Raw genomic sequence first — 71,893 nt, 5'->3', positions numbered from 1 at the left:
CCAGCACGCCCAGGCCATCTCCGCCACCAAGAGCAGCCGCAGGATCTCCTCCTTGGTGCCAGGACCCTCCCCGAGATCTCCCTCCTCGACTTCGACCCCAGCAGCGCCCTTCTCCACGAACGCCGGTCCACGCCGCGCCGCCGTACCTCACCCCCAACCCCGTTGTGCTTCATCTCCGCCCGATTCGGGCCACGGTGAGGACCTTCTCCACCTCCTCTATCTTTTGCATTAGAAACTAGAGCCTGTAGGCCACCCCTTGGACCCTGTGCGCCGCGCCCCGGCGAGGCTCGCCGCCACCGTCGCCGCACCCATGCCTCCGAGCCACCCCGGGCCCAGATAGTGCCTCCAGTGATTGACGCATGACGCGTACGCCGTTTCGAACCGAAATACGAGTCGAATTAGGCCCCGGAACACCGTTATCGGTGTTCTCCGGCGAAGCGCCGCCGCGGAGCTAGTCGCCGTCGAGCAGCGCCGCCACCCCGCGCGCCCAAACTCCCTTAACCGCCCGATCCCGGATGGACGCCCTAGATTAGATCGGCGTACCCCTTCGTCCTGAACCCTCAGATCTCGATCCAACGGCTGAAATCCACCCGTACCCCTTCGCCCTGGCCATTTTGTTAAAGAGCCCCTCAACTTTTCCATATTCAACCCGCAGTCCATCTGTATTCACAAATATTTACGGTTAAGCCCTGATTTTAACTCCTAGGCCCCTGACCTTTTCAAAAATTGAACCCGCCATCCACCCTTGGCAGTTTTGCATGCTAACCCCTGCAGCTAAGGTTTAATTACGTCTAGGCCCTCGGTTTTAGCAGAAAAGTCCCTGGAACCTTAGTTTTCTTGCAGTTTAGTCCCTGAACCTTGTTTTTAGCCTAGAAAATGCGTTTTAGGTCCGTTTTAAGCGTTCTTTATGTCCACGCAATCGTTGTGATGTGTAGAATAGTTTTAGACTAGTTTAATGTGCTGTTTTTATGTGTTGATGTACTGTTTCTTAGTTTTTATTAGTGTTTGCTTGTATGTTTATTATTGTGCATTGTTTTGGCCATGTGATCGTGAGTAGACGTTGATCCATCTAAGGAGACCCAGTATCAGTACCCGGAGCAGTTTTCGTCTTCAGATCAGTTTGAGCAGCAGCAGGAGCAGTACGAGGAAGGCAAGTATAACATGAACAACCTATCACTTTCAAATACACTTTCATACTACATTTTAATACTGTATGCCTATAAGGACTTTCCTAGCCACTTTATATCCTTTATATATATTCCCTTGGGTTGCATTTTGGTTAGTTGTGCTAGGTGCCGCGCTATAACACACTTGGTCCTTGTAAATTAATTTGATTAATGGTATATGCAACTTAATTCTGAGAGTGGCTCGTTGGAGGGGCTCACGTCTCATTTAAAATTTGTTTTGTTAGAAACATGGTTTAGGGGGCCAGCACGGTGCTTACTGCCTGGTTGGCCACTCTCCATAAGGACCGGTTCATAGAGCGACAACCTGGGACAACAGCGCTACCACAAGACTGGAATGGGACGGTCTTGGCTTACTAATTAGGCCATTTTGGTTCGGGAGTAACTTACCGACGGGGCAAGAGGGGAGTCGAACCTCAATGGTGCCCAGGCTACGAGGCTTGGTGTGCGTACCCCTCGAGGTGGGTACCATCGACGCATTGGCTGAATCCTTAGCGGTTACACCTTACCAACGTGTCCTTTGTAACGGCCTCGTAGTGAGTCGCTAGTCATCTCACCTAAGGAAGTGTGATGAACAACTGGCGTAGCTCACGACTTGTGGGTAAAGTTGTGCAACCTCTGCAGAGTGTAAAACTGGTATACTAGCCGTGCTCACGGTTATGAGCGGCCCAGATCCTCCTTTTGATTAGTGGGGTTAGCTCCTTCCGATGAGGGGGTGCCTCTCGGGGTTTACTTTGGTGGCTTGGTTTCGGTTTGGTTCTCAGTAGTTTCTTAATTAATTCTGATTAATTACTATGTAACTGGGTTAATGGTAATTCATCAACTCGTAGTAAATAGCTTTAATAAAATCTTGCCAACACTTAAAAGCTAATGCAGTTGAGTCAGCCAACCTTAGAGCCTCATAGTTTGTGTTATACTTGTTGAGTACAAGTTGTGTACTCACTCTTGCCTCTTCTCTACTTTTTCCTCTTGGTTATGCTACTGCTGCTCAGTTCCTGCCGACGCGAGGGAGTTCGCTCAGCGCTACCAGGACTACGAGGACTTCTAGGCGTTCGTCTCCCAGTCGACGTCCCTGTGGCGCCCTGCTCAGCTTCGGAGAGTTTTATCGTATTTTTGTACTTCGCTTCCGCTGTATCAGACATTTTGTCATTAATGTAATAAATAACATTCGTATTCGCTTTATTATGTCTTATTCGTGATATGTGCTATGATATACTGTTCATTCTGTTGTATATACGTGTGACTTGATCCTGGCACGTATATGATTGCTCGGTTTATGTTCTTTTATAAACCGGGTGTTACACTTTGTTTGCCTCGTACTCAACAGTATTGTAGGATAGACCATGGGTGGTGACAGACCCGTGGGTCCGCTATGAAGCTGCATCGTGGTTAGTGCACTCCCCCCTGTCTGAGTACGGCGTAGAGCTACAAGCCGGAGGTCCCTAACAGTACCTGGGTCAGACCGGTGCCCGAAGTGATCGAGTGAAAGACTAAGTTTACCTCACCTTGATCCTTATCTTTAGATAAACCACACTACCCAAAGCTCTCCTACCTCGTATTCTTCAAGGGTAAACTAGCTAGAGGATCGTACCTCCGTTCCCTGAGAAAATACGATACCCTGAATACTCTTCGGATGAAGTGCTACAATGGTATCTTCTGTGCGCTTGCGGATCTTTTTTGTGATCATTAAGAAATACCAACAAGCATTTCTGGCGCCATTGCCGGGGAATGGTTGCTGTAGTTATCTTCGAACCATGTTTGCTCGTGTATCCTTTCTTTTTCCTTCTTCTCTTCTTTTATCCTTCTCTATCACCATGGAGCACATTTCTATCCAGAACCTTTCTGCTCCCAAGGGTGAGTTCGTAGAGCCACCACAATCGTCGAAGCCAATCACAGCTTCTAGCTTTGAACTCTGCCCTGGCTTCATAGCCATGGTTCGGGAACAATCCTTCTCAGGTTTTGATGATGAAAACCCCTATGTTGGCGCCTACCAATGTCACCAGTGATGACGCCCGCAGACGCCAATTTGGGATGGCAGTATTTCATGAACCACGAATGAATCCGCAAGCGCACGGAATACCGTTGTAGCATTTTACCCGGGAGTATACTGGGGTGTCATTTATATTTCCGCAGGGAAGGCGGTGAGTGAGAGAATATATAGATTAGTGGGTGAACTCTATCTAGATTGGATATTCTCATGCATAAGCAGGGGTAAGATAATAACATGGTAGGAGGTAGTGTGACACACACACAAACTACCCTATTGGATAAATAAATAAAAGAAAGATAAAAGATGCTTTAGGCCGGGAGCAAGGTAAAAGTCAGAGCTCGAGTCAGCTATGCTAGGCTAGCTATATCTACACTTTCTCATTGGTTAGCTCGTCAGAGATTAAACTACACAACATGGAGATCGCTATCGAAGCGACGGGAGGAGCCCGTACACCCCGGCGACTTTATGTACCTCCTACCCCCCATACCGAATGTGGAGGATTACTAAAAGGCTCGGTCAGGGCTGTCACCACCTACCGGCTACCTCTACAAACCGTGGATATAGTTGACATCCAGCAACACTTAACTAATCTAGACACCATGTCTACACTAGTAAGGGATACTCTAGTGTCCCGCGCGGAGCCCCCACCCTCCGGATGGACAGACATCACACTAGAGCAACCATACGAATACTGGAGCAGTTGATAGAGTTCTAGGAACAAAAGACTAACCATCTCCAGCACAGGGCGATCATACAATGCAAGCATAGAATGATAACGCAACCTTGACAAGAAGCATATACTCGATAACTCAGAATATACTTCAAGCAGATATCGGTAACCATAGTCTAATTCTATTACAAACAACCGAATATTATAAGAGAGAACTAGAGATGAACCCATACCAGACTCTCGAGCAACACCGGCGACTCGATGACTCCTAGACTTCTCCTACACTCCACTAAGCCTAAAGACTATGCAAGAAATGCAAGAGAGGAGAGGTGAGTGGTGTGTGGTGTGTGTGTGTGTGTTCTCATTATCTACCCCCTCCCTTGTATTTATAAGAGGGAGCCACTGGCTGCAGCACCCCAAACTGACCTAAAGGAGCAATAGGGAGGCGCCACGTGGCAAAGTTGAGGCGGTGGGGCCCATGGGCTTGTGCGGCCGACCTATAGGTCGGCCGGCCTGCCCTGGCTGCCAACCGCCCCCAACTGCTGGGGGTTGGGCTTGTCTGGGCCTCCTTGTCTGATCCACGCTGGGGTTGACCTGTCTTGACTTGGTTTGCTTTGATTCTTGGGCTACACTTGGTCCATTTGAGCCTGAATCGGTACTCTGATATTTTTTATGATTTTCTGCTGGGCCAAAGTGTGCTTGCAACCTGCATATTAGCTCAAAAATACAACTTGCATATTCTAGAAGGTAAAGTGTTGTTTAGGGACTTTATTGGATAAGGATGCGTGTAAGAAATGCAAACTCTCATGATTTTCTGATCAAGTTGACGCTTGGAAATGTTCATTAGTGAGCGTCAACAAGATCCCCCAAGCTGTCCTTTGCTCGTCCTGAGCAAAGTAGGACAAATCAGGTTGTTGATCAGAAAATCACTTTGACTCGTACATTACCTGTCATGTCATAGTCTGAAGCAAAGGGATTCATCTATAAGCTTAAATAAGTCGGTTAGCATACCTTTGCTCAATTACCTTACTCCTTCATGGGGCTTTTTAGCTATCTCCTTGTCTTGAGCTGTTGAAAGTCAGAACGGTGCATAGAGTGATACTTACTTGTTCATAGATCCGCAATCCATCTGGAGATACTTTTTTGAAAGAATTTTGAAAACATGGCAAAGCTCCCAGGATGACTCTCTTGAGGCACTCATCTTGTATTTCCTTACCAGGGCAGTATCTGCCTTTGATCTTTCCTACTGCTATAAGCCTTTGTGGAGCTCAAGGTAGGATAAGAACAGGGCACACTTGTATTCTATTTATTGTAAAGTCAAAGAGAGGATCCATGGAGAAACAAGTCATGCAATCTCGATCAAAAAGGTGCAAGTGTATGAGTGGATGGATGGGTGGATGGATATGACTTACTCCTTGAGGTAATGGCTTTTCTCTCTCAAATCATCTCTATTTTTTTGAGACATGGTTACCCCCTTTTTCTCTCTCTTTTTTTTTGGGTCGTGCTTCTTTGGCATGCCATCTTTTCTCTTTTTGGGGCAACCATAATCTGAATTTATTTTATTTCAGGGATATTCTACGAGAGAGATCACCAAGACATGGAGCACTTATTATGTGGAATGAATGGGTGGTGGTGCCAATTCCCAGTGTAGGAATGTAGCAATTGGATGGGACGTGTACGTGCTTATGATCGAGAAAGCATGAAAAGCATCTCACTAGGGTCACACAATTTGACAAAACTCAACAGAATATTAAGCATCATATGTGTAAAAGGTTTTTTCATGGAATATGACATATGGCTTTGGTAGGACATTGCATATCGCTGGGGAACTTGCCTCTTTTAGAATTTTTGAAAACAACTCCAGACTTCAAGCATCACTAGAACAAGCTTGCACCCTTATTTACCATATCTGAACTCGCAACAACTTAGACTTGAATCAAGCATACGCAACCCACGGAACTTTCGGGTTCATTGACAAAATATTTGCATAACCAGCAATTTAAACTAAAGAGAACTCTTATTTTCAAACTAGGCACAACAGACATGATAGAGCAAAGCAAAACTCATTCTTTCAACTTATCAAAAGGAGTTAAAACATTCTTACCGCGCATCATGAAAAAGGGAAATAAAGCAGTAAATTTTTATTTTGTTGTTGAAAGTTTTTTATCAAATTTTATTGAAAGCAAATAAAGGGATACAGTTGACTTAGGGCAGGGAACCTCCCCCAAGCTAGCTCTTGGTTAGGGTCGAAAAGCAGGACCTTTCTCCATACCTGATCAGGTTGAGGTCATTTCGTCCGTACCTGGAGAAGTAGTAGCGGTCGATGACATCTTGTTCTTCTTGCGCCACACCTTCTTGGTCTTCTTTGGTGGCGTAGGCGGCGTAGGAACAGGATCCTCGAATACAGGATGGACAATTTCCAGATCTTCCCATATTGTGTTGGTGATGAAGTCAGGGATCTTCTGGTCGTCTTCCACTGGCTCGGTTGGTGGAGTATGAATTTCCCAATCCTGCCAAGCTGGCTTGGAAGGGGGATGATAATCTTGACCATCCCAACCTGGCTCTGCCCATAGCCCTTGTTTCTCACTATCCTCATGAATCAGGAATACCTCTCTTTTGTTCTGGAACTTGAATTTCATGGTCTTTTCCATGATACGGAGGCTGATTCTTCCTGTCCCCACATTAATTCTGGCGTTTGTATCCTTGAGGAATGGTCGCCCAAGTATGAGCGGAATTCCAAGATCTCCTTCCATATCAAGGACTACAAAGTCCACTAATATGTAGGTATTCTTGACATTTACCATTAACCTTTCCACAACTACTTCTGGATATCTTATCGTGGAATCCGCCAACTGAACACACATAGTGGTAGGGGAAATTGACGGATAGCCTAACTTCGCGAAAGTCACCTTGGGCATGATGTTGATGCTGGCTCCAAGGTCACAAAGGGCGTGATCAAATTCATAGTCAAAGATTGAGCAGCTGATCACTGGGGTTCCGGGATCTTCTCTTATTGTGGCTGCTAACTCGCCTCACGCACCCCTTCTTGGGCGTGTGAGCTTTTCTGCATAGCTGAGGGGTGTCCTACTAAGTGACTATTTCCACATAGCATTGATGAAATTTGCGCTCTCTAGAGTTGATTCGGGTTGCCCTGGAATCTTCTCTAGTTCAGCAGCAGGTGTAGCAACAGCTAATTGAGCCAATTGAGTTTCTAGCGCCTTATTGAAACTCAGCTGGTTCTTCATAGTCGTGGAGAATCCGTCCATCTTGGCATGGATAGTCTCCATAGATTTGTCTATAATGGCCAATTTCTCCTGAAGGGACTCATTGATCTTCGCTTGGCCGTAGACAAGATCTCTCAAGGTAGGCTGGTTAGGACCGAAAGAATTCGAATTCCCATTACCTCCTTGGTAGTATGGGCGTGGTTGATTCCACGCCTGACCTCCTTGTGGACGAAACCTATTGCTGTCATTGAGGAATAGAGCCTCTTCTTGGGTTTCTGGGCAATTATTGCCCGAATGTCCAACATTCCCGCAGACCTCGCACGTCATGCGAGTCTCCAAGGCTTGAAGTGTTTGCAATTGAGCCTTATCTTGGGAATAATCCTCAAATTTCTTGAGGAGGAGATCAATCTTCATAGCGAGCATGTCGGCCTCCTTAATGGAGTGCATACCTCGCTGACGCGGTTGGAGGCGATCATCGCTCCAACCTTGGTTGGAAACCATCTTCTCGATAAATGATGTAGCTCTTTCAATGGTTAGCGAGAAGAAAGCTCCACCTACAGCGGCATCCACATGATCACGGGATGACTGTGTCAACCCATTGTAGAAGTTCTATAGAATGAGCCAATTATCCATCCCATGGTGCGGACATGCCAGAATGTACTCCTGAAGCCTCTCCAAAACCTCCAGAATTGACTCATTTGATGCCTGCTGGAACTTCGAAATCCGACCACGAAGAGCATTAGTTTTGCCCGTCGGGAAGAACTTCGAGAGGAACACCTTAGCACATTTGTCCCAAGTATCCACAGCAACCCTGTTAGCATAAAACCATTGCTTCGCTCTCTGTAAGAGGGAGAACGGAAACAGACGGAGCCAGATAGCATCTTGCGATACACCCTTGATAACAAAAGTACTGCAGAGCTCCAGGAACTGCTGGAGATGAGCGTTGGCATCCTCATTGGTCTTGCCACAGAATGGGCTGTCCTGCACCATCATAATGAGACCCGTCTTGATCTCGAAATTTTCTCCTCCGGTGTTAACCTCGAGCCCGGTAGGGACCTGGTTAGCAGACGGAGCAGAGTAATCATGGAGTGTCGTCTGGGCCATAGCTCTAGGAGCTGACGATGATGCGATGACTGGATCGACTGCCGAGAGTGAGATCTGAGGAGGTACGATACGAGATCGAACTCTTCTCAAAAGTGACTCTGGATCGGAATGAAAGTTTTGCGGCAGATCGAAACCGGTCATACACTACCCTATTTTCATATCAACAAAGACAAGAAAACAAAGCCAAGTTAGCGTGTTTAGCAAGCGAATACCAATTTCGATTTTGTTCACAACTTTTATCTATATATTTCACTCTGTGCCTTCCCCGGCAATGGTGCCAAAAATGCTTGTTGGCGCCTACCAACATCACCAGCGATGACGCCCGCAGACGCCAATTTTGGGTGGCAGGATTACATGAACCACGAACGAATCCGCAAGCGCACGGAATACCGCTGTAGCATTTTACCTGGGAGTATATAGGGGTTTCATTTATATTTCCGCAGGGAAGGCGGTGAGTGAGAGAATATATAGATTAGTGGGTGAACTCTATCTAGATTGGATATTCTCATGCATAAACAGGGGTAAGATAATAACATGGTAGGAGGTAGTGTGACACACACACAAACTACCCTCTCAGATAAATAAATAAAAGAAAGATAAAAGATGCTTTAGGCCGGGAGCAAGGTAAAAGTCAGAGCTCGAGTCAGCTGTGCTAGGCTAGCTATATCTACACTTTCTCATTGGTTAGCTCGTCAGAGATTAAACTACACAACAGGGAGATCGCTATCGAAGTGACGGGAGGAGCCCGTACACCCCGGCGACTTTATGTACCTCCTATCCCCCATACTGAAAATGGAGGATTACTAAAAGGCTCGGACAGGGCTGTCACCACCTGCCGGCTACCTCTACAAACCGTGGATATAGTTGACATCCAGCAACACTTAACTAATCTAGACACCATGTCTACACTAGTAAGGGATACTCTAGTGTCCCGCGCGGAGCCCCCACCCTCCGGATGGACAGACATCACACTAGAGCAATCATACGAATACTGGAGCAGTTGATAGAGTTCTAGGAACAAAAGACTAACCATCTCCAGCACAGGACGATCATACAATGCAAGCATGGAATGATAACGCAACCATTACAAGATGCATATACTCCATAACTCAGAATATACTTCAAGTAGATATCGGTAACCATAGTATAATTCTATTACAAACAATCGAATATTACAAGAGAGAACTAGAGATGAACCCATACCAGACTCTCGAGCAACACCGGCGACTCAATGACTCCTAGACTTCTCCTAAACTCCACTAAGCCTAAAGACTATGCAAGAAATGCAAGAAAGGAGAGGTGAGTGGTGTGCGGTGAGTGTGTGTTCTCATTCTCTACCCCCTCCCTTGTATTTATAGGAGGGAGCCACCGGCCGCAGCACCCCAAACCGACCTAAAGGAGCAACAGGGAGGCGCCACGTGGCAAAGTTGAGGCGGTGGGGCCCATGGGCCTGGTCGGCCGGCCTGCCCTGGCCGCCAACCGCCCCCAACTGCTGGGGGTTGGGCTTGTCTGGGCCTCCTTGTCTGATCCACGCTGGGGTTGGCCTGTCTTGACTTGTTTTGCTTCGGTTCTTGGGCTACACTTGGTCCATTTGAGCCTGAATCGGTACTCTGATATTTTCTGTGATTTTCTGCTGGGCCAAAGTGTGCTTGCAACCTGCATATTAGCTCAAAAACACAACTTGCATATTCTAGAAGGTAAAGTGTTGTTTAGGGACTTTATTGGATAAGGATGCGTGTAAGAAATGCAAACTCTCATGATTTTCTGATCAAGTTGACGCCTGTAAATAATCGTTAGTGAGCGTCAACACCCTACCACCACCTACGAGAGTTCGAGCAGCTATGCTCATGTTTGTCAATCACAGGCATGGCACAAGAAACATTTCGGTGGAAGTTGTTTCCCTTCTCCCTTGCCGAGAGAGTGAAACACTGGTACGCCCATAACATAGGGAAGGTAATCGGTCAATGGGAAGAGCTAAGAGACAGGTTCTGTCTTGCGTTCTTCCCGATTGCTCGCATTGCTTCCCTATGAAAAGAGATCCTCGACTTTCATTGGGATGAGAAGGAATCCATAGGTGCAGCCTGGGCCAGGTTTTTCAAACTAACTCATGCTAGCCCAAACTTGTCTATCCCTGACCATGTGTTGCTTCAACACTTCTGGTTAGGGCTTAGCAAGGAATCTGCCCTACAGCTTGACATCTCCGCCGGAGGGTCGTTCACACATAAAACCACAGTCGAAGGAGAAGCTCTCTTAGATCGTATCCTAGAGAACACATCCTTCATTGAAACCCTTCCGTCAGCGAAATCCCCAAGCCACGAGGAAGTTCCGTTGGTTGTTTCTACATCCCCATCACCTAATCACATAGAACCAACCACTAAACCTTCCCCCGAACCAGAAATGATGGAGGTAGAAGAAATTCAACATCCAGAGTTTCCCTTCAACACTGAGGAGGACGTTTTTCAAAACTTCAAAAGCACCTCGATGTATCCCCATGAGAAGAGACCTCCAGTTCCTAGAGACCCAATAACCCCTCCTGATAAAGCTTCCCTAAAAGAGGCAACCAAAGAGCAGAGAATGGGTACATGAGGGGGCGATATCACCCGAAGCAATTCAAATTCAAACCCCATTGTACGCCCTTCCTTGTTTCATCCAAGGAACTGCTGTCTCAGTTCTCTATAGCCCCACAGTTGGAGCAAACATCATGTCTGCATCTTTTGCACATAGTACCTAAGCGACAATCCTTTGCTCCTGACCTCAAGATCCCAATGGATTGGACCATGTTCCACCATGGAGGGATCAGAATCATGCATGACATACCAGTTTGGTACAATAAAGCTAAGATTGCCCTAGACTTCCATGTCTTTGAAATCCAAGACTTTGACGTTTTAATCAGGCAACCCATCGAGAAGTTGTTAGTTTGCCAATCCTTCAGTCAAAGGATTCTTTGGCCGAACCTATGCCCCAAGAAGAACCAGTTGATGAAGTGCAGGCCATCTTTCCTACCGAAACTCATGAGTCTTCTTTGGAAAAAGATGTTGAACTTTTCATTCAAGAAGAAGACGATCAGGAAGAAACCTTTGAGTTACCAACACTTCTCCAAAAATCATCACAAGGGAGCCTCAATGATGAATTTAGGGAAAGTGCTTTCGCCATTCCTATCCCTTGCTTTGAAACTCCAATAGCGGAGCATCGTGTTGACCACATTCTACTCATGGAAGTGAAGTTCGTATCCCCGTTCGTTTCAACTAAACCTATCTCTCATCTTCATGAAACTGAACGACCTCCATCACCCTCGAGTGTGTTTAAACCTTGTCCCTCTGGCCCAATGTTTTACAGTAAATTTCCTGAAGAAGAGAACTTTTGTGCCATCGACCTTCCTCAGACTCTGGAATCCAAGACAAAACATTCCACAAATAAGCATGAAACCTTTGAGTTTCCTCAAGATTCGTGCCCAGATAAGGACTCTCCAGAGTTCATCTCGCTTAGAGCCATGTGCTCCCACCAGGATCCCAACCACTTGAACTTTCCTAGTAAAATGTATAGAAGGGTGGTTATAGATGCTTTCATTTATCGTAAGCATAGCAGGTTTCGTGGAAGCACTATGGCACTAACCTTGCAGTTTAAGCAAAATCGACGAATGATGGTGAAGGAGGGGGCTACATCACCAATTGATAGCTGCAGGAAGAAGCCCCCATGATCGAGCTTCTGACCTTAAACAAAGCACTGCTGGGAGATAACCCGATTATCAAAAAAAATCCTTCTCTTAAAAAAACACACACATAATAATTAGAGCATGTTTGCAAGGCAGTATGCACCTTTGGGTATTCTTGGCCCTAACCATTTCAGGTTAAGAGTAAGAAGAATGAAGGACATGCGACGCCCAAGAACACGGGAACTGTTCCAACTGCAGGCTGGGTATTCACTTGTAATAGAACACACATTGAAGGAACACCGACACCGCACACTTGACTCTTGGTATCCCGACATACAAAAGTCTAAGTGTGGTGGAGATTGGTGAGCATATAGATGCATCCATTGGATTTTTAAATCAAGCATGGTGCTTAGGTTAAAATGGCCTTCTTTAATCAAATTAGACATAGTGTCAAGTTTGACTAATGAACCGTTTAGTTAATACTATCACAAACTTTGGATGCATATCTTTTTGTGGACTAACCCCAGCAGAAAATTCCAGAACAAAAATATGATGGGTAAGTCCTCAAGTTCATGCTGGAGATAAACAAAGGCGCGGGAGGCACATCAGCAAAGATTGTACAACATGCAAAGGAAGCACATATCACCTTTCCAAGGTGCACTGTGAGTATATTGTCAAAATTCTCCTTCACTTTTGAGCAAGTTCTATCCCAGCCTAGTTTAAAAATACAAATTTGGTGAACAACAGTAAAAAGAAATAATTACCTTTTGAAAAAAAAGAGGTAATATCAATCTTGAAAAACGATGAAATAAAATAATGGCAAGCAGTCCGAGATCCATGCCATTTGAACCTTAGAATCTGATTAAGCATGGATGTGAACAACAAATAAAAAAATAAATTTTTTTCAAAGAAAAAAAATATCTTTAGACCTTTCTTGAATATTTTTTGTCCACTAACCTTTTGCAGGGAATGAAAAGAAAACAACTGAGGAGCAGCATGAACACCCTAAACACTCAAACAACCCTCCTTAGTCCAAGAAGGAGACAAACGCACAAGGAGCCAAGGAAAATAAAATGCAATGTTTGGCTTTATGAATATAGAGCTTAACGCTTGCATCTTTGTTCAGTGATTGGTGAGTTCCATAAGGTAAATATCCCACATACCTTGTGCATCCTCGTTCATTTTTTCACTCTGCAAAGTTACCCTTCATGCCCATCTTGCCATAATAAAAAGAAAATAATATATATATAACGAAAATGATAACAAAAAGAAACTTAGGCACTTAAGCAATTCATGCACCTTGCCTCAATAAAAATTTGACTCCTCGGTTATTCAAAACTGGTAGAGTCCTTATTTGTATTGTTTTTCTTTTGAATAAAAAGCAGGTACAAGAATAAGTGTGGGGGAGATCTTTCAAACACCATTTACAAACTCATTTGAGATCTCTCCCCCAACATGTTGCACAACATCGACGGTCTAGCACATTGAAGAATAGGACAGAAGGGATCCAGAGAAGGATGACCGAACATCTGGTTCAATCAAACCAACTCTGATTTCCCTCAGTTACCTCTTCTTCCTCTCCGAACGATGGTTTACGCAAACACACTCCTCATACTCCCTTAGTCTTTGAGTTTAATTGATTTTAATGCTAATCACTAAAAATTGAACTCAATGAACCTTGCCAATCATCTCATGCACTCCATGCACTTCGTGATAAACTTGCATACTCTTTATTCCTTGACTTTCACCTTATTCTTGTGAACTAAAACATGATAGGGAACCCAAGCTATCTAATAATTGACATTTGAGACATGGTTGAACGAATGGAACATAATTCTTCCTTGCAAAGTACTTGGGATTTCGTTTAAAAAATTAAAAAACTCAATAGCATGGCTCCTCAGTTGTTTATGAAATTCCTATCCAAGGCCATATGTTGTTCAAAATTAAAAACCGTACACATATGCAACTTGTTATCTCTTTGAGCTTTGTCAAATTGTTATGACCATTTGTGAGATATATTTCATACTCCCATGAACAAGATCACGTACACTCCACATATATTTTACCAACTTCTACACAGGAAGTTGCGCAAGAACATTTCATCCATCCATCCACACCACAAAATAAAACTCCATGTTATTCATGACTACTCTCTCCAAGTTATCATTCCAAAAGGACATGGGCTATGCAAAAATAAATAAAAGACATGCTCAAGAAAGCATGATGAAAAAAAAGAAGTTGGACACATGAAGGTCCAAGTATTCAAAAAAGAGATGGACACATGAAGGTCCAAGAATTAAAAAAAGCAGAGAGAGAGATAGCCCATGTCCAACGCAAGAAAGAGGAGAGAGAGAGTTTATGAAAGGAGTTCACACACCATCCGCACAGAAATTCACAAACATGCACATCTTGATCAAGGTTTATGACTTGTTTCTCCTAAGGATCCGGTCTTTGACTTAGCAACATATGACGAACAAGTATGCCTTCAACTTTTTCCCTACCCTGAGCTCCACATAAAAGCCTTTCTAGAGGTAGATGAAAAAGAAGGCAACAATTCGCCTTGGTGAGGAATCCAAAAAGCAAAAAGAGAGACTTGAGAGAACAAACTGAGGAGCTAGGCTATGTTTGATTTTGAAAATTCACAAAACCCAAGTTTTGAGTAAAGGAGACCAACGAACCTGAAGTTTAAATCGTTCCAAGTTTCAATTATCAAGAAAGGCATGGTACACACATAAAAGTTCACAAGTCTGGGAGAAGATTGGAATAACTTGTATGTAGGTTTCATCAAGGGAGTTGCATCCACTTTAGTCCTCACACCTTTACTCGAGGACGAGCAAAGGGCTAAGTGTGGGGGTGTTGTTGATGGTCCTTAAGTCAAAAATAAAACCGTCAACTCCTGCATCTTTTCATAACATTCAATCACCAAAAGTAGTCATAGGATTTATTTCTAACCATTTCCACGAGTTTTGGTGATTCTTTGTTTGCAGGCTCCCATACGTGAAATAAGGATGAAATGAGCAAACGATGCAATACAAATGTACAGAATATCCAATCCTGCGTCACACTTACAAAGAGGGCCCAATTGACAGAGCAAACCGACATACAAAGCCCCGGCACCGACGTACACAGAAGAGGACCCACCTGTCAGTCACCCAGCCAAAGGCGGTGGCAAAAGGCGGCCAATGGGGGCCGACCGAACCACTGGTTCGGCCGAACCTGGACTGGTACCAGTCCAGGTGCATCTTGGTTGGTGATTCTCCCTTATCCTCTCTATGGCGGTTATCGATGTTTTCATATTTAAGGATGGCAAGAATCAACCTTTCAAGCTATAAAAGGGCCTCCACTCACCCCTCTCAAGTCATTCACCATTCCATTCACATTCACTTGTTGGAGAAGTAGTGGTAGGAATTCCACTCGTATCTTTTGAGTAGGGAGTGTGCGAGGAGCAGGATCGGTGAAGAGCCGGACTTGTCGGCCTCTCTTCATCTTGTACCTTGACGGATACAATTCGCTTGACTAAGTATCCAGAGTTCTTCTTCTGGTAAGTTCTTGGTTTAGTATTCTTAAGTTATTCATTCGTTTATGGGTTCATCATCCGTTCTCATAATGGATACATTGGTAGAGGGCCCCTGATAAAGACGGGTAACCCTGTACAACGCTGGAGTAGTAATCGAAGGATTAGACGTGGTGTCTAGGCCCTAGATTGCCTTTGTTTGCCACGTACTCCACAATATTGCGGGGTAGACCGCGGGTGGTGACAGCCCCATTGGTCCGCTACAAAGTTGCTTTGTGGTTAGTGCACTCCCCCTGTCCGAGTACGGTGTAGAGCTACAAGCCGGAGGTCCCTAACAGTACCTGGGTAAGACCGGTGCCCAAAGTGAGCGAGTGAAAGCCTAAGTTTACCTTACCTTGATCCTTATCTTTAGATAAACCACACTACCCAAAGCTCTCCTACCTCTTGTTCTTCAGGGGTAAACTAGCTAGAGGGTCGTTACACATCCATTCCCTGAGAAAATATGATACACTAAATACTCTCCGGGTGAAGTGCTACAACAGTATCTTCCGTGCGCTTGCGGATCTTTTATGTGATCGTTAAGAAATACCAACAAGAAGCTCACACAACCAAGAAGAGGATCGCCGGGTGAATTAGTAGCATCAGTCGGAGGAGATACCGGGACACCTATGATCAGCTGCTCGATTTATGGTTGCCACTTTGAGCAGTCTCTATATGACCTTGGGGCAAGTGTCAACATTATGCCCAAGACCACATTTGAGAAACTCAGTTATCCTGCTCTTTCCCCCACTATGATGTGCATTCAACTACCTAACTCTACCATACGATACCCTGAGGGTATTGTCCATAATCTTCTGGTACAAGTCAAGGATACTTTCATCGTCACGGATTTTGTGGTTCTCGATATGGAAGGAGAGCTGGGGATATCTCTCTGGGCGACCATTTCTGAGAGATGCCAGAGCAATCATTGATGTTGGAACTGAAAAAAATTAGCCTCCTCATCATGGGAAAGAACATGAAATTCAGGTTCCAAAATAAGAAGCAAGAACTGTTCCTGATTCATGAGGATGACAAAACAGAAGCGCTGCACACTGAACCCGGCTGGGAAGGCTGGGAGGTCCATGAGACAAAACCAGCCTGGGAAGATTGGGAAATTCATGAGCCTCCATCCGAACTAGAATGGGAGGAAGGGGAGATATGTGAGTCTCCCACGAAACCCGACTGGGAGGAAGGAGAGATTGTCAGTGTTTTACCGTCACGTCTACCTAGGGATACCGTTAGGTAGAGAGATAATCGTGGGGGATCGTCGAGATCAAGAACACGATTGTGCAAGCAACACAAGGGTTAGAAAGGTTTGGCCGTGGATGTTGCGTAATACCCTACGTCCTGTGTTGTTTGTATTTCCTTGGGTACGCATAGAGAGGGAGGCTCTATAAGCTAGGGGTTTTAGCTAATGCTTAGATCCATGGAGGGGGCCCTGCCCGCCATTATATAGGCCGGGGGAACAGGGTTACATGGAAACCCTAGGTCGGTGAGGACCTATGAGCTTATCCAAATACTATTCTAGTGGTTCTTTATACCTCCGACTACTTCTAAAGCTATCACGGCTAGTTACAAGATACACGAGTATAAGGTGTGATACATCTTATACATGGTTCTGATTCGTGTCACGTCAGGTACCCTGTGGTCCCGGTTCTAACAGAGATTTGTGAATCACCAACGGAATCAGCATGTGAAACCTAGAGTCAACCGTCCAAGGATGCCTCCCGCACCACCTACAACATCAAAGAAGACCAAAAAGATGTGGCGCAAGAAGAAGATGTCATCATCCACCACCACTGCTCCAGGTATGGACGAATCGACCTCAACCTAATCAGGTATGGAGAAAGGTCCTGCTCATCGGACCCTAAACAAAGAGCTAGCTTGGGGGAGGTTCCCTCTCCCAAGTCAATTTATCCTTTACTGCTTTTTGTAGTTAAAATAAAATAAAATAAAATAAAAATTTATCTCTTTTATCATATTCCCTTTTGTCATATGCTTGTGAATTGCTTAATCTCTTTAGAGTTGAAGGGATGAAAATTTGCACTTTTCTACTTATTTTATCTGTCTAGTTTATAACTTTGAAGCTTTCTTAAATTTGAGTTTGTTGGCTTGATAAACTTCTTGCTAAAAAAAACTGAAAATCCTAAGTGTAGCATATGTTTAATCCAAGTCTATGTGGTTGTGAGTTTAGATATGGTAATTAGAGTAATATGATCTTTTTTCTAAGGAAAGCTTGAATTCTGGAGTTTAATTTTGCAAAAGAAAATAAAATAAGAAAGGCAAGTTCCTCAATGATGCAAAATACCTACTAGAGCCATATGAGTAGTGTTGCAAAACCTTATCCATATGATGCTTGTTACTTCATTGAGTTTTGTCAAATTGTGTGACCCTAGCAAGAATCTTTTCATACTTTGTGATCAAGATCACATACACGCCCATATTCATGTGCGAAATCCCTACACTGGGAATTAGCATTATCCATCATCCATCCATGAAATAAAAATTTCTCGATTGTTTCACGATCATTCTCTCCATGTTATTAATGGTATGGGCTATGAAAAAAAAAAAGAGAAACGATGCATGCCCAAAGAAGGTATGCCACATGCTGCTCAAAAGGCATGTTAAAAATAGAAAAGATGCATATCCAAAGAAGGTACGCCACATGCTTACAAGGCATGTCAAAAAATATATATATGTGTGTATAGCCCATGTCCATGAAAAATAAAGGAGAAGGGATGATTCATGGCAAGGAATTAGTCATATCACCACTCATTCCATTCCATTCCATACACATGCACATCTTGATCACATTTGTATGATTTGATTTATTCACGGATTCACTTTTTGATTTTAAAATATATAAAGTGTAAGTATGCCCAATCTTTTATCTTACCCTTGAGCTCCACAAAAAAGACCTATAGTAGGAAAGGAAAAAAAGGCATCATTGCCCTGGTAAGGAATATATACATTGAGTGATTCGGGAGAATCATTTGAGAAACTTTGCCTTTCTTTTCAAAAAACATTTAACAAAAACATCCAGATGGATTGCTGATCTGTGAATAAAGGAATGTGGCTCTATGCACTATTCTAACTCTCAAAAGCTCGAGATGAGAAGAAGGCTAAAAGCTCCATGGATGAGAATTGGATAAAGCAGAGGTAAGTGAGCCAACTTATTTAAATTCATAGATAGGCTGCTTTGTTATAAATCCTGACGTGATAAGTATGTTTGACTTAGAGTGATTTTCAGATCAACAACCTGATTTGTCCTACTTTGCTCGGAACGAGCAAAGGACAACTTGGGGGATCTTGTTGACGCTTGTTAGTTACCAAGCGTCAATTTGATCCAAAAATCTTTAAAGTTTAAATATTTTATATGCATATTTATCTTAAATCAAGTCAAAACCCACTATGCGCCTAGAAACTACACAATGTTGAAAAAAAAGACTAAAATGCAGGTTGTGAGGGTCTTTTGATCCACGAGAAAACTCGTCGACCAATCAGAGCGCAGAATTCAGCCTCACATGGATCAAAGGGCCCACATACAACAACAAACCGACTTACCAGAGGTCCAGGCATGTGGGGAAAGGAAAAGAGGACACATGGGAGGCCACCAGAGCAAAGGGGGGGCAGTGGGGGCCACCTGCCAGTCAGCCGACCACCATGGTCGGCTGTTGGCGGTCGATATCAGTGATTTTCGCCGCCAACGCTCCGCCTGATTTCATGAAATATAGGCCATAACCATGCCATAACCTTTATTACTAATAAGTTCCACAAGTTTTGGTGCATATTTGATCTCAGGAACAACATATCCAAAATTGACCCAAAATGGACACTGTTTGGACCGGAAGGCCCGAATCCGGCCGACCGGCATACTTTCTGTGGAATCTTGGCATGAGATTTTACCAGTATCATCCAGAGGGAGAAATCAAGCCATTCCAATGGGTAGTTTCCCATAATGCATGAGTTGGAATCGGAAGGCTTGAACCCTTAGGCAAAATGGAGGAATTTTGTGCCATGATCAGAGCACAAGATAACTACCCATCCAGGAGTCATCTCCAACTGTTGAGGAGCGTGTCGGTGCAACGAAGGCCCGAAAGGCTTCTAGAGCGAGGCCGCCCGGCCCAAAATACGTCGGATGAGGAAACCGCCTTTTGCACTGACCTCCAGAGAGCATCAGGAGCGTCCACTCGAAGGCGGTGGAGAAATGGCGGAGATCATAGGCCGTCCGGCCTAAGGGAGGAAGGCCAGCCTTACTTTTTTCGCGCCACGTGTCCAGCCTTCGCGTGGAAGTTACGATGCTGACCTCCTTGCATGAAGTGTAGGCGATCTCGTGATAACCGCCTTGGAAGCACTATAAAAGGGACCCCCCACCCCTCATTCAAGACACGGTGAATTGGAGCAAGTCCAAGGTGAAGCGTAGCGCTCCACATATCTTAGAAAATAGGGAGAGAGGCGAGGTGAGAGTCCGGAGAGGAGCCGGAGTGTTGGCCCATCTCCAACTTTGTGCCTCCGAGGAATGAAGCTTCGATTCGAGTAACTTCCTCTTCTTTCATCAGTATTACTTTCTTTCCTTTACTTTATTAGTACTTGAATACTTGATCTCTCTAGTTGCGGGATCCCTTGTCTGCGTAAGTAGCAAGTTCTACTTATTTGGGGTTTCTTCTTGCCTTAACGTGAGGCGGAAGTCAGTGACTCGATAGTTTAGGTGTGGTACCTAGACTTGGTTAGTTACCTTGGGTTGTGTTCCACCCCACGGAACCGCAGTGGTAGGCGGCAGGTGGTGACAGCCTTGTCCGTCCCTCGTAGTCCACCATGTTCGGGTGTTTTCATAGCAATAGGATTGCCAAAAGTATGTTGGGCCCCTTCTCACCCCTGTCTACGCCCTTCGCTTAGGCCGCCGAAGTAACTAGAGTACAAGTTAAATATTCTTGACAGGAGTAGTTAGTAACACGACGTTAGACTACCTCGACCTATCTTATCTAGACCTCTTCACTCCCATCATACCCTCGGGATAAACAAGAATCACTACTCAGTACACTTCTCGTTCCTCGTGGATTCGATACCCCGGAATACTCCCGCGTAAAAGCTACATCGGCATCCGTATGCTTGCGGATTTATTCTGTTAGGCTAAGGACTGCCAACAAGCTTTCTGGCGCCGTTGCCGGGGAACGATAGCTGTACTAGTATCGATTCAAGTTTATCCTTGTATCATCCACCTTTCCCATGGACTCCATGACCCTTCGTGACTTCTCGGCACCAAGCCGTAGCAGTCATGGTGAGCGTCCACCTTCACACCATCCCATCGTTACACCAGGCTATGAGATCCGCCCTTGCATCATAGCCATGGTTCGATCACAATCTTTTTCTGGGCGCAAGGATGAAAATCCTTACACTCACCTACATGAATTCGAGCAGAACTGCTCTATCATTTTAATACCAGGCATGCACCATGAAACCGTGAAATGTTAGCTTTTCCCATTCTCGTTGACTAGTCGTGCCAAGGAATGGTATTACACGATCGTAGGAAGCGTAGAGGGTGATTGGAATATTTTGAAAGACAAGTTTTGGCTCCGCTAATTCCATGAAAAGAAGATTGTTGCCCTTCGTGTAGAAGTTCTAACCTTCAAGCAATGAGCGGAAGAATCGCTAGGAGCAGCATGGGCTCATTATACCGAGCTGATCTCTTCGGGACCAGACTTGCGTATACCCGAGGCTATGCAGTTACAACACTTTTCCTATGGCCTTAGAACAAATAGTGCGACCTATTTAGACAAGGCCTCCGGAGGGTCCTTCTTGTACAAAACCGCAAGGGAATCCAAAGCCATCTTAATAGGATCCTTCAGAATACCGAGTATACCGGAATATATGAAGACCCACCTGAAAGACCTCAAGAACCCACTTGAAAAGCGGAACCTTCTACCCAATCTCCAACAACTTGCCCACAAAAGTTTTCCGAACCAAAATTTTCCACCTCATATCCTAGGCCCTTTAGTGAAAATCATCGACCTTTCTTCTTGTCCATATTTTACAACGATGAATCAATAATGTACGGTGATGTCTCATCATCACCAAAGGAAGAAAGTGATGCTGATGGAGAATCTAAGGTAGTGACTCCCGATCCCGAGGAAGAATCCTAGTCCGAAACTGATCAAGTAAAGGAGGATTCATCATTCCCTAACATGGAGTTCCAATTCTCGAAGGACGAGTTTGGATTCTCTGATGAGGAGTTCAAAGCTTCTATCTCATCAAGTTCCTCCGACCCCCAAGAATCATATCAATGCCTTGATCCATTTTGTGACTCCGAGGAAAAATCTTTTCTTCTTAACCCGGAGCAATCCAAGGATTTCCATATCGAAGGCATTGACTTTGATACGTCTCAAGAATACTATAGGCTAGAGCAAGATGTCGATACTCTTGAGGTAGCGAACTCCATGTCGGATTCAGAAGTCAATGAGGAGCATGAAAGTTTCATCTTTGAAGGACCACAAGATACATACTCTTTTGATGAGACTACATCTCCTCTCGCTATTAGCACACACAACGAGTCCAACCATCCCATGCCCCTGCATCAGAAAAAATTCAAAAGGGTGGTTGTAGATGACTTTTTTTATCATAAATATTGCAAATCTCGTTGTGGTTTGTTGTGCACATTTTGCAGCTAGATGTCATGAATTCAATCCGGAGATTTGTGATGGAGGGAGCCACAACACCAAGCTAGCTGCAACATCAAGAAGAGGCTCCCAAGGTTGAGCTTTTTGACCATAAACAAGCACTGTCGGGAGGTAACCCGTATTTTTCCCAGTCTTCTATTTTTTTCTTTTTAAAAAAACAAAAATAAATAAACAAATCTTGACTTCCCAATAAAATAAACTTGAAAAGAGCTTCAAGATTTAATTCTAGGACTCCCTCCCTTCGGGTATTCTTGTCATGCATATGGTTGGTGCACACTTGTGTGCCAACCACACCCCTATTCTCATATTCTGCGAAGTACTTAGTGATTTGCAGCACACATAACCAAAGGAGAGTACCAGAAAAAGTTGAGAACAATTCACTACAGAAAAGACCAGGAGGCCAAATCTAGGCCAACCAGCATACCAATTTTGTGATCTGCAGCAATGCCCAACGGATTATTGACACACGCAGCACAACGGACACAACACAACAGGTCGCTTGCAAAATAGTGGAGGATTAGGCCACCCGGCCTATGTTTAGGCCGCCCGGCCCCACTGTCAGCGAAACGCTGAGATCTTTCTCGTGCTGCAGGTTTGCAATCCATATGGCTCACTTCTCTAAAGATCAGTTCAAATTGTGCCTGGTTTAATACAAACTAAAATTTTGAACATGAACTTAGAGAAAGATGAAATCATTTCATGAAAATCAACATGTGCCTAAGTCTTATTTCTAATGCAAGTATTTACATGCCTTTGGAACTTAACTTTGTTAGGATCATCAGATATTTTGTATATTGACCCTTATGATACTTTGATCCAAAGTCATGCTTGCTCTAATTCAAGGACTTGGAGGAATTTGTTTTCAAACAAAACCAAGGCAACTCACATGCTCAAACACCACCAACGCCACATACATATATGAGAAGTAGCTCTTATGATTCCACATAGCTATCTTGTACATTTTGAGCTAGTTCAAACATGTTGCCTCTCAAGTTATGCTATGCACACTTTTTACTTTGATCATACACATACACGACATCTACCACTGTCCGTCATCAACAATCTTGCAAAAGCTTGTCACCCCCTTGAAAAGAAAAAAAAAGAAAACAAGAAAGTGAGTCATCATGCTCATGAATCCTTGTTCGTTAAAAAAAAGAGAGAGAAAGGGGAAGGATGATAAGAGCAAAAGTATAGATGACGGACAAGTGTCGCTGTTTACACATGCACATGATCAAAGTACTTGAATGGCATGGCTACTTAGAGACACATTGTTTGAACCTGCAAAATAAATGGAAAAGATGAGCACATACCTCTGTTACCATATACACAAGAGAGAGGCTTCGCCTTAAGAGAATCATACTCCATGAATGCCCGAGTGAATTGAGCATTCAAGAGTATGCCTTTGTTTTTAAAATCTGAAAACCCTCCAAGCTCCAAGAAGAAAGGCCTGCATTGATTCTTGGTGACAAGTTCTGAGGATCAATAGATGAAAGAGACGATGTTAGCCACTTGGAATCCAAGGTATGCAAAGAAAGCTAAGAAATAATTCTTATGCATAGCTGAGTTCATGAAACTAGTCTTCACTCTTTTCTTGACCTTATTGCTCAAGGCGAGCAAAGTCTGGCTGTGGGGGTGTGTTGGCGGTCGATATAAGTGATTTTCGCCGCCAACACTCCGCCTAATTTCATGAAATATAGGCCATAACCATGCCATAACCATTATTACTAATGAGTTCCACAAATTTTGGTGCATATTTGATCTCAGGAACAACATATTCAAAATTGACCCAAAACGGACACTGTTTGGACCGGAAGGCCCGAATCCGGCCGACCAGCATACTTTCTGTGGAATCTTGGCATGAAATTTTACCAGTATCATCCAAAGGGAGAAATCAAGCCATTCCAATGGGTAGTTTCCCAAAATGCACGAGTTGGAATCGGAAGGCTTGAACCCTTAGGCAAAACGGAGGAATTTTGTGCCATGATCAGAGCATAAGATAACTACCCATCCAGGAGTGATCTCCAACCGTTGAGGAGCATGTTAGTGCAATGGAGGGCTGAAAGGCTTCCAGGGCCAGGCCGCCCGGCCCAAACTACGTCAGTTGAGGAAACCGCCTTTTGCACCGACCTCCATAGAGCATCAGGAGCGTCCACTCGAAGGCGGTGGACAAATGGCGGAGATCATAGGCTGGCCGGCCTAAGGGAGGCCGACCGGCCTGACTTTTTCACGCCATGTGTCCAGCCTTCGTGTGGAAGTTACGACGCCGACCTCCTTGCGTGAAGTGTAGGCGATCTCGTGATAACCGCCTTGGAAGCACTATAAAAAGGACCCCCACCTCATTCAAGACACGGTGAATTGGAGCAAGTCCAAGGTGAAGCGTAGCATTCCACATATCTTAGAAAATAGGGAGGGAGGCGAGGTGAGAGTCCGGAGAGTAGCCGGAGTGTCGGCCCCTCTCCAACTTTGTGCCTCCGAGGAATGAAGCTTCGATTCGAGTAACTTCCTCTTCTTTCGTCAGTATTACTTTCTCTCCTTTCCTTTATTTGTACTTGAATACTTGATCTCTCTAGTTGCGGGATCCCTTGTCTGCGTAAGTAGCAAGTTCTACTTATTTGGGGTTTTTCTTGGCTTAACGTGAGGCGGAAGTTAGTGACTTGATAGTTTAGGTGTGGTACCTAGACTTAATTAGTTACCTTGGGTTGTGTTCCACCCCACGGAACCGCAGTGGTAGGTGGCAGGTGGTGACAGCCCTGTCTGTCCCTCATAGTCCACCACGTTTGGGTGTTTTCATAGCAGTAGGATTGCCAAAAGTATGTTGGGCCCCTTCTCACCCCTGTCTGCGCCCTTCGCTTAGGGCGCCGAAGTAATTAGAGTACAAGTCAAGTATTCTTGACAGGAATAGGTAGTAACACGATGTTAGACTACCTCGACCTATCTTATCTGGACCTCTTCACTCCCGTCATACTCCCGGGATATACAAGAATCACTACTCAGTACAGTTTTTGTTCCTCGTGGATTCGATACCCTGGAATACTCCCGGCTAAAAACTACATCGGTATCCGTATGCTTGCGGATTCATTCTGCTAGGCTAAGGATTACCAACATCGGCCGAGTGGGCCCAGGCGCCACTGACTTGCCCCCTCTGCAGGAAGCTTCCTTGCACATTGCTAAGGTCGGTTCCAGGTGCCTGTGCAGCTGCAACTCGCTACAAGACCCCATTTGCACCCTCTATAAATATGAGAGGGAGGGGGTAAGAATGAGGTCAAGCACAAGTTGAAGCTCTAGCTACATTTCTCTCTTGAGTAGTTCTAGGATAGTGGAGTTTAGGTGAAGTAGTTGTCGGGTCGCCGGACGTACTTCGAAGAATAGGTATGGGTTCGCTACTACTTCTCTTTTGTAATATTCGGTCGTGTATAATTGACTTATCTTACAGTTATTTATATTTGCATGATTTATACCCTTCGGTGTTAGACATAGATTTCATGATTAGTTTTCTTTGTTACTATATGTTTGCCTGGTTAGAGACTTAGTTCTAGTTTACTTTTAAATGCTCCAGTATTTCTATGTTTGCTCTAGTATGATGTTTGTCCATCCGAAGGGTGGGCACTCCGCGCGGGATACTAGAATATCGCTCACTAGTGTAGACAGGGTGTCTAGGTTAGATAAAGTGTTGCTGGCTGTCGACCATTCCCACGGTTTGTAGAGGTAGCCTACAGGTGGTGACAACCCTGTTTAGTTCCATCGTAATCCTCCACGTTCGGTTACGGGGGTAGGAGGGTTATAAAATATTGTGATGACTTGACAGTCATATCTGTCAGCCATTTGCACAGTTCTCCCTTGTACTAGGAATAACTAGATAGAGGCTAACCATATTCAGTGCAAAGTATAAAGTATTAGTAAACTACATAAATGCTTTAAGAACATTAGATAGACCTTGACTAACTAACTTCTACCTAGCTCTCTGCCTCTTTTTACTTTACTAGAGCTAAGTTTGCTTGTGTTTTACACTACCTTCATCCATATTTATCTTACTCCTGTTTATGCATTTAAATATTTTATTGAGATTAGTTCATCCTGATGCCTACACAATTTAGTCACCGCCTTGCCTGCGGAAATATAAATGACACTCCGGAATACTCTTTGGGTAAAATGCTGCACCGGTGATTCCGTTCGCTGGCGGAATGATTCATGGTTCATGATAGTATGGTCTCCAGTAATTGCTATATGAAAATGTCGTGGCATTGTTGGCGCCGATGCCAGGCATTTCTAATGCCATTACCGGAACTAGGCTGAATGATCTTGCATCTGAAGTAGACGTTACGAAATACCAACACATACCATACAATGGTGCGGATGTAGGCGCTGCCGAAGAACTCACATTAAGGGTTTTAGTAGAATAACTATGACCTAAGCTTTTACCCTTGAGTATGCCTTGCATTCATTCATTAATTTTGAGAAGCAAATCTTGTGTTCATCTCTGTGACTCATTAAACTTCTCCCCCAGAACATATGCAAAACACTCAAAAGGATCAGGCGGCGCGGTACTTACATTTCTTGTCCCACGAGATGAGAGTGTTGGCATGTTGAATTTTTCCTTCTAGACCATACCTTACCGAGTCTTCTCATAGCATGAGGCCATACTTCTCTTGCAAACTTCAGTGTACTATTGGATGTAGGCCTCAATAGTCTTATGCTGATCCTCCGGTACATCACCGTATTCAACACTGATGACATTATTGGGGTCGATCTTAGATGTATCTTCTTTCTCATTGGCCATGTCTACCGATGATGACTTCTTCTTCCACAGCGGAGTCGTCAAAAAGAATATCTTAATTCAAATTAGGTCAACAAAGAAAGTGCTGGAGCGCACGGATCGCAACGATCGTCCATAGTGGAGTCCTCTGCGCCGACCGGTCGGACCGGTTGAAGCGACTGGCAGACCGGTTGATCAAGGAACACTGTAAAAACCTAAAACCTCAACGGGAGGCATCCCATCGGAGCTTGAAGATCTAGGGTTGTTTTGAGGTCGGCAGGTGTCGGTGTTCCGACCCGGGGGGCCTGAATCTCAACTAGTAAATGCTGCGTGTTTCCTCGTCCCAGATGATGATGCAAGAGGCAACACAGTAACGCACGGTTTTATCCTGGTTCCGGCCGCGGGGCAGTATGTCCAGCAAAGGGGGTGTGCGAGGGCACTGTATTATCTTGCACCCGGAGTGCTTGTAGTAGGGGATACAAGCAAAGCGAGAGAGGAAGGGAAGCTCCCAAGTCTCTTCTAGGAGTGGAGTCGGTTGGGGTGAGTGCTCAATAGTGCTGAGGCCTTTCTGAGGGAGAAAAACCGGAGAACCTGCTGCCAACCCCGCCTAAGGAAGCCCACCTCCTCCTTTTATAGTCACAAGGAAGGGCGGTGCACATGAGTGGGGATATGGAAGTCACCGTTTCCCCTTAAATCGCGGGGGTACTGTGGTCGAACACTGTAGAAAGTGTACTGTGGGAAGGCGGCGCGCGTCGTTGTCGTCCTGGGTTCCGTCCTTGGTCCCGCGAAGATTGCGCCGGTCGTCCTGCAGTGTCCCGGCGGTTGTAATGGCGTGGGACGGTCCCGTACCCCCTGGTCGGAGTGCGGGCATGCACACTAGAAGGTCCAGGAGCGCGTGGAAGTCCCGGACCCCATAAGGGGGAGGTCCGGGGTCCCTGCCCGTGCGTGCAGAGCGTCCTTCTCGGAAGGACACGTGACATCGCCGGACCCCTTCCCCAGCGGGAGGTGAGTCCGGATGGTTGATGTCGGCAGAACAGTAACGGGGGTGGCGCCAACTTGTCTTGCCCCGCATTGAATGTCCACAGTGTTGCTACAGCGACCGGGGTGGCGGAGAGGTGACCGGGGTCAGCGGATGGGATGTCGGTCACATCCACCGCGGGAGCGGCGGTCTGGCGCCGCCCGTCATTTGAGCCGTGGCGGAGTGGCTGGCCTTTAATGCCTTCGTACAGCGGTCGGTTGGGCGGCGGGGCTGTTTGTCTCTTGTGCCGTGAGAGGGCCTCGAGCGAGGCGGAGATGAGTCACCTGCTCGAGGGCAGACCCGCTACCCTCGAGCGAGGCGGAGATTGCCCAGCGGGCCCGAGAGGGACCCTCGAGCGAAGCGGAGATCGTTCTTCTGGTTCGAGGGGGATGGGAATGGGCCGCATGCTGGGCTTCTTTGAGTCCTTTCCTTTCTTTCGAATAGGAAGCAGGCCGTGGGCCTTCGTGGGCCCAGTTGCCTTAACAGGTATTCGTGTTTTAAAAGCGATCTTAGTACCCCAATTAGGGTGTCCCTAATTGTGGCACCCGACAGTAGCCCCTGAGGCTTTGGTAGAGTTGATGGATTCGGCCAAAGGGTGTTTCCGCGATTTCCCTCTTGACGTGTTTAGTCAAAGTCGTGCACCTGCTGGGCACGCCTGAGCGCGGGCCCGGCGGATGTGACAACACGCCGGTCGGGATAGTACGCCCGTGGGGGGAGTACTTCGAGGCGCGCGCCTCTTCGTTTGTTTGTGTAAAGGACAAGACGTGTCCGCGCACTGAGGGGGGCCAGGGCGACGGTGGCACCCGCTGCTTGGCAGCTGGTGTTTTCATCGAGCTGTCCCGTGCGCAGGGCCTTGGCCCCGGCATTCCTGATTGCTTTGCGGCGCGCCGTTCGAGGGCATCCAGCCAGGGCCGATGCTGCACCGCTTAGCATCCGGGGGCTCAGCTCCGCTTTATTTCATTCGGTCGTGTCTCGGCGCGGGGACCGAGGACATCCTTTGCTCGTGGAGCGCCGCTTCGTCACGGGCGATACAAGCCTCCGCTCTTTGATAAGCTTGAAGCTTTGTGCCTGGCGCAGCTATAAATAGGGGTCGTGGGGTTCCCCTTCTTCTCCAGCCTCCCGACTCTTTCTTCCAGCATTGCCTAAATCTTGTAATGTTTCCTTTGCCTTTTTGCGACCGGCCCCCAGATGGGGTGGCCTGGCTTTTTTAGGCTTTTGGCACTAGAAGAATGCTTGCGAGCGGTTGGGGAAGACCGGAGTGGGCGTGCGCTCCATCCCTCAGGTTCAGTGGGATCAGCAGAAGAGCATTGGGCCCGTGGGGTCATGCCTCCGCGATGTCCCATAGCCTGAAGGGGGATGGAGACGCCTGACCGGGGCGCTGGCGCCAGATCCGGCGGCTGTTTTTCGCATCGTCCCCCCCGGCGACAAGGTTGCTCTCGGGGAGACGGTGCGGAGGGCGCTGTCCGCCAGCTTGACCCCCCGCGTGGCCTTCGGTGGAGGAGACGCTAGAAGAAGGCTTGCGAGCAGAGCGTCCCGCTGGACCCGTGAGGTCTGGGGGACGCTTCTCGCATCCCTAGCAGCCTCGCCGCTGCGTCAGCTAGGGGCTCGGTGCCTTTCTTCTTCGCTCGCTCCTCCCCAAGACAGGGAAAATTACCACGTAGGTGGCAATGTGTTTGTATCTTTCGATGGCTTCGCGCCGGTGACCCTTTGTTATCTTTACTTGCATTTGAGCAATAAAGTCCCCTTTCTCCTCTGCGGGGAGGATTACCGAGGGTATAGGGGTGTACAGAGAGTCATGACCCTCGAATATGTGTGAAGTCACCTTCGCGGGGGCGCGTCAGCGCACCCGCGGGTGTAGCCCCCGAGGCCTTGGAGGAGAGTTTGTGCTCGTCCAAGGGCTATAAACGTTGTCCCGCTGGGTAGCTCTACTGGGATGGCCGTCCAGCGTCTTTTTCAACCGGCATCGGCACTTTCTCAGCCGGCCTCGGCATTCTTAGTGCTGGTACGGCGATCTGGCGTTCAGCTTTAGCCGTTAGGGGACGTACGCTAATAGTGGTGGGTTCGGTTTACGCGTGGTGTGCGAGGAGCCCGGCGATCTGGCGTTCAGCTTTAGCCGTTCGAGGGTGTGGTTTTGAACCGTGGTGTGCGAGGAGCCCCCCGAGCCTAGGCCCGTGTGAAGGCGTTCAGGGGAAACCCTAGACTTCAATTACGACCCTCGTCGCCCTGCCGCAGGGAGGAGGGGTGAAGCGCACCATGCTGCCCATGCCCGGGCCGCGAGCTATGGCTGCTTCAGTGAGCTATTAGCGGGTTGTTCAAGCGGACGTCTGTGCCCCGTTCGATAGGGGTCGGCTCGTGGTCCATAGACACGTCTCATAAAGCGCTCGCGAAGGTTCTCTAGGCGGGGCTCGAACCCATTCGGTAGGGTTCGAGGGCTCGATGCTCTCCCTCGATGGGATCCCCCTTCTAGGCACCCTCGACTGGCCTTGAACACTGCGTAGGATGTCTCGAACTCCGCGTTCGAGGGTAGCTTGTACGGCACATCCCTGCAGTCCCTGACTCTGGTGATCTGGGGCGCCTGTCGAACCCCCTGAAGGGCCAGGCTTCGACCCCCTGATCAGTAAGGCCTCGAAATGCGATTCCTTCGAGGGTAAAGAGACCCTATGAAGGAATATTCCGTCATGGTCTGAAAACGTCGCAGAGCCGCGAGCCACGCGCGCGCGGGTCTTCCGCCGGTAGCGGGCGACGTGGCCCGATTTGGGCGGCACGGCGTGGGCGCGCCTTTTCAAGCGTCCGCCTCAGGCAAGCGAAGCGGCATGGGCGGCGGCTGACGAATGGGATAGCGCAACAGTCGCGCCGCGCCCGCCGGTTACCGTGCCGCATTTATTGTCGCGTGCGCGCTTGGAGACTCCGTGGTCGTGGAACCCACCCGTCAGCGATAGCAAAATCTACCGCCTTCAATGCGGTAGATTTGGGTCATGGCTACGGATGCGCCCGTCGTGGTGAAATAAAACGAAAAGAAAGGGGAGGTTCCGGGTTCACCTGGCCATTTGCTTTTACTCTGCTTCGCCTTCTCCGCACCCCTGCATCCTGAGCCCGTAGCCAAGAGCGGAAGGGAGAAGGGAGAAAGAGAAAGAGAGAGAGAGAGAGAGAGAAAGAGAGAGAGAGAGAGAGAGAAAGAGAGAAAGAAGCACCTTAGCCATCCAGAGCTTTCGTTCCCCCATTCCCCTTCGAGTCGAAGACATGTCGGATATTCAGGAGCCCTTGCCGTGGGGGAAGTCCTCCGCCACCGTGGCGGTCCTGGAGCAGCTGGTCGCTGACCGGCTGCTGCCACGGAACCCAGACTTGGGGGCGCCGGTGTGGATTTCCCCACACCCGGACGAGACCGAGCCAAGGCCCCCGCAAGGCTATGTCGTGAGCTTTGTGCGCCTCCACGAGCGGGGCTTCGGCGTTCCCGCCAGCAGGTTCATGCGGGACTTATGCGATTACTACGAGGTGGAGCTGCACAACTTCAGCCCCAACTCCATCTCGCAGGCGGCGGTCTTCGTCGCCGTCTGCGAGGGGTACCTTGGCATCGAGGCCCACTGGGACCTCTGGGTTCATCTGTTCCGCAGCGAACTCTTCGTCGAGAACGCGCGGAACCAGCCGAGGCGGTACGCGCGCGCCGGTGGCTTGACGCTCCACGTCCGCCCGACCCGGAGGAACTTCTACATCACGAGCAAGATGACGACGAACAACGCTGGGTGGAGCCGAGGGTGGTTCTACCTTCGGAACCACAAGGGCGCGCTTCCGGAGTTCACCAACAAAGTTCTCCGGGAGCGACCGTCGAAGTGGGACTGGGGGTGTCGCCCCCAGTGCAACAGGCCAAGCTCGAGGGCCTCACCGACGCACTGGTGCGCCTGGCGAAGAAGGGGCTGATGGCAGCGGCCGTCATCGCGAACTTCCACCGGCAGAGGGTTATCCCTCTCGTGGAAAGGGCCTTGCCGATTTTCGAGCTCGCCCCCGGGAGCAAGGTCGAAGGCTCGAGGACGTCGAGCAAGCTTCTCTCCCACACCAACGCCACCCAGAGAGCGAGGCATGCGGTGGCAGAGTTTCCCCAAGATCCCGCGGATCTTTGGAGGATCAAGATGTGCCCCGAGCCGGGGTATATTTCCCTGGTAAATTTTGGCTTCGAACTCGTCGTGCATCGTGTAATTCCCCTTTTCTGACCCGATCTCCAGTGTGTTTTACAGGGGTTGAGGTGCGGCACCTCGAGGCCCTCGGTCCCAGAACAGCGCCTGATTAATCGTCTCCACGCGGAGAAGATGAAGAGGTGGAAGGACGCGGTGGAGACAAAGGCCGAGAGGAAAAGGAAGAGGAAGGCGAGGCACGACAAGGCGTGCAAGCTCGCTCGCTTGGAGGGGAAGCCGCGGCCCGCCACACCCGAGTCCTCGGAGGAGGACGAGGAGGAGGCCTCGGATGCCGAGGACCACGCTCTGAGGAGCGACGGGGAAGGTGCGCGCGCGAGCCCCCCACCGTTCTACCTGTGGGACGAAGAAGAGGGAGCGACCGTGGCGCCAGAGGAGCCGAGGGCCGCAGGGGGACCATCGGCGAATCCTTCCCTCGAGGCTGCGGCGCAGGAGTCATCCCCGTCGGCGGCCGTCGAGGAGACGCCCGCGCCCCAGGTGCTGATCCGTGGCGCCGAGGCTGCGGCGGGAGAGGAGTCGTCCGTGCTGGCAGCCTAGAGCCGCCGGGCTGACACGAGGGGGGCGCCGTCGGGGCAGTCCTCGAGGGACGGCTCGATGGCTCGGGCTCGAAGGAGCGCCACGAGGAAGCGGAGCATGAGTGCTCGATCTGGGTAAGTATTCAGAATTTCGCTTTTGTTATGTGTTTGGTGGATTTCTCGATCCTGCTCAACTCGCGTCTCTTGACTTTCAACCTCGGGGCCATTTCCAAGGATGCAGTGCGGCTTGCCCCGGCCAAGGCTCTCAAGACCGGGACTCGTAGCACTCCGCACATGGCGCCGCAGCCCCAGCCTGCTATGGATCTCGAGGCGGCGGCTGCGAGGCTACGGGAGGCCCCAGTCTCTTTAAAAGATGTTTTTGTAGAAACATGGTTTAGGGGGCCAGCACGGTGCTTACTGCCTGGTTGGCCACTCTCCATAAGGACCGGTTCATAGAGCGACAACCTGGGACAACAGCGCTACCACAAGGCTAGAATGGGATAGACTTGGCGTAATAATTAGATCTTTTTGGTTTGGAGTAACTTACCTGCGGGGCAAGAGTAGTAAGCTTCAATGGTCCCTGCTCCTCCGGCTTGGTCTGTGCTTGGATTGCGCTCCTGTGCTTGTACCCCCGGAGGTGGGCCCCATCGTCGCCGACCTAACTCTCGCGGTTGCGCCTTACCAACGAGATTCTTTTTAAAGGCCTCGTAGTGAGTCGCTGGCCATCTCACCTAAGGAAGTGTGATGAACAACTGGCGTAGCTCACGACTTGTGGGTAAAGATGTGCAACCTCTGCAGAGTGTAAAACTGGTATACTAGCCGTGCTCACGGTTATGAGCGGCCCAGATCCTCCTTTTGATTAGTGAAGTTATCTCCTTCTGACGAGGGAGGTGCTTCTCGGGGTTACCTTGGTGGCTTGGTTTTGGTTCTCAGTAGTATCATGATTAAATTTGATTAATTACTATGTAACTGGGTCAATGGTAATTCATCAACTCGTAGTAAATAGCTTTAATAAAATTTTGCCAACACTTAAAAGCTAATGCAGTTGAGTCAGCCAGCCTAGAGCCTCATAGTTTGTGTTATACTTGTTGAGTACAAGTTGTGTACTCACCCTTGCCTCTTCTCTACTTTTTCCTCTTGGCTACGCTACTGCTGCTCAGTTCCTGCCGACATGAGGGAGTTCGTCCAGCGCTACCAGGATTACGAGGACTTCTAGGTGCTTCGTCTCCCAGTCGACGTCCCTGTGGCGCCCTGCTTCAGCTTCGGAGAGCTTTTATCGTATTTTGTACTTCGCTTCCGCTGTATCAGACATTTTGTCATTAATGTAATAAATAACATTCGTATACGCTTTATTATGTCTTATTCGTGATATGTGCTATGATATACTGTTCATTCTGTTGTATATACGTGTGACTTGATCCTGGCACGTATATGATTGCTCGGTTTATGTTCTGTTATAAACCGGGTGTTACATCCAGATGACCGAGGGTAGCTCCGTGAGCCACCTCCGGCCGAACTTGTTCAGCTTGTTGAAGATTCTTGGCTTTAGTCCTTGGAGGATCATGCCGTTGGCACGCTCCACTTGCCCGTTCGTCTGTGGGTGTGCCACAGCCGACCAGTCCACACGTATGTGGAAACTGTCACAGAACGCCAAGAACTTCTTGCCTGTGAACTGGGTGCCGTTGTCGGTGATGATCGAGTTCGGGACCCCGAACCTGAAGACGATGTCGGTGAAGAATTGGACTGCTTGCTCGGATTTGATCTTGCCGATGGGTCGAGCCTCGATCCATTTGGAGAACTTGTCGACCGCCACCAGCAAGTGGGTGAAGCCCCCGGGCGCCTTCTTCAGCGGACCGATGAGGTCCAGCCCCCACACGGCGAACGGCCACGTGATGGGGATGGTCTGCAGAGCATGGGCCGGAAGATGTGTTTTTCGAGCATAGAACTGGCAACCCTCGCAGGTCCGCACGACGTCGGTGGCGTCGGCGACCGCGGTGGGCCAGTAAAATCCAAGCCGAAACGCGTTACCCACGAGGGTACGTGGCGCGGCGTGATGGCCGCAGATGCCAGCGTGGATGTTGTGGATCAGCTCCTTGCCCTCGGGGAGGGGGATGCATCGCTGCAAGACACCCGAGGGACTGCGCTTGTGTAGCTCATTGTCGATTAGAGCGAAGGACTTGGCCCTCCTGGCAAGGCGCCGTGCCTGGGCACGGTTCGAGGGTAAGATCCCTCGAATCATCTAGTCAAGGTACTGGACGCGCCAGTCTCGCGAAGTGGGGGCCTCGTCGACTTCCATTGCTTCGGCCTCGTCCGCGGAGCTAGTCCCGAAGTCAATGTCCATGGGCTCGACCCCGTCCGCCGGGGGGTTCCCGCCGGGGGACCCGGTGGACGAGGGGCCCGGCTCCGGCGGGTCCTTGAATTCGGCGGAGGGCTTGGCGATGTCGCAGGCAAAGATATTCGGGGGGACAGTGGTCCGCCCCGAGGCTTTCTTGGCCAGTTCGTCGGCGTCCTCGTTGTACTTGCGCGGGACATGATTGAGCTCGAGACCGTCGAATTTGTCTTCGAGGCGGCGCACCGCGTTGCAGTATGCCTCCATCTTCGGGTCGTGACAGCTGGACTCTTTCATTACTTGATCGACGACAAGCTGAGAGTCACCGCGCGCGTCGAGGCGTTTGACGCCGAGCTCGATGGCGATGCGGAGGCCACCGAGGAGGGCCTCATACTCCGCCATATTGTTCGAAGCAGGGAAATGCAAGCGGATCACGTACCATATGTGTTCTCCGAGGGGTGAGATGAAGAGGAGGCCGGCACCGGCGCCAGTTTTCATCACCGACCCGTCGAAGTACATAATCCAGCATTCGCCCTGGATTTGTGATGGGGGTAGCTGAGTGTCCGTCCACTCAGCCACGAAGTCAGCCAAGATTTGGGACTTGATCGCTCTGCGGGGGGCGTAGGCGAGAGTCTCTCCCATCAGCTCCACAGACCATTTGGCAATTCTACCCTCGGCTTCCCGGTTGCGGGCTATCTCTCCCAAGGGGAAAGACGAGACCACGGTGACGGGGTGAGCCTCGAAGTAGTGGCGCAGCTTGCGTCGAGCTAGCACTACTGCGTAGAGCAGCTTCTGAATCTACGGATAGCGTGTCTTGGTTTCAGACAACACCTCGCTGATATAGTACACCGGCCGCTGGACGGGCAGAGCCTGACCCTCCTCTTGTCTTTCAACCACGATCACCGCGCTGACCACTTGGGTCGTCGCAGCTACGTACAGATAGAGGGGCTCGCCGTCCGTAGGTGGCGTAAGAATGGGAGCATGAGTGAGCGATGCCTTTAGCCTTTCGAGGGCTTCTTGAGCTTCGGGGGTCCACGTGAAGTGCTCGGTTTTCCTCAACAGTCGATACAGGGGTAAGCCTTTCTCGCCGAGACGCGAGATGAAATGGCTGAGGGACGCTAAGCATCCCATGACCCTCTGTACCCCCTTTAAATCTCGGATCGGTCCCATCCGAGTGATGGCCGAGACTTTGTCAGGGTTGGGTTCGATGCCCCACTGGGAGACAATGAAACCCAAGAGCATGCCTCGAGGCACCCCGAATACGCACTTCTCGGGGTTAAGTTTTACCCCTTTGGCCCGTAGGCAATCGAATGCGATCCTGAGATCGGCAACCAGGTCGTCCGCCTTTCTGGATTTTACAACGATATCATCGACATATGCCTCTACGCTCCGCCCGAGATGGTCTCCGAAAACATGGAGCATACACCGTTGATAGGTAGCTCCGGCGTTTCTGAGGCCAAAGGGCATCGTAACGTAGCAGTACATGCCGAAAGGTGTGATAAAAGAAGTCGCGAGCTGGTCGGACTCTTTCATCTTGATTTGGTGGTAACCGGAGTAAGCATCAAGAAAGGATAAGAGCTCACATCCCGCAGTAGTATCTACAATTTGATCAATTCGTGGCAAAGGAAAGAGAACCTTCGGACATGTCTTATTTAGACTAGTGTAGTCCACACACATCCTCCAGTTTCCACTCTTTTTCTTCACTAACACTGGATTAGCTAGCCACTCGGGATGGAATACCTCTTTGATGAATCCGGCTGCCAGAAGTTTCTGCAACTCCTCGCCGATCGCCCGGTGCTTGAGCTCGTCGAAGCATCTTAGGCGCTGCTTCACCGGCTTGGAGTTGGGTCGGACATCAAGAGAGTGCTCGGCGACCTCCCTCGGTATGCCAGGCATGTCCGAGGGGCTCCACGCAAAGATATCTGCGTTGGCGCGGAGGAAATCGACGAGCACCACTTCCTATTTGTCGTCGAGGGTGGAGCTGCTCTGCAACGCCTTGCCGTCGGGGTGGCCCGGGTCGAGAGGCACCTTCTTGATACACTCGGCGGGTTCGAAGCTCCCGGCATGTCAGTGCGTGGAATCCAAGGCCTCGCTTGCCATTTTGTCGAGGGTGGCTGCGAGGGCCTCGTCCTCCGCTTGAGCTTCCGCGCGCTCAACGCACTCGACGTCGCACTCGTAAGCGTGCTCGAACGAAGAGTCGATGGTGATGACGCCCTTCGGACCTGGCATTTTGAGCTTGAGGTAGGTGTAGTTGGGGACAGCCATAAACTTGGCGTAGCAAGGACGACCAAGGATGTCATGATAGGACCCTCGAAATCCCACCACCTCGAAAGTGAGAACCTCCTTGCGGAAGTTGGCTGCTGTGCCGAAGCATACAGGCAGATCGATCTGGCCGAGGGGTTGGACTCGCTTCCCCGGCGCAACGCCATGGAATGGCGACTTGCTGGGGCGAAGCTTGTCCAGTCCGATCCCCATGAGCTCCAAGGTAGGGGCGTACATGATGTTGAGGCTGCTGCCTCCGTCCATGAGCACCTTGGAGAAGCGAGTGTTGCCGATGATGGGGTCGACAACGAGCGGATACCGTCCCGGATGCGGGACGTAGTCGGGGTGGTCCTCGCGGCCAAAGGCGATGGTATCCTTCGACCAGTCGAGGTAGGATGGCGTGGCTTTTGTAACGGAAAAGACTTCGCGGCGCTCACGCTTGCGCTGCCGAGAAGTCATATTCGTCGTTGTTCCTCCAAAGATGAAGAAGGCGTTCTCCACTGGGGGGAACTCGTCATCTCCACCTTTGTCGCCAGCATCCTTCTTCTTGTCCTCGTCGCGATGCGCGACGCGGTTGTAGTATTTCTTGAGCATCTCGCACTGCTCGAGGGTATGGTTGACCGGGCCCTTGTGGTAAGGACACGACTTCTTAAGCATGTCGTCGAACTGGCCACCACCGCCTCGAGGGGGGCCTCGAGGTCCCTTGCGGTCTGGGGCAGCTGCAAAGGCCTCCTCGGAGTCCATTGCTTGTCTCGACCCGCGCTGGCTCGGTGGGACCGGCTTCTTTCCCTTCTTACCCCGCTTCAGTTTCTTGGCGGGGGCATTGGGCTTGACGTTGCCGCCCTCCGCGGGCGCATCGTCTTTGCACTTGCTCGATTTGTCGTCGAAGATGGCACCAACCGCTTCCTCGCCGGCGGCGTAGTTGGTGGCAGCGTCGAACAACTCATTGGTGTTAACGGGTCGGCTTCTCGCAAGCTCATGCACCAAGTTCCTGCACGTCGTACCCTCGAGGAAAGCGTTAATGACCTCGATGTGGGTGATGCTGGGGAGCTCGGTGCACTGCTTGGAGAAGCGTCGCACGTAGTCACGCAGGGACTCGCAGGGCTTTTGACGACACCCTTTGAGGTCCCAAGAGTTCCCAGGGCGCACATACGTGCCCTGGAAATTGCCCACGAAGATATGGACCAAATCGGCCCAGTTGTGGATCTGATCCGCAGGCAGGTGCTCGAGCCATGTTCGTGTGGCGTCCGCAAGATGAAGAGGAAGGTTGCGGATGATGACCGTGTCCTCCATCGCGCCGCCTAGCTGGCACGCTAGGCGGTAATCGTTGAGCCAGACTGCAGGATCAGTCTCGCCCGAGTATTTGACGAGGGTGTTGGGTTGTCGAAAGCGCGGGGGAAAGGGCGCGGTCCGAATCTCCCGGCTGAACACCCGGGTGCCCGGAGGCTCCGATGACTCACCCCTGTCGTGCTCGGGGTCGAAGCGTCCACCCCGTCGAGGGGTGTACCTCCTGCCGTCGATGACGTTGCGGGCGTCGCCGTCGCCAGCGTGCCCGCGAGTGTCCCGAATTCGCTCCCTTACGGGAACTCTCCCGATGCGCTCGTGCACCGAGGGTGCCCTCGCGCCGGGCGCTACGACTGCTTTGCCCTTCGCCGCTGGGGGTGTGTGCACGGAAACCTCACGGTCCTGGTGCACAGTCCCATCACACTGCTCCGGGGCCTTCGAGCGCATGCGAGACGCAGAACTCTCGGCCTGCTGCGCGGCAGCTTGCTCGATGAGCTCCTGTGCCTCGCGGCGCGCGTCGTTGTCGTCCTGGGTTCCGTCCTTGGTCCCGCGAAGATTGCGCCGGTCGTCCTGCAGTGTCCCGGCGGTAGTAATGGCGTGGGACGGTCCCGGACCCCCTGGTCGGAGTGCGGGCATGCACACTAGAAAGTCCAGGAGCGCGTGGAAGTCCCGGACCCCATAAGGGGGAGGTCCGGGGTCCCTGCCCGTGCGTGCAGAGCGTCCTTCTCGGAAGGACATGTGACATCGCCGGACCCTTCCCCAGCGGGAGGTGAGTCCGGATGGTTGATGTCGGCAGAACAGTAACGGGGGTGGCGCCAACTTGTCTTGCCCCACATTGAATGTCCACAATGTTGCTACAGCGACCGGGGTGGCGGAGCGGTGACCGGGGTCAGCGGATGGGGCGTCGGTCACATCCACCGCGGGAGCGGCGGTCTGGCGCCGCCCGTCATTTGAGCCGTGGCGGAGTGGCTGGCCTTTAATGCCTTCGTACGGCGGTCGGTTGGGCGGCGGGGACGTTTGTCTCTTGTGCCGTGAGAGGGCCTCGAGCGAGGCGGAGATGAGTCACCTGCTCGAGGGCAGACCCGCTACCCTCGAGCGAGGCGGAGATTGCCCAGCGGGCCCGAGAGGGACCCTCGAGCGAAGCGGAGATCGTTCTTCTGGTTCGAGGGGGATGGGAATGGGCCGCATGCTGGGCTTCTTTGAGTCCTTTCCTTTCTTCCGAATAGGAAGCAGGCCGTGGGCCTTCGTGGGCCCAGTTGGCTTAACAGGTATTCGTGTTTTAAAAGCGATCTTAGTACCCCAATTAGGGTGTCCCTAATTGTGGCACCCGGCAGCAGGCGACTTAGAACACCGTCGAACGCCGTAGAGACGCAAGAAGAATAACAATGTGATTGGAAAAGTAAGGGTTTGAGAGATAAAAAGTAGATGACAAATGTATTGATTGGATTGTGGTTAATCCACAATCGGCCTCTGCCTTTATACTGCAAAAAATTGATGACAAATGTGTTGATATAATTATGGTTAACCATCAATCAGTCATAGTTGGATTGTGGTTAATCCACAATCGGCCTCTGCCTTTATACGGCAAAAAAAATAGATGACAAATGTGTTGATATGATTATGGTTAACCATCAATCAGTCATAATCTTTATATTTATAGACCGAGGAGATCATACCTTTCAAGTCAGTTTATATAAGGACTCCAAATTACTGATCTAAACCTACTCATATTACATAGGCCAAGACCGGTCTAAATGATCGGCCGGATCGGTCGGACTAGTCGGTCTCGGTATTTGCCAATTTAAACTGTCAACAAACACAAAGTATTTCGCTACCTTGACAGTGCCCTACTATCCGTTTGCATTGTGCAACCATCCATAAATAAGGACAATGCGGTGTTTTGTCGGATTTATACCCATCGGCGTTGCTAGCACCCGGACGTTCGATGGGAACATCTTCCATCAAACAATTCATGCAACATTCAAAAATAGTGTCTGCAACATGAAAACTTAACATATGCAACATCGAAATTTAACATTTGCAACATCAAAATATGTTGAAAAAATTTATTATGCATCCATCAATAATGGGAAAAAAAATCCGCCGCAACATCTGTCTTATGTTACATGGAACATTTTAAATCAATCAATTAAAATATAATATTTGGATAAACACTTGCAACACATGCGTGTAAAACAAGTATAACATCGTAACATCTAAATCTACTTTTGCAACATCCACAGTACATACTTGCAATATTATTCGAAAATATTTAAAACACGTGAAATACACACTTGCAATATGCAACGAACCGTAGCGAAATAGAGGTGGATGGCGAGCCGGGGAAGCTCGACGCCGGGACGCTCGCCCCTCCGGGGAGGTCGCACTGCGGCGCGCCCTAGAGCTCCAGCTGACACCTTCGCCCGCAGCCGCCCTGGAGCTTCTCCGCGGGCCACGCCGCCGGCAGGGCGAGCTTGAGCTCCGACGTGGATCACGCCGCTAGCTGCCGAGCTTATCCTTGTCACCGCGGGGCCGTGCTGCCGACAGGGCGAGCTCGAGCTCGCGCTCCGCCGCCGTGGGCGAGCGACCTCTGTGGTTGGACGAGGGTGAGCGACCTCCTTGGCTAGGCGAGCTTGGGCTCCACTCGCAGGCATGCGACCTCCATGGCTGGGCGTGCTCGTGCGTGCGGGCGAGCGAGCAACTGGGCGATCGAGAGAGGGGTAGAGGAGAAGAGATGCGGAGCACGAGCGGTAGACTACCAAATTACGCCGGTAGTGGATTGGCGAGCGAGCGAGAGTCCGATTTCATTTTTCTTTTTATGTGGAACACATACGTCTCGGACGTCTGTTTCCTAGCATTCCCGTATACCCATTCTTGATTAATGATCAGTCTATCCAGATCTCACGGGCCAAGCTAAGCGCTGGACGCCGCCGCTCCAGCGAATTCAACTCAATAGCCACAGCGCTGACGAGACACTGCGGCACCGCGCAGAAGATCCGAAACAGCACCCGCCTACCCCCCATCCCGCTCCGTGGATTGGGATCTAACTGCCCCCTTGTCTCGGCTTCACTTTCATCACCCACCACTCCGCCAGTGTCAGGGTGCCAGCCCACCGGTCAAAATTCAAAGCGGCCAAGCAGAGACACTACCTCACGCCCACCCCGGCACCCCGTCTCGTCCGCCACCACCTCCACACAAGCAGGGGCCACAGCCCACAGCTCGCTTTGCGGCGCTGTTGGCCCGTTCCTCACCCGTGCCTCTGCTTCCGCCCCAGCCAGCCAACCGAGCCAGCTTTTAGGGCGTGTTTGGTTTGCCGCCTACGGCGCCGCACCGCGCCACACCTTCCGCGCCGCAGGTGTGGCGGCCGAATCGGCCGCCGCGCCTTAGGCGCGGTGCGGCGCCGTAGGCGGCAAAGCAAACAGACCCTTACTGCTTCGAGGCTGAGGAGTGACAATGGAGGACGGGCGCGCGTGAATTTAACTCGCCCAAGGGTAGCAGCAGCGCTGGCGCCTGGCGTCGCCCACCGGTCACTGTCCAGGGCCCATTAATGCCGTCCGGTCCGCAGGACCGCTACTGCTTGCCGCCTGCTGCTGGGGCTGGGGGGAGAGTGAGCAGCTAGCTGCGTAGCCAGCGTAGGTGAGAGATCGGGCCCGTGCGCACTGCGGCGCTCTCCCTTTCCTCCCGGAGCTGCTTGCTAGCCTGCTAGTTAGTTGCTGAGGAAGAATGGGGGAGAGAATGTTGGGGGCTCTTGGATGCATTCGCGAGGTTCAGGATGTGAAAGTGAGCTGGTGAGCTTCTTGCGTTTTACAGGGAACTGCGGAGCCTGCTCTTGCCTCCTGGGTTCGCTGCGTTCAGGTCAGGATCTCCCTGTTCCTGCATTTGAATTCTGATGAGTGCCGTTTCTCTTCTGCGCCGATTCGATTCCTCATGCCTTCTCTACTCTGTTACTACGGTGTGTTTCGGTCTGAAAATACTCAACTTTCCAATTTTCCCTCTCTATTCTTCTTCGCGTTCTTTTGAAGTCGTGCTCCGGGTAGTTCGTATCTGGAACTCTCAGTTGCTTGACATTCGGGTTGCTAAATCCTCGTTTCCCCCGTCGAGTCCGCTGGATTTCTTTTTTTTTTTTGGCGTGCAGCGGTTTTGTTTTACCGTCAAGACTACTGCGTTTCCCGGTAGGTTTCACTCAATTTTTTTTCGAAGGAACGGCACTCGACGAGTGCGTTTCTGTTGATATAGTAGAAAAATATTGGTCTCTGTGAGACCATAGCTAGAAAATAAAAAGAAAAGAAAACAACAAACACATTCGGTTAGATTGGAATGTCAATACGGATTATCACTCAACTATACTCACTGGCCGATTGAATTGAGACATCAACACGGCCAAACTCACTCAAGTTCTTGCTTGCAAGCTCAGATTTGTGTTCTTTTACCAAGTCCCCATTAAGGGTTCTTGCAAAACCACGGGTTCCGGACTTGAATTTTGTATTTGTCCCAGAAGCTCTTACTGTGGGAATCCGCATTTGCTGTACAGTCTGATCAAATTACGGTCGCCGTGCTCTTATTGCATATTAATGCTCTGCCCCGCGACCCCTGTCTGTCATTTTCTATGTCGGGTTCCAACAGATTTGGGCTACAACCCAAATGTTCTTTATTTTAAACAGAAGGAAACTAAACACTGTTCCCTTGTTTCTTCCCCTGTTTGATCTGAACTGAGTTTCTTCCGTCCGCCACCCAAAAGTTTACTTTTTTTATTTGTGATAAGACACGGATATGAGTCAGTTTACTGACAGATTTGCCTTGTTCTTCTATTATTACTCTCTGTTTCTTCCAATTTGGACTAAAAAAATATAATCTTCTGCAGGAAACTGAATTTTTTTTCTTTTTTTTTTAGCAAGCGAGGCAAGTCCCTCGGAGGAATCGTTGTGCAACTACATTGCTCCACCTTGGGCCTTTCTGCTTTATTCTGTTGCCCGAGAAAATCCTCTGTTAAATTCTGAGCATTCAGGTTTTGAAGTGATAAAATTTACCAAGATTCCAAGCCAAGCAAGAAGATACATACAGCTAGCTGAGCTCCAATGGGTTGGCACCTGAGTATCCTTATCATGACCACAACCTGTTTTATGTTATTTCCAATAAGCGACCAGTCTTCACAGAGCGAATTGCTGCAGCAGCTCAGGAAGCAGCTGGAGTACCCCAGGCAGCTGGATGCATGGGGCAACCCAAGCAGTGATCCCTGCTACACTCAGCCCACTGCAGTGCTTGCTGTAACATGCGAGGGAAATGCCATCATGGAGCTTAAGATCGTTGGTGACAGGATCACCAAGCCACCAAAGTTCAGTGGCTATTCTGTTCCTAATGTTACCCTTTCAGAAGCCTTTGTTCTTGATTCGTTTGTTACTACGTTGGCAAGGCTGACTACCTTGCGGGTTGTCATCCTTGTGTCTTTGGGCCTATGGGGTCCCCTCCCGGATAAGATTCACCGCTTGTCTTCACTTGAAGTGCTTGATTTGAGCTCCAATTTTCTGTATGGATCGATCCCTCCCAAGCTGTCAGTCATGTCGAAGCTCCATACTGTGACACTGGATGGTAACTACTTCAATGTAAGTGTGCCAGACTGGCTTGACTTGTTCTCAAACCTCACTGTTCTTCGGTTGCAGAGTAACCAGCTGAAGGGATCCATACCAGCATCAATTGGCAAAGCTGCCATGCTTACGGAGCTTGCGCTTGCTGGCAATAGCATCTCAGGGAATGTTCCAAATTTAGGCTACCTAAGTAAACTTGAGATGCTGGATTTAAGGGACAATGACTTGGATGGAGAGCTTCCGGAGATGCCTACAGCATTAGTAACAATCTTACTCAGCAAGAATTCACTAAAGGGTGAAATCCCTGAGCAGTTTGGTCAGTTGAACCGGCTTCAGCACCTTGATCTCTCATTCAACTTTCTTGTGGGGAGTCCTCCTGAAGAGATCTTTGCTCTCCCCAACATCAGTTATCTGAACTTAGCGGCAAATATGCTTAGTGGGTCACTCTCGAGTAGCTTAACATGTAGCAGTACTCTGGGCTTTGTAGACCTGTCCACTAACCGATTCACAGGTGATCTGCCTGCTTGTCTGAATGGCAATATGAATAACATGGTCGTCAAGTTTGATGGGAATTGCTTTAGTGCTGACCCTGCTCACCAGCATGAAGCTAAATATTGCCACCAGTCTCATAAGGGAAGAGGATTAAACCAGGATGATGGACTTGTTATAACTGTTGTCGGCATTTTGTTTATTGTGCTTGTACTTTCTCTGCTGTTAATAGCTTCAAACAAAAAAAGCTGTCAGAAAGTTCTTGCGGAACAACAGTTCCTGCGAAAGCATAAACAAGATAATTCGACTTCGGGAATGTCCTCAGAACTGCTAGTGAATGCAAGTAAGAGTTCTTAAGATTTTGGTGTATTGAATATGTCTGGTACTTTACTTATAGAGACTCCCTTTTGTTAGTTATTAAATTTGATGACTGAATTTATCTGTGCACAAAAAATATGGAATTTAATAGTCCATTTCTCCCAAGTTACATTATGTCTGAATGAGCGATTTGACATAGTTTTGGTGTTTCAAATTGTTACAGTACATCATTGGACTTCTCATTTTATAGAATGGTTCGACTATGCAATAGTGTGTATGTGAGAAATAACATAATTACGGCACTTTAAATTTGCATGTAATATGACATTCATAATGATGACACTTCAAAGTAGCATGAAATGTGATATTCTTCTTGCATGCTTGAATCCTAATTTCATTTAATTATAATACTCGTATCAGATGATTTTTGCCTGTTTTACTTGTCAATTTGAAAAATCCCCTTCATTGCAGGGTGCATATCTCATGCTGTGAAGTTAGGAACACAAATACAGCCATCATATCACATATTTTCTTTAGAGGAACTCAAGGAAGCGACAAAAAGCTTTGAACAGTCAGCATTTTTAGGCGAGGGAGCAATTGGAAAGGTTTCTTGGCATATTTTTAAGATTTGTATTTTTGTTTATAAATGTGATACAGTTAATACTTAATAATTTTCTGTTCTTCAATATTGGGCATGGTTTAATCAGTTTTTTGTTGCAACAAAGTAGAAATATTCGTCACAGTAGTATTGATAGCATTTAGTGTACCTTACTTCCATTTGTAACAACTTATCTTATTTCCAGCTATACATGGGAAAATTAGAGAATGGCACCCTGATTGCTATAAGATGTTTGGCATTACACCAACGATATTCAATAAGGAATCTGAAGCTTCGTTTAGATCTCCTTGCAAAGCTTCACCACCCAAATTTGGTTTGCCTCTTGGGGCACTGCATTGATAGTGTCGATGAATCAAGTGTGAAGAGGGTATTTCTTGTATATGAATATGTTCCTGGTGAAACTCTCTCTTCTTATCTTTCTGGTAATAACCTAAATCAAATATGCAGAAGTAAATTTAAAAGCACGTTTTGGGCCCCACTTTTTTATTAACATTGCACTTTCTTGTTTTGTCAGGCTCTAGTCCAGAGAAGACCCTAAAGTGGTGTGGTAGGCTGCAGGTTCTGATTGCAATAGCTAAGGCTGTTCATTTCCTACATACAGGAATAATTCCTGGTTCGTTATATAATCGGCTAAAATCTTCTAGTATTTTACTTGATGAACACCTTACGGCAAAGTTGAGCGATTATGGATTATCGATAATAACAGAGGAGATATACAAACATGAGGTGGGCTTGTCATTCTGAATGAATGTTCCATTTTGCCCTCTTCATTAAATGTTAATAAAGCAACTTCAAGGGTAGACAATCCTGTATTTTGTACAAGTTACTTAGTGTTTGTTGTTTGCAGGTAGTAGAAGGGAAAAGATACTTACAAAACAATGTTGCAGCAATGTAAGTCCAAGCTGTACAAATACAACTAAGCTTGATTTCGCATTCATATTACAACTGTGCCTGGGTTGATTTCAGATGCACAGTTAAGCCATAAATTTTAGTATATACCTTCCACCCACCAAATGCATTGAAATTGAAAGAGGACAGGAAATCTGGTTTTAGAGTTCATGGATGTCCACAATTAGTGCCGATCCAATTCAAAAAAATTTAACATATACCTGTGTCTTTTTTGTAGGGAAGATTCGGAGGATGATGTCTACTACTTTGGTTGTATTCTACTGGAAGTACTCATGGGCCCAAAATTACATAGGAAAGGCGGTCCTTTTGTTTTAAATGATTTGGTAAAACTTCCCTTCATATTTTACGCTTTAAATTTCTAGATGTGATACATGCTCAGAATTTGGTGGTGTTGAGTAGGTCACTTATTTACCGGATGCTTTAATGCAATTCAAGTATTTAATACTTATCCTCTACTCCCTCTGATCCAAATTGAAGGTCATTTTGGCAAATCTAGATACATATATAGAAACTATGCATCTAGATGCCTAAACAACCTACAATTTGGATTGGAGGGAGTAGGCGCAATTTGACTTCATTTTATACCATCCCTTTCATCAAGTAACGGATATGCAAATATTTCTAATAACCATGAGTTGCATTTTTCTTTTCTGAAAAGGATAAAGCATCTGACCCAATTGATAAATGAATTCGAAGTGATTTAAGTTTGGCCTTCATATCTGTGGGACTGTCTGAAGTCGGACATGACCATTGGTCTTAGATTGTATCTGCAGGTTATCTCAATATCAAGCCAGGAAGAGCGTGAGGAAGTTCTGGATCCAGTCGTTATTGGGACTTCATCACAGGATTCTCTTTCCGTAGTGGTTTCTATCATGATCAAATGCCTATCCGTTGAATCCTCGACCCGACCTTCCATTGAAGAGGTTCTCTGGAACCTGCAGTATGCTGCACAGGTCCAGGTGACAGCGGACGGCGATCAGAGATCAGAAGTTTCCTCACAAGCAGGTTAGCACACCTGAAAATAAGAACATGGAAGTCTGTCTTCCGAGCGGCCTCTGTATATTATTGTAGTTTAAAGACTAAATAGCATGCCAATTTCTGTAAGCTCAGCACAGCAGGGACGTGGTTATCTACGGCAGTAGCATTTTCCTTGGGAAAAAGTATACATAACCCCCCAAACTATTAGGTTGGAACACATCACCCCCCAAACTACAAAACCGGATATTTAACCCCCTGAACTTTTCAAAACCGGACATTCTACCCCTGGAGCGGTTTTGAGCGGCGGTTTTGCTATTTTCTTTTTTATTTATTTCGATTTAATCTTTGAAAAATCATAGTAAATCACAGAAAAATCGTAAAATAAAAAATTCAATTTTGTTGGACTCCACATGAGTAGATCTACACAGTGAACATATAATAAGATATACTTTAGTAAAAAAAATTTACTGTAAATTTAGATCTATTTTTTTCTATAATTAAATAGAATAATTCATAGCCACAGTTTCTATAGCTCAATTGAGGTGAAATTTTTATGATGAGTTTATTATTGTATGCTTGAACTGTAATAAAATTTTCATACTCATTGGATCATGTATAACTTAGTTATATATTTATTTATATTTAACAAGCATAAACCTAAGCATAAAAGTAAATAAATATATAACTAAGTTATACATGATCCAATGAGTATGAAAATTTTATTACAGTTCAAGCATACAATAATAAGCCCACCATAAAAATTTCACCTCAATTGAGCTATAGAAACTGCGGCTATGAATTATTCTATTTAATTATAGAAAAAAATAGATCTAAATTTAAAGTAAAAATTTTGTACTAAAATATATGTTATTATATGTTCACTGTGTAGATCTACTCATGTGGAGTCCAACAAAATTGGATTTTTTATCTTACGATTTTTCTGTGATTTACTATGATTTTTCAAAGATTAAATCGAAATAAATAAATAAAGAAAATAGCAAAACCGCGCTACTGTAGCAAAACCGCCGCTCAAAACCGCTCCAGGGGGTAGAATGTCCGGTTTTGAAAAGTTCAGGGGGTTAAATATCCGGTTTTGTAGTTTGGGGGGTGATGTGTTCCAACCTAATAGTTTGGAGGGTTATGTATACTTTTTCCGCCATCACAATGGCATTTCTTCATGACTTAACACATCCTTCGTCGATCCGGAGATTTAGCCCAATAGCCCATGATGCGTCCATTCAGGGCTTAGAAGTATCACAAATTAGGCCTCCAGCCAGTGGAGAGAATAGATTGCGTATGTACGAATGGTGGGTTGTATTGCATTGTACCTCTTGGCCGGTATATACGAGTACAGGAGAGGGCAGAGCACCTCCCAAGATATATGGTAGTCTATGATATATATAACTAAACTACCAAATATACTCTAGCATCATGACGGTGAGACAGGAGAAAAGCCAAAAGTGGAATCTGACAAGTTGACACCCTGCTGAGACTGGAGAAAAGTCAAAGGTAGAATCTGACAAGCTGACACCCCCGCAGTTGTAGTGTCCTGGTGTGGATGCTGCGATTGGAGTAGAAATTTGTGAGTAGCACGTGCCGATGATAGCCTTTTTTGTGCTGATGTTAAGGTAGCCAAGAGCGATGCGAGTAGCTGTGGTCAAGAAAGCTGTGCTTGAGGTAGCTGTGGTCGACGAAGTTGACGTTGCCGATGTCAAGGAAGTCGCATGGGTGCAAGGGGGCGCCAAGTAGTGGGAATGCAATGTCGAGGCACCGTGAAGAAGAGGGTCGATGCCAAGGTCGATGTAGTTGAAGCAGTCATGTCTAGGTGTCCATGAATTTGCCAGACCCAAGAATACATCGTGGAGGTACACGCTGGTGTTGCCAATACCCATCGCTCAAAGACCCTAAACCCATCGCTCATTGACCATCACGAACATAGGCAAGTGTTGGAGGGCGAAGTAGTGTTGGAGGGGACCTCCACAGTCGTATTGACCATATTATCGTGCTTTCTAAATGCTTCTGCAATAAATGAAGTGTCAAATATGTCAAAGCTAGAGGTCTTACTTTTCTATACGCAGTCATCTAAAACAAGATTTTGGAATAATAAAGTAGTCGCCCAACGCAATTTGAGTCATTCGACGGATGCTAGTAGTATGTCTATTGCTTGGTATCATCACATGATGTCTATGATGTTTTTTTAAGGAAAATGTCAAGACTACACCCACATGAAGGTACTCCGAGAAGACGTGTACGGCTGAGCCGTGACGGCACGTGTGCATGTGTCGCGGTGAGTGAGCGTAAGCTGCGCATACATGCTGGCGGGAGAATGAACTCGTGATGGGAAGAAGACCCTGAATGAAGGAAGAGCATCGTTCCATTCATCCAATCATATCACATTAGTCAATTACTTAGATAGCATGGGGTTCCTATGAAGAAATATGTTCACAAGAACTAGAAAGAATGCAAGAAATAAAAAGTATGCAAGTTTATTTATGGAAGCGCTTGGAGTGCATAAGGTGGGTTGCAAGGTTCTTTGAGTTTAGTTTTCGTGATCAATAAATAAATTTAATTAAACTCAAGAACTTAGGGAGTTTGTGAGGAATGTGTTGCACATACCATCGCCAAAGAGGAAGAAGAGGGAACCACAGGAAGCCAGAGGTGGTTTTATCGAATCGAAAGCTCGACCATCCCACCTTAGATTCCTTCTGTCCTATTCTTTAGCATGCTGAACTGTCGATGATATGCAACATGTTTGGGGGGAGGACTTGAACGAATTTGAAATTGGTGATTTTGAGAGACCTCCCCGGCACTTTTTCTCGTACCTGTCTTTATTCAAAGAAAACAAAAGTGGAAGGGACTCTACCGGTTTTAACACCGGGGAGTCTAAACTTTATTGAATCAAAGAACATTACTATATGGGCACTAGTTTTTATTTTATTTATATTTTTTTGTATATGAATTTTGATGTTTTTATTTTATTCTTTTTATTTTATTATATTTTTTTTTCATGGCAAGCTAAACAAGATGGGTAACATAACAAGGTGGAGATATGAAGTAAGGATGCACGAGGTGTGTGGGATACTTACCTGAAAGAACTCACCAAGCATGGAACAAAAGATGCAAGATTTAAGCTTCATGTACATGAAGCAAAGCTTTGAATTTATTCAGCTCGGTTCCTTATGTACCTGTATTCCCATGGGACCAAGGAGCGTTGTGTTGGTGATGGAGTTATTGTATACCGCTCTTTGGTTGTCTATTGTTGACGGTCGTTAAGTACCATTTTTGACCGTCAACTAGACTCATGAATAACGGAAAACTATACACCTTACTCACATTTATGTTTCACTAACCTAGTTCCATAGTTATTTTGGAGTTTGTACGATTTTAGAAGAGTAAGAGCATAATAAGAGGAAAACACGACGAAGAGGCCACACAACTACACATAAGATCGCAGTCGACGTCACTCCCTTACAAGAAGGGCCCACCTGGCAGACAAATGGGGGCGCCACGAAAGATGCATGAGAGAATAAAGTTGTGGGCCAACCAGTTAGCCTGCCAGAGAAGGATAAGGACGAGAGGTGGCAAGGTGGGGCCGGCCGACCCCACAGGTCAGCCGCACCTGGCCAGCCTCCCGTCCAGGTGCATTTCGAGGAGGAGTCGCGGCCAAGGCACCTGATCACCTTCCATATGTGCAGATGATGGGAAACCGACCTCCACTAGTATAAATAGGGTCCCCTCTCACCCCTCACAACACACACACCCCATTTCACATGCTCTCTCTCTCTCTCAAGGCTCTCTTTTGCTCATAGTTTATGGTAGTGGAACTAGGCTAGTTTTTCTTTAGCAAATCAAGTCGTCCTCGAAGTCGTTGAGCGATCCTCGACTCTCGGTATGGTTTTGTATTCTTTCTGTCAGTACTCTATTCATAATAGAGTTTCATCATGGTTGCTATTCTATAAGCCCCATAGGAGTATGGTGAAAGGTAAGAACAAGACCAACTTATTCAAAATCAAGGTAAGAAATATTTGGTGGTGCCTTGGGTATACGTCAGGAATGCGACATTGTAGCAACTCCTGTTGAACAACCTAAGTCTAAAACTTTGCTCGGGACGAGCAAAGGGTCGGGCTAGCTTGGGGGAGTTCTTGATGGTCATTAAGTACCATTTCTAACCATCAACTAGACTCATGAATAACGGAAAACTATACACCTTACTCACATTTATGCTTCACTAACCTAGTTCCACAGTTATTTTGGAGTTTGTATGATTTTAGATGAGCAAGAGCATAATAAGAGGAAAACACGACAAAGACGCCACACAACTACACAGAAGATCGCAATCGGTGTGACTCCCTTACAAGAAGGGCCCACCTGACAGAGCAAACGGGGGCGCCACAAAAGATGCACGAGAGGATAAGTTTGTGGACCCACCAGTCAGCCTGCCATAGAAGGATAAGGACGAGAGGTGGCAAGGTGGGGCCGGCCTCCCATCTAGGTGCATTTCGAGGAGGAGTCGCGGCCAAGGCACCGGATCACCTTCCATATGTGCAGATGGCGGGAAACCAACCTCCACTAGTATAAATAGGGCCCCCTCTCACCCCTCACAACACACACACACACCCCATTTCACACCCTCTCTCTCTCTCTCTCAATGCTCTCTCTTGCTCTTAGTTTTGGGTAGTGGAGCTAGGCTAGTTTTCCTTTAGCGAATCAAGTCATCCTCGGAGTCGTTGAGCGATCCTCGACTCTCGGTATGGCTTTGTATTCTTTCTGTCAGTACTCTATTCATAATATAGAGTTTGATCATGGTTGTTGTGCTATCTCGATAGTTTATCAATCCATGCTTGTGTTCATCATGAGTTGTGTGACAAGTATGGTTAGGCCAGGTGTTTAGGGGTTGGATAACAGTTCGTTGTGCTTTCGGGCTTGTTCTAGTGCTTTGCTTGTCCATCCGGAGGGTGGGAGTCCTGGGGGCTCTAGAGTAGAGACCTTGTACACGAGCGTGGTGCTCGGGTATGCAGGATCCATCGGATATGATCGTGATCCACGCTGTGAAAGGGGTAGACGGCATGAGGTGACAGCCATGTCCGTCCGGCGTAACAATAGTTGTTGCGTTTAGCAAAGTCCTCGACGTTCGGATTCGGTGTAGGAGGTATATAAAGAGGTAACGAGACTGGATGTTCTCCAGTGCGGGACCTTCTCCCCGCTATCCCATTTTCCTGGCATCTGCAGTCCTAACCGTGTTCTAACATAATCTTTGCTTTGAATAGATACACTAGGACACCTAACCTAGCCTAAGCTCTAGCTAACTTAACATAGGATAGTTTAGTTTGTTCTTTCGTTCTTTCGTTCTTTTCTTTCTTTCTTCCTTGAGTGTTGGATGTGTGATCGTGTCACATTACCCTGCTTTATCTTTTATATCATGGCTTACCCCTGCTAGAGTTTTGCCTATTACTTGAGGAACGATATCATGATTAATGTCAAGTACAGTACCTTTGCCACTACCATCCTTTGGGAAAATATAAATAACGATACCCTTACTCTCCGGGTGAAATGCTACAACGGTGTATCCGTGCGCTTGCGGATCCCATCTGTAATCATATAGACTATACCAAGAGAGTGGCAGTCCTTGGTGTAGTTGCTAGGGATGGGCTTAACACCTCCGCTCTTAGTGATTACACCAAGGAAAGTCAACACGCATTTCTAGCGTCGTTACCGGGAACTAACCCCTCCTGGTGGCGACGTTAAGAAATGCCAACAAGCATTTCTGGCACCATTGCCGGGGATGGCATGTGAACAAAGTTATTGTGCTAATATTAATCTAGGCTCGTACTCAAGATATAGTCATTACTCTTTTAGGCTAATGTCACTTTATGTCTTCTTTTATTTTTGATTTGAAAGAAGACAGGGGTAGTGTATGACCGGTTTCTTCCTGCCGGAAAAACTACACAGAAAATCCAGAGAAGCTTGTGAGAAGATCATGACCTCGCGTCATTCCTCCTCCCGCTACTCTCCCAGTACAGAAACCTAGTTCAGAGGCACCAACTGTTCGTGAGGCTATGGCTAAGAAGACTCTCCGCGAGTTGTCCATCCCCTCCACCGCCAATGTGGCTACTGGACCCAACGACAATGTTGGGGACGTCAACTTTGAGCTCAAATCTAGCGACATCAACATGATGCAAGCTAGCCCGTTCTGTGGCAAGCCAAATGAGGACGCCAATGCTCATTTGCAGAACTTTCTAGAACTCTGCGACACTATTGTTATACAGTGTGTCGCCGCTGATGTTGTCAAGCTGAGGATGTTTCCCTTTTCCCTGCCGGGAAAGGCAAAACAAGGAGAAAGACATCGACACCTGGTACAAATGCTCGAAGGCATTCCTCGCAAAGTTCTTTCCACTGGGCAAGACGAATGCCCTGCGCGGGAAGATATCAAGTTTCCAGCAGACAGGGATGGGATCCATCTCGGGAGCTTGGGAAAGGCTGCAAGAATACATCACAGCCTGTCCTCATCATGGGATGGACGAATGGCTCGTCCTCCAAATCTTCTACAATAGGCTAACAACGACATCACGAGCCTATATTGACGCTGCTGCTGGAGGAGCCTTTCTCGACATGACCATAATGAAAGTCAAGGCTTTGGTCGAGAAAAATGTCTCCAACCAGGGGTGGAGTGAAGAACGACTCCAACCTCGGATAAAGGGCACACATATCGTCAAGGAGATGGATATGATTGCCGCAAAACTGGACCTCTTGATCAAGAAGTTGGGAGAAGAGAGCCAATAGCAGATCCAGGCTCCTGTCTACGCCATGGGTTCGCACTTCATGTGCGAAGTTTGTGGCAATGATGGACACTCGGGGAACGACTACCCCGAGACCCGTGAAGACTGCGCATACCTCAACAACAACAACAACAACAACGGGTATCGTCCACCACAAGGAGGCCAGGGGTGGAATCAGCCACGTCCACCATTCCAGGGAGGTAACAACTATAACTCCAATTTCAATTCGAACCAACCTCCTCTGAGAGAATTAGTGTTAGGCCACGCTTAAATTAATGAAAATATAAATAAAAAGCTTTTGGCCAATGATAAAACCCTAGAAAATTTAAATGTTAAAATTGAAACTTTGTCTTCAACGCTTAAAAATCAATTAAGTTTCAATAAAATGATAGAAACTCAACTTGCACAAATCGCTGCTTCTTTACCTACTGGATGGGGTAGCCCATCCCGGCAGTCATCATGCACTAACCATGCAGGTAGGCGTAATCCCCCAAAGAACAATTCTTGGGATGGCCTGGTGGCAGCTGTGCAGGAGGATCTAGGGGTCCCCATGATCAGCTCCTCGATCTACGATAAATACACTACACCACATGTGGGCTTCTGTGACGTTCCACTTACGTCACTGAAAGTGTTATTTTCGTTATGTTTCATAATTTATGACGCTTGTGTGACGAAAATCCGTTTGTCGCCTATACCATGTAATAAAAGGTCTTTCATGATGAAAACATATTTTTTCGTCATAAATCTTGTGACGATTGTTCTATCGTCGTAGTAAAAATGTCACAAAACCATGTTGTTGAATGACCGTGCATAAGCCACGTAGGATAGAAAATATCATAAACTTTTTGCCTATATGATGTGGCGATGTCTAAGATATGACGTGGCGATGTCCATTACGACAATTTAATTCGTCATAAAATATTTAGTAGCCCACAAGGTCCGTGTAGCACAAATAATCACATATAGCACAAATACCAGCCCATGAAGGCCATATCATTTTCAAATACCAAATCAAAATATTCACAAGTTGCCACCAACAATAATCACATATAGCACAAATACAATATCCTAGTTTGCTAGACATAGAAATACAGGCACATATATGTGGGAAGTCATAGGGCCAAAATCATGCGTTTTTTACTTCATTGGAAATCCTCCACGGTCTACCTTGTTTTGAAAGTAGCATCCTGCAGCAACATAAAACAACATGAAGTGAGCAATTAATTCAAAATATCAACATAAAATTTGCAGGTTAGTGAATCACACAGATGGATTTTTTTTCTTTTTATGTGAAATATTACTTGAGATGCGCCCAGATTCCATTTGGAAAATTTCACATCAAGCTTACTAAATTGTAGTACTAAATAATACGCTAACTATTTAGGCTAACTAATATACATGCAAAAGTGGCACCAGGCAAGCAATCAAGCAAAGAGGATGGATGCATGAAAGTCCAGTCTGAATTATATGGTAAGCTCACCTAGAATTAGGCAGAGCTTTCAATCCAATGCACTTCTTCATCCAAAGTCAGGTTACCTGAAAAGAGCATAGCTGCAGGAAACATGAGAACTATAGAAACATCAAGTTGTTAAAATACAACAAATCAAAACCAAAGAGAAAGAAAATTAAAAGTATTGATCAGCAAGGTCTCATATTCTGTTTGAAAATTTGAAAATAAAAAATCATGCACTGTTTACAAGACTAACGATCTAGACAACACCACTGAATGAGCAGCAGGGCACTACTGAAACTAACTACAATCTCACCAACTGCTAGAGCTACAGGAACTTCTACTAAAGGCAAACAAAGAAGAAACGATAAAACATAGGAAAACAGTAATTCGAGGCAATGTAGTTACATTCGAGGCAGTATAATGTTTATACTGGCACATCTGTATAGTTGACATATAAATTCAAGATGCGGGAAGCAAGTAGCTCACTAGCAGAACAAGGATTCAAGCGCACAGATCATTGATTTCATACTAATCCTATACGACTAGGAGAATCCAGCTACACACATCAAGAATTAAAATACGAGAAGCCCTGCTACTACTCCACTAGCAGATCTAGGAAACAATGCAACCTTGCTCTCGTCAGTTGTTACAGATTTGGATGTTGGCATTGTGAAAAATTATGCGCACGAACTAGCTAGTGAAGGAGAAGCAAACAAACACCAAGGATTCTCCATAACACACTGCAAGTTGTAGGGAGAAACGTTGGAGGAATAGCCTAGCCCATGAAATTATTGGGCCTCTTGCGGCAGCCCGAGAACCTGATTGCAAATCTTGTACTCGCTAGGGGGCCGGGAGAAATTACCACCTCCGGGAGAAATTACCACCTCCCTCCCCTCCTATATATAAATGACCCTAGGGGTCAAGAGGGCTCTCTCTCCTCCCTCATGAGCATTTTTACTCTCTTGAGTTGAGCTCACTCGCTCTATTTTGGTGCACCTTTGGTGCCTTCTCCCTCTCTGTGCTCTAGCTTCGGCTCAAGCTTGCTGCTTGGCGGAGTCTTCTCCCCAACAGTTGGACGCCCACCTTCGGCTCAAGCTTGCTGCTTGGCGGAGTCTTCTCCCCAACAGTTTGGCGCCCACCGTGTGTTTGGCACGAAAATGACATGGCAGAGTCTTCTCCCTAACAGTTTGGCGCCCACCACGTGTTTGGCACGAAAATGAAGCCCACGAAGACCACACGACGCTTCGGCTTCGCCGGCTCTAGTTTCGGCTCAAGCTTCCTCACCCTTCGGCTCACAAGCTTAGGCTTCGGCTTTGCCAGCTCTAGCTTCGGCTCAAGCTTCCTCACCCTTCGGCTCACAAGCTTAGGCTTCGGTTTCGCCGGCTCTGACTCTTCGGCTCGCAGACTTCGGCTTCGCGCAGCTCAAGTTCGGCTCTGACTCGTTGGCTTTACGCGGCTCATCTTCGGCTTCGACCCACATGGCTCCGGCTTTGCGCGGCTCATCATGAGGCTTCGGCCTCGCGCGGCTCAGCTTCGACATGATAGCTTCGGCTTGGCTTCCGCGTCAACAATGGCATGGCTCCGACTTCGTCAAGCTTCGATGTGATGCGGAGATGGTGACCTTCGGCTCCAACACCATGGAGCTGACTGGCTTCGGCTCCAGCTCCGACATGAGCTTCGGTCCCATCATCGACCAGTGCCTTCGGCCCATGGCATGGCTTCAGCCCATGGCGATGACGGCCACCATCAACCCATCTCTACTCACGGTACGTCTATGTCGCGCGCAGCTTCGGCCCAACATCGCACGCGACGAGCTCCAGCCCAGCAGACAGCCGCTTCGGCACATGTGCTCAAAATTCTACAAAAATGCTGCGGGCGGGGATCTCTACCTACGATTACTGGCCAATTCCAAGGCCTCTCATTGTGCCACGTCACCTGAAAAAAATCGGCCGTCCGATCGGGCCATCCAACGACCAGAGGAACGGCCTCCGCCGTCTCCCGAGCCCAGCCGCGCGCGCACGCGCCGCTACTACCCCGTCCCCACCGCAGTGGAGGTTCCGCGTCGCCCTTGAGCCCCACCGCCGCCGTGGAGGCCGCACGCCGCCGTCCGTCCGCCGTTGATCCGCCGCCATGCGCAATCGCCACGGCCGCCGCCGCGTCCTCGCCGGATTCGGCGCCCGCGGAGCCGCCGCCTGCGGAAGGGGAGGGGAGCCGCCGCCAATGCCAAAGAGGGACTGGGATAGGGAGGGGCCGGCGGCACTCGGGAAGAGGGAAAGGAGGCGAGCGCGGCGAGATGGCCCACCACCACCTGCTCGTCCTCGGCACCTCGCCCTTGCTGCCACCGCCGCCGCGGCAGGGAAGAGAGAGATAGAGAGAGAGAGAATGGGGAAAGACCGAGGGAGGGAAGGGGCGCAGGGCACCAGGGCGCCGTGTGCAGCCCGCGCCCGCGGGCCGGCTGCCGCCACGGGCCCCGCGGGCCGGCTGCCGCCGCGCGCCCTGCTTGCCGCCGCCGAGAGCTCGCTCTTGGCCGCCGCCAAGAGCTCCCTATTGATAGTGCCCATCCCCGTCTCGAGCTCCCCCTCCCTTCCACTCCTCCGACAAGTGGAGGACCGTCCCTCCCAACCTTGGGAGTATTGTCGGTCAAAACTCATCGGCGAGAAGCGACAGGCAACACGAAGAGCCGGGAGGCCGCCGGGGCGCTAGCTGGCACCGGTCCCTCGGTCAACGGCCCAGATCCTGGCACGCGTCGACGCTTTCCGGAGATGCAGGGCGTTCCGCCCGACCTATACCCGATCAGGAAGGCGCGAACGTGCTTTCGACGATTTGCCTGCATGCACAAACACGTGTAAACATTAGTCCGAGTCGTGGTCGGCTCCCCGGGACGACTCTTGCATCGGCTTTAAAGAGACGATCGAGTCCCGGTGTCAGATCAGATCTGCATATCCGGATATTAATAGATAAAGCAAATAACTGCAAAAACAGCTTCAATTAGATCTAGCTAATCCAATCCACGATGGTAAAAGCTTCACTGCTAGATCAGAACATCCTACACATAGTTAGGCCTAACGAGCGTAATAGATAACCAAACCTTAACCAGAATAGAGGCCTAAGAATAAGCGAAAGCCGATTCCCGGATCAATCCCTATTAAGATCAAGGCAAAGCATCTAATACGTCGCCGGATCGTCCAACCCGTTTGCAAGGCCTAACCTAGTAGATATTAAGCCGATTCTTAAGTATAAGAACAAACCATAACAGATTAGATCTACTAGATAGAAAAGAAGTAGGGTGTTATCTCTACACGACTAACTCTATGCAATGAGAATTAGCGTAAGATTAATACATGATCACGCAGAGATAACATGATATTCATAGATGATAAACAACAAGAGCATGATAATTCTACTAAAGGTCATGCTACGAACATCAGGATAACTAGCACTACTCGCCATAAAAAATGCTTCAAGTACGAGTAATACCAAGGTAAAAGCAAGAATAATGCTGCTCTGATCGCAAGAAGTGATCAGGGCAGCATGACGCTTACTTGGATGAAACCCTAGAATTAGGGGTGGCGGTGCGCCGAGAATTGTTGTTGCGAGACGTGATGACGTTCTCTTTTTCATTAAATGAATAGGTACATATTTATAGTTTAGATGACTTGACCCGTAAGGCAAACTCTAACTAACAAAAGGAAACAAAATATAATATCTAAATAACTAACTAAATCTGGACTCCTGCCTTCCGTCAATCTAGATCTTCATGAAGCTTCCAGATATCAGCAGAAACAATCATGGCAGATCTTATTGTTTCGGCAATCCCCGTCGACTCCGAACGTATCTTGACGTGATTCCAGCAGCATCGGGAACCCCTGCTGCGGGGTTGGGCGAGGCAGACCTCCCACGCAGACGTCGGCTGGGATCGGCCGATGGCCGCATGTAGCACGTCAAAGGTGTCAACGAGTGCAGCCTCTTCCTACAATCCAGCTTCGTGAATAGACTTCAACATGGATTAGGCCCGTGATCCCATCTCAGCTTGACCCTTGAGTGCCCAATTATCATTGTATTTGGCCAAACTTATGATATAAGCCTGACTAAGTGGACTCCTTTACCGTGGGCTTCTTCTGACATTTGGCCTACCAATCCTGGTTAAATTCTAGCGATAACACATGCCTCCCAAGTTTGGCCAAATATGACAGAATCTTCTAAGCGCCAGCCGTAAACCAAATAAGAACATCATCTCCTCAAATTCTCTTCTCATGCCACTGATGGTCTTGCCCCCCGAGCCGATAGATCGGCTATTAGCCAACTGACTTTGTGACCGATTGCTTGAACCGTCCTCACGCCTTCCTCTACCAATCTCAATGTTGTTGCAGACCGGTCCTAGTTTTCATATTCCATGGATGGCACTGACTTATGTGATCATCCTCGTGCTTCATCATCTCAGCATCAACACACACGGCCTCTCCTGCAAAACAATCACTTGCCGAACTGACGCTACAAAGATCATTGTGAATCGGCTAAAAGCTGATGAATCATATTCGGTTAGCCAAACAGTCCACATAAACCAAACCATCATCATTGATAAAAATTTCTTCCCCCCCACAAAAATATGCTATGTCATGCAAAGAGTGAGTGTGAAGCTTCCAGGTATGTCTCAAAGCATTTACAAGTGCTAGCATGTATATACAGTGAGGGTATAGCATAAAGACACCGCATAGAAAAGCTCAAAAGAGTTTATCTATATTAGAACATGAGCAAGCAATTTTTAGGATTTTCAAAATAAAAAGCATCACCACTTAGCCCAACCAACTAGTACATTAAAACATGACAAGCAAAAATCAGCAAGTACCTACACTAGTGAGCTCTTTCTGATACAAGGATCTTTTAACAAGCTTGATTACTCATGCCCTCAGATCTTGCAGGTTAAAACATATTGCATTTGAAACTCAAACAAGCCTTTTGTTCTGTGCCAGGGGTTATTTGCTTCATCAGGCCACTTCTTACCAACCAATGCTAAGCCTAGGTCCGTTGAACCACCAGAAGCTTAAAGCAAGGTTTTGGTCATTCACAGCTTAGTCCAAGTTCATGCTAAAGTGCAATAGCAAGCAGTCTCGAACTAGATCAGTGAGACAATACAAACCCACCTAGATCTTTTCATTATAGCATAGCATGGACACCATTCAGATTTTAATGTAATTTAGCACAAGATTATCATATAAGCATTGAGACTCGAGCTACATAAATGATTCCAAGAAAAGGATATAGCTACCAGGCATGTACAAGATAGTAAAAGCAAAGTCAGCCTACACATACTAGTAGCCAAGTAAAGCGGTGACCATATTTCAGATTTTAAAAGAATAAAAGCCATGCTCGGTATCAGATATTCAACATATTCAAATGAGCCTAACCACACATGGTCACCAGCATCCACACCTCAAAATATATACACGAAACACAAGTAGAAGCTACTAAGCATACAAGGAAGCTAGTGCAAGTGATAAACACATATACTGTATGATGATGCAATGGTGGGTTTGAATATTACCAATCAAATTGGCTGTTGACGAGCCGATGGTTAAAATCCCGTCTAGGTCCGTACTTGCCATAATGCATTCTCATCACAACTATCAGCTGTTAGAAAGCCGAACATCTAAAGTCCAATCAGCACATCGCTATCATAGAGAGATCCTAAAATGCTCTGTCGGCGTGGATGAAGTAACCGATGTTGATCGCATCGAAGGAGCACAGAAGCTAAATCAGCCGCCTGATGTGACGAATGCCTTGATCCTCTATCCGCGGGGGTCGGGCAAGACGGACCCATCCGCAGGGGTCGGCAAGGCGGACCCGTCCGTAGGTGATGAATGCCCTGACCGTAAGAGCTGAATTCGCCGATGTTGATTTGCTAGATCGGTTGATGTAACAGACACTCCCACGCCCACGTGGGAGTAGTTGTAGCCGATGGCGAAGAACGCCCTGACCCCGTAGGAGCCGAATTCGCCGATGTCGATGGTGTCACAGGAACAGGAATAGCCGATGATGATGACGATGCAGAAGTACTGTTGGCCGCATCGATCGGCTAATGTATCAGACACTCCCACGCCCACATGGGAGCAGAAGTATCCGATGTCGATGGCCGGAACTGCAGAGTCGGGCGAGGGAGCGGAAGTAGCCGATGGTGAAGAAGCTGTAGGAGCACCGGCGGTAGTTCTTCAACCAGACAAAATTTTTTGTATGGGTCTCCATATTTCATCACCAAATCTCCGCTTATGCCCCCCGAGCCAGATCCTTCATGTATTGGAGGAGATCGGCTCTCCAATCAGCCGTGCCCAACTGCAATATTTCATCCTCGTCCAACTCAGCGCTGCAAATCATGTGAGACATAACATAATAAAAAGGGGCCGGTGGCCTGCATCGGCCGATATTACTTCACTATGAACCGGAGAATTCAGATGTTTTGCCGCCGATTGCTAGAATCGGCTGTGTTTGTGGCTGATCTGCCCATTGGCCCAGACTCGGATGTTAGCCATGCAGCTAATTTGTTTGGCTACTATTTCTTTTGACTTTCTTTTTCTAAAGGCGATGCTGGTGCACCGGCTTTTCTGGGCCCCGATGGCATCGCATCAGCTGGGGCCGATCGCTTAGATCGGCCACTATAGGGCATGATCCCATAGAATTCATGAAGCCTACTGGGACATCATGTCGTGCCGCGTCTTTAGCTCCTACAGCTAGGATCAATCTGCAGGCTTGCGCTTCCAGACCAAACTGCGCCTTGACCGTAGGCTTGGTATTTCTGAGATCTCGTTGAACCTTTCCAGCAGCCTGAAGGTAGTCCTCTTCGGCTTGTTTAAGACTGCGCAGGCGTTGACCCTGCGCTTCTGCGGCCTCGACAGTCCTCCTGGGCACCACCTTGGCAGGTGGCATTCGTCACGGTGCTGGCTATCATCGGCATGTTGATCATGCGCTTGTTGCCGATGACGCTTTGGTGGTGGCACCCGCTTCGGTGGTGGCGACGGCGGCCGCTGATCCTGGAGAAGAAGAGGGCGTTGATATGGCGAGGAAGGAGCACGTTGATGTTGTAGCGAAGGTGTTTGCTGGCGAGGTGGTGAACAGGCGCAGTGCAGGCGCTCGAACACCGATGGCTTGTCATGCCACCCTCTGGGAGCAGAACACTGTGGGCAATCGTCGGGGGTCGGGAGCCTGTCCATACCTTGGTTCCAGTAGAAGTGGAAGAACGGGCACTCCCAGTGCACCCTGATTCTTCCGTCATCATGACAGGTGCGCCCCTCATCGTGGTGCCACTCGCGGCGGGGGCGTTCTTCTGAAGGCACGGACAGATCCATTCCGCGAAGAGCCGATTCAGGATTGCCGACAAGTTTGATCCCCCCAGTGCGGGTCCATGCATAGTTCTTGAGGACTCGCTCTGCCAGGTCTGCCATGTCCTGGTCATACCTCCACCTGTGCTCGCCTGTGAGGTCCTCCAGCGTTGGCGGACCCGATCTTCTCTTAGGGACAAAGGCTTCCTTGTCTTCCTTGTCGGCCTTGGAACCAGGCAGCTTCAGAGGCATGGTGTCGATCGTTCATGCCGCCATCGAGGTCTGGCTATCAGATCGGCATGCCAGAATGTGTTTATTCTGTGAGGCCTGTGGATAAGACCAGCCTCAACCCGTTTTTGTCGCTTCGATCCGATCACAGTCTTCCAGTGCAATCCCTGAGATCGTCTTTTGTCCTTCCGCGTCCCAGGCGTTCATGTCTGCGAGCGAAACCTCACTGGAGTCATCTGTACGGACCACCTCCACTTTGTCGCCATCCCATTGAACCAAACACTGGTGCATTGTGGAAGGAACACAACAATTGGCGTGAATCCAATCTCTCCCAAGCAGCACTATGTACGTACTCTTACTGTTGACAATGAAGAACGAGGTTGAGACGGTCTTGCAGCCCACTGTCAACTCCACATTGAGGACGTCCTTTGCCTCCGACGGCTGCCCATTAAAATCATTGAGCATTACGTTGGTCTTGATAAGGTCAGCAGCAGAACGACCCAATCGGTGCAGCACTGAATACGGCATCAAATTGACTGCGGTGCCAGTGTCGACCAACATCCTGTTCACAGGCTTGTCATCGATGAGACCCTTGAGATATAACCCCTTCAGGTGCTTGTAGCTTTTCTCCTTGGGCTTCTCAAAGATGATCGGTTGCGGGCCAAGATCCAGCTGTGCGACGGCCAGCTCCTCCGGATGAGGCGCTCAAAATTCCGACGGGAGCACAAATACCATATTCACATCAGCCGACAGTTTCTCATCGGCTTTTAAATGCTTGGGACGCCACTCCCTCCTTGGAGGGTGCCTTGCCACTCTTTGCGGGCGCCTAACTTGCCCTGCGAGATCCGGGCGCGCCTTCCTCAACATGTCGAGGTACCTTGCTTCCGCCTCTTCGAGATTGCGTAAGCACTGCACTCTGTGCTTCTGGGAGCGACTAAGTCCGTCAGGACACCATTGTGGACGATGATACTTATCCTCCCCTTCAGGCTCAAGATCATCCCTGGATGGCTGCTCAACATGGTCGTCGTGACGCGCTTTGGGCTCCAAGCGCCGGAACACTGACGTCTCGCCTGACTGGCGTCCCCGAGGTCCTGCACTCCAGGCAATCATTGATAGTAGGCAATCGGCTCATGCCGGAATTCCAACAGTACCTGAAAAACGGGCAATGCCAGTGGTCGCGTATAGCCTGGCGCCTCCCCAGCGTTCTCCCCGTGTGGTGCTCGTACTCCTCCTCTTCCGATTCATACCGGCGACGCAGCTTGTACTGATACTCGTATTTTTCAAGAAGCCAATTGGAAGCTTTGAGTTGATTGTGGATGTGACGCACTTGTTCTTCAGTAATATGTTGCTGCTCCGACTCGTCTTCATTCTGGGGCCGTTTGCCAGAATCGGCCTCTCTCCTCTGCTTGTCACGGCGGTGTACGGGTCCCACCATGTTAATCTGGAACGCAAAATTATGTCCCTCAGGTCTAAGATCTGCCAGCCCCACCACGTTAGCCTGTGGGAATGGTTGACTGTCAATCTTCATCGTGTGTTGGGCCAGAATTAATCGGCCTTGCTCAATAGCCGATTGAATCTGCCGATGTAGCTCCTTGCAGTCATTCGTGGCATGGGTGAACGAGTGGTGCCACTTGCAGTACGGCCTCCCCTGCAGCTCTTGCGTCGTTGGCAGCTTGTGATTCTCTGGGAGCTTCAACTGCTTTTCTTTGAGCAGTAGATCGAATATCTGCTCTGCCTTGGCCACGTCAAAGTCAAAGCCCTTCACAAGCCCCTTCTGTTTGACCCACTTGCACGGGAAGGGGTTTGCCCCCCAGGTCCACTCTGCCACAGCCACTTCTTGTTCCACGCCAGAATCATCAGAATTATCTGCTTAGGCCATATTCACATGGTGCTTGAATTTTTCCTGGTACAGCTCAGGGTGATAGTGTTCATACGTCGTGAGCTTCTGCACCAAGTGCGCCAGAGAGGTGAATTCCAACTGAAAAGTCAGATCCTTGATGAGTAGCATCGATTCTTAACCTCTCTGAAGCGCTGCACGTACTCCGACACACTTTCCCCTCGCTTCTGCTTGACTTGGGCGAGGTCGGCAATCTCGGACTTCAGTAGCCTCTGAGTGATACTGGGTGTGGAACTGATCTTCCAGCTGCCCTCCAAGTGCGGATCGAATCTCGGGCCAATGACGTGTACCATCCAAAAGCTGAGCCCGTGAGAGACTGGCAGAATAACCGGACCCTCAGAGGATCCTGATACTGAAATCATCCCGAGCTGCGTTAGGTATCGGCTCACATGCTCGATGGAGCTGGCCCCTTCTGACCCGCTGAACTTGGTGAACTCCGGGAGCCGATACTTGGGTGGCAACGGGATCAAGTCGTAGTCGCTTGGGTACAGGCTTGGAATAGCCGATCAGCCTTTCTCTTGGGCAGAATGCTGAACTGGTCCCTTAGTATTGCGCTGATCTGCTCCACACTAAGAACTCCTGGGGCCGAGGGCTCAGCACTCGGCCTGGTAGCGTACTTCGCTAGCCATGCTTGTTTCTCCGCATATGCCCCTGAAGCTCCTGTACTCACCAGCTGTCCCGCGCGTGTTGGGTTGATGTTGTTAGGTATGTACACGCACGTGTAGCCATGCGGGATCTCCTTAGGCGGCTCGCTCAGGAACTGGCCCTCCCCAGGATCACCGCCGATCTTGTAGACGACATAGATCGGCGAACTCTGCGGTCCTGGAGTTGTGAGCGAGTATGGCATTGGCGGCCTAGACTGAAGTGGGGCTTCTCCACTGTGACTCCCCAGGATTGGTCCCTATGGGGAGTACTGGTTCTTGAGCACCTCCTGGATGACGTGATGTGCCACGCGCTCGAGCTCATTCACTAGGCTTTCTGAGTGCCGATGAAGCGAGTGAGCCACCATGTTGTTCATCTCCTGGCGCAGGGCTCTGGTGCGCTCCTATGACAGTATGGACAGGTCGACGTTGTCGAGAGCGCCTTCGGGTGAGAACCCTTCCACCTGATACCGTGGCTGCGGGTCCTCTCGAAAGAGCCGATGAGATCGGCTTCGAACTGAGCTTTGACCTCATCATACTTCTGCTGGTGTTCGGGGGTCAGCTCTTCAGTCGTGACAGGGTTGGTGGCCGGCGGAACCAGCGCTTGGTTCTGAGGTCCAGTCATCCCGGCGGTGGACGTTGTTGCTGATGAAGGTCCCACCGGGCGTGCCAGAATGTGTTGTCGGTCAAAACCCACCGTCGAGTAGCGACAGGCAAGACGAAGATCCGAGAGGCTGCCGGGGCGCTGGCTGGCACCGGTCCCTCGGTCAACAGCCCAGATCCTGGCACACGCCGATGCTTCCGGAGATGCAGGGCGTGCCACCTGACCTATACCCGATCAGAAAGGTGCGAACGTGCTTTCGACGATTTGCCCGCATGCACAAACACGTGTAAACATTAGTCCGAGCCGTGGTCGGCTCCCCGGGACGACTCTTGCATCGGCTTTAAAGAACCGATCGAGTCCCGGTGTCAGATCAGATCTGCATATCCGGATATTAATAGATAAAGCAATTAACTACAAAAACTGCTTCAATTAGATCTAGCTAATCCAATCCACGACAGTAAAAGCTTCACTGCTAGATCGGAACATCCTACACATAGTTAGGCCTAACGAGCGTAATAGATAACAAAACCTTAACCAGAATAGAGGCCTAAGAATAAGCGAAAGCCGATTCCCGGATCAATCCCTATTAAGATCAAGGCAAAGCATCTAATACGTCGCCGGATCGTCCAACCCGTTTGCGAGGCCTAACCTAGTAGATATTAAGCCGATTCTTAAGTATAAGAACAAACCATCACATATTAGATCTACTAGATAGAAAAGAAGCAGGGTGTTATCTCTACGCGACTAACTCTATGCAACGAGAATTAACGTAAGATTAATACATGATAAAGCAGAGATAACATGATATTCGTAGATGATAAACAACAAGAGCATGATAATTCTACCAAAGGTCATGCTATGAACATCAGGATAACTAGCACTACTCGCCATCAAAAACGCTTCAGTACGAGTAATACCAAGGTAAAAGCAAGAACAATGCTGCCCTGATCGCAAGAAGTAATCAGGGCAGCATGGCGCTTACTTGGATGAAACCCTAGGATTAGGGGTGGCCGTGCGCCGAGAATTGTTGTTGCGAGACGTGATGACGTTCTCTTTTTCATTAAATGAATAGGTACATATTTATAGTTTAGATGACTTGACCCGTAAGGCAAACTCTAATTAATAAAAGGAAACAAAATATAATATCTAAATAACTAACTAAATCTAGGACTCCTGCCTTCCGTCAATCTAGATCTTCATGAAGCTTCCAGATATCAGCCGAAACAATCGTGGACAGATCTTATTGTTTCGGCAATTCCTGTCGACTCCGAACGTATCTTGACGTGATTCCAGCAGCATCGGGAACCCCTGCTGCGGGGTCGGGCGAGGCAGACCTCCCACGCAGACGTCGGCTGGGATCGGCCGATGGCCGCATGTAGCACGTTGGAGGTGTCAATGAGTGAAGCCTCTTCCTGCAATCCAGCTTCGTGAATAGACTAGGCTTCATCATGGATTAGGCCCGTGACCCCATCTCAGTTTGACCCTTGAGTGCCCAATTATCATTGTATTTGGCCAAACTTATGATATAAGCTTGGCTAAGTGGACTCCTTTACCGTGGGCTTCTTCTGACATTTGGCCTACCAATCCAGGTCAAATTTTGGCGATAACAGGGAGCAGCTCGAGCTTCTGGGCATGGTGGTGGTGGGGAGATTCCTGCGCGACGAGGTCACACACCTTGCAGGCTGCTTGCTCGGCAAAACGACAGGGACAACGAGAGAGAAGAGAGATTGGATTTGATTTTGCTTGGCTATGGAGCGGCGGAGAGGATAGATAGCAGGCAACGTATCCGGTGGAAACCACCGCCTTCGTGAAAACCTGTGTAAACCACGACAAAAAAGTTATCTAAATTTATCAAAAAAATCACACATGTAGATAATATGATGATACACAATCTTATAAAATATTTTGTCCAAACTCAAATTTTTTTGTGAGATATAAAAATAACAAATTTCTAACAAATCATCTAAACTGCTTTCTGGCTTGAAAATATTTTTATATCTCACAAACGAAGTCGAGTTTAGACAAGATATTTTGCAAAGTTGTGTATCATCATATCATTTACATGTGTGATTTTTTGGTGAATTTAGATGATATTTTTGTCGTGGTTTGCATGGGTTTTCACGAAGACTTGGTTTGCACCAGATACGTTGCCTAGATAGCTGGCCAGATAAAAAAAATTATTACGACACAGTTCTACAAGGGGTCTGTATATGTGGATAGAAAGTGTCCGATATTTTCTTTCGACGCCCGAGTCCAAGCATTACTCCAAAACTACTACCTCCATCTCAAAATATTTGCATTTCTAGATTTAGATATGTATACTAAGATAGTATATGAAAAATAACACTTTTACCCCTAAAAAGAGCCTCTCTTCTGTTATCACCAGAAACACCACGCATCCTTGCTGCTCGAGACCTGGTTTGTACTATTTATTTGTATTATTTGAAACTTTATTTAAAACATGGAAGAAGGATGTAATTAGGTTGATATAAAATTTTTTTAAAGGTTGCTACGTATGTAAGACTATTTGGTCAATTTATTCTCTCCATTTTTTTGGTTTGGTCGCAGGTTATTGCTGCACTAACTGTTAGTAGGTTGAACAACCTGTGTAGTCAAACAACTGTATAGCATTAACATGTAAGGATGTGTTTTTATTTTATACATGCATGAGATTTTTAAATGTGTGTCGCAGGCTAAGCACTTTTTTGGCCATCAGGGTCATACGGGACCCGGACACCTATAGAGTAATAGGGTGATATAGCATAGTACAAGAGGCGCCAGATATACAAATAGTACTTGACAAAAAAATCTATTGGCTGTAATAAAAGGACAAAACACATACCCTCCGTGTCAACCGATGGGCAAAATAGTGATTATTTTGCGAGACACATTTAAAAATTCTATGCACAGATAAAATAAAAATACACCTATACATGCTAATGCTACGCAGTTGTTCCACCATACAGGTGATCCATACACCAATTTGTCTCACATACGTCGGAACCTTAAAAAATTAAAGAGCCAACATAAATACGTTCTTCTAAAAATTAAAGAACCAACATAAATACGTTCTTCTCCCATTTATCAAATTAAGTTTCCGAACATATAATCAAATGGTATCTCGCGCAGCCTGCGCGGCCTTTCTAGTCGATCCCTAAACCTGGAGCTTCGGAGGTACGGTCATCAACCAAACCAACCACTTCGCTTTGTTGGTACGGTCTGCTTCATATTTATTCATAAAGCAATACCTTGCCTACATGGTTTCACCAATGCGCAAAATCAGCTTTTATTGGCTAAGTTTTCTTTACCGCTTAGTCTGGACTAGGAAATGAAATTCACGCAGTCTGCACACGATGAACTCATGCCTTTTCACAGCTTCGCCATATCTCGGGTCTGGGAAAGCTTCCACATCACGGTGGCAAACAAAAGCACCGGCATGTGACACTTGTTAATTCCTTTACAATTAATCAATTCGTTAGTTGATTCCTCATACTATCATGACTTTCAAGGCATCTTGTCAGCAATAAAATATCTCCAGAGTGGACTAATTTAGTTTATTGTGATATTATCCTATTTTCACTCAGACTTAATAAATTATTAAATGTTGGCTTCGGCACTTAAATTTTATTGAGCTTCGGCACTCAATAATATGTGTCCTTAATCGTAAGCAATATATGTTTGCACTAACAAGTTTTGCGGATAAATTCTGGCCGTTATACTGCAAATTAGCTTCGGCTTTACCAAAGGGAGAAAGTCCTAGCTCGAAGTGTCTCTTGACTCCGGTGCAGCTATTATTTAATTGAACTCCGGCAAGTGATCTTCGCTCTCCATTTTAATATCAGAAGCAGCAGACAGGCTTGGCAGTTGTGGGGCCGTTTTGTCACCACCATCAATATTTGAGCTTCGGCAATAAATCTTTATTATGTACAAAAGCTATCTGGACTAACTATGCAGAGAAAAACTTTTGGTTTTGTCTTTGCTGATTATGGATGGGTTTCGGCATCTCCCGGATTATCGAGTTTCTTTGCCTTCACAATTATTGGGCTCCGGCATTTCCACGGCCCCAGCAGAGCAGTTTGGGGGCTTCGCAACAACCATATTTATTGGGCTTCTCTTCCAGCAAATATAGGATTTATATATTATATATTTTGAGAAAGATTTCAAGAAAGCAGCTTCGGTCAACAACTATTGGGCTTCACTTCTCCACCTTGGGGCCTTCGGTTTTATCGGGCATATAAAAAAAATGATGAAATGAGCTTCGGCAGCAAATTCCTTCGGTAGCATCGCCCATCATCCAGCTTTGAACCGGCACCCAGGGCTTCGGCACAGCCACTTCGGCCCACTCGTCAGCCCAGCTTCGCCACACAGGTATTGCAAAAATGTGCAGCCGGACAGGGACGAAGCGACGAGCGGCCTGGCGCGGCGAGTTCCGTTACCTTCGGCCCGATCCCTTCGCTGACAAAGCGACGAGCGCTATCCGCGGCGTTTTTTATATTTTTATATTTTTTAAAAACATTTTTTACACAAATATATTTTTGGTTTCACAAATTACAATTTTATACCCATACCGCCCGGCAGGAGGGCGGCAGGGGGCCTACCGCCCGTCTGCGGGGCAGCCGGCCCCCTGATGCTCCCCTACCGGGCGGTAGGGACCTATATATAATTAAAATTTGAGTGATATCGTATGGAGGCCCCTACCGCCCGGTGGGGAGGCGGCAGCCAGGCCGACCGCCCGGCAGTGGGGTGGTAGGCTCCCCCCCAATATAAAAGCAGAGGTCCCTCCACACCTGCATTTGCAGCAAACATCCATAGAGGGAAAAAAGAGAGACGTGGGGTGAGGGAGAGAGTTGCAACAGCGAAGCCCTGCCGGATTTTAGATCCGAACCGCAGGTAACCAATATTTCTCAACTTTGTCATTCTAAATTTTTTGTATTTTTAATTCTATGATTAGTGTTTTTTATAATTATAACCGCTTAGAGTTCGGATTAGTGGTTATAATTGAAGCCGTACCATGGTTCTAGAAACTGGTTTAATTAAAATTAAGTCTTTAGATGGCCAGATATGTCGAGTAAGGTGGCGTTTCAAGTTTATTACGGTGATTTCTATAAAATTACTCGTGATTCCTATGGAGTAAATCTATCAGCATTGGAACGAAAACAATGCAGTCTAGATAAACCCATAGAGAGGAGTTTTGGTTCCGTACGCAAATGGCTTTACGGGAAGTTCAATGTGAATCCAAAGACTCATTTGCCTACGGTTCATACCGTGACTTCCTGGGAAACAAATGGAGATTTCTGGGAGGTGACGCATATAAGTAGTACAGAAGAATGGAAACATTACATGCACGCATCTCTTCAAAGAGTGTGGCCTCTCGCAATGGTAATTCAGATTCACTAGAAGGTCGGTGATTTAGGTGACGGATCAACACACAGAACATATGACTGGAATGAAGAGTTGGAAGAGGATAAAAAAGAAGAGAACGTACAAGCTCCAGAACCGGAACCAGAACCATAATATTTAGTAGATGAAGGCGAGCGGATACCTGGAATTGTGGAGGACATGGAGAAAGAAGACCAGGATGCACAAATAACAGAGCAATGTGGGAATTCATCGGACGATGAGGACGATAAGCGCTTCCTAGTGTTAGGTGAATGACATGAAGAGGGTTTTGAGAATCCAGTGGTACAAGATAT

At 47.8% G+C, this 71,893-nt stretch overlaps 1 protein-coding gene, 1 long non-coding RNA gene and 1 other non-coding gene across 6 annotated transcripts; 1 reads left to right on the top strand and 2 right to left on the bottom strand.

Annotated features, from left to right (window-relative positions):
• Positions 1-41,877: 41,877 nt before the first annotated feature.
• LOC120685745 (probable inactive leucine-rich repeat receptor-like protein kinase At3g03770) lies at positions 41,878-47,465 on the top strand. Of its 4 annotated transcripts, none has more exons than XM_039967830.1 (8): positions 41,878-42,251; positions 43,288-44,810; positions 45,257-45,390; positions 45,589-45,826; positions 45,919-46,130; positions 46,252-46,295; positions 46,531-46,636; positions 47,074-47,465. In XM_039967830.1, exons 2-8 carry the CDS (start codon positions 43,472-43,474, stop codon positions 47,116-47,118), a joined length of 2,118 nt encoding a protein of 705 aa, XP_039823764.1. In that variant the 5' UTR covers positions 41,878-42,251; positions 43,288-43,471; the 3' UTR covers positions 47,119-47,465. The 4 variants fall into 4 exon arrangements, with proteins under 4 accessions (XP_039823764.1, XP_039823763.1, XP_039823761.1 ...); XM_039967829.1 differs by having other exon boundaries at positions 41,879-42,251; positions 43,292-44,810; positions 47,087-47,465; XM_039967827.1 differs by having other exon boundaries at positions 41,879-42,251; positions 43,258-44,810; positions 47,087-47,465.
• Positions 47,466-53,699: 6,234 nt separating this feature from the next.
• Positions 53,700-53,806, bottom strand: LOC120687046. The gene has a single exon (XR_005680548.1). It is a non-coding gene; the product is annotated as a small nucleolar RNA R71 (small nucleolar RNA).
• A 1,224-nt stretch (positions 53,807-55,030) lies between these two features.
• LOC120686134 lies at positions 55,031-56,271 on the bottom strand. Its single transcript, XR_005679991.1, has 3 exons — positions 56,150-56,271; positions 55,548-55,603; positions 55,031-55,254 (listed from the first exon to the last, which is right to left on the bottom strand). It is a non-coding gene; the product is annotated as an uncharacterized LOC120686134 (long non-coding RNA).
• Positions 56,272-71,893: the final 15,622 nt, after the last annotated feature.

Source organism: Panicum virgatum, chromosome 8N, assembly GCF_016808335.1.
Source record: "Panicum virgatum strain AP13 chromosome 8N, P.virgatum_v5, whole genome shotgun sequence".
In the NCBI taxonomy this organism is placed as follows: Eukaryota; Viridiplantae; Streptophyta; class Magnoliopsida; order Poales; family Poaceae; genus Panicum; species Panicum virgatum.
Note: the sequence above shows the minus strand (reverse complement) of the source record. Positions and strands in the feature narration are given on the sequence as shown.

Excerpts from the sequence above, each read along its gene's own strand:
- LOC120685745 (XM_039967829.1), top strand. The coding sequence starts at position 43,472 with ATGGGTTGGCACCTGAGTATCCTTATCATGACCACAACCTGTTTTATG. Across the intron at positions 46,131-46,251 it reads AGGAGATATACAAACATGAG|GTAGTAGAAGGGAAAAGATA; the intron begins GTGGGCTTGTCA and ends TGTTGTTTGCAG. Across the intron at positions 46,296-46,530 it reads CAAAACAATGTTGCAGCAAT|GGAAGATTCGGAGGATGATG; the intron begins GTAAGTCCAAGC and ends TCTTTTTTGTAG.